Raw genomic sequence first — 72,089 nt, forward strand, 5'->3', positions numbered from 1 at the left:
GAGGGATTTTCATCAGCAGATATTGTCTAACAGGAACTGTGTGTGTACGATGTCTGATTTGTCTCGATCCTCTTCCTGTGAACAGCACTCCCCTTCACCACGCTTTTGGACGGAGTGGCACGTTTCCTCATCAAAACGGGTGTAGAAATTAATTCTGAGTCAAACCCACAGGCAGTATCCACTGCTGTAAATAATAAAACAAGCGCATGTCTGCAGAAAAGTCTCCTTTTTTTAAGTGAATATTTATATTTGTGACCTACTTACACTGAATTGCATCTACAGTTAAAGTAGAGACTTTCTCACAACACTTTTCAGCTATCCTTTTTTTTTGTCAAAGTGACATAAATGTTTTTTAAGAGTTTTTCTGATACTGAGTCCATCTTTACAGAGCTGTAATGTTCAGTTCTGGGGGTACTGTGAAACTGGACAAACAAAATGTACAAATTATCCTCTGACTGGTCTGGGAATGTTGAGAAAATGATTTCAAAAAGGAGAAGGGCGTTGTATTGGCTCTGTTGACCCATCGAGTTTACCAACGCAGCCGTGAGTCGGCATTGTTTGCGGTCAGTCCTGAAACAGAAGTGGATGATGTAAAATAGCTCCTTTGGATAATCTGCGTTAACTTGGTTCCTCATAAGCGACAAGGAGTCCTCGGAAACAAGCTATAAGGGTGTAAGCAGTCTGATTGCACAAATATATGTCATTGTACCTTTGATCTGACTAAAGACACAACAATGATGGGGCTGCGCCTCTTTCTAGATGACGCCCTTCACATAACTTCCATTACTGCCCCAATCCAGTTCATTAACTCTTTGAACCCGCTGTCTTTCTCTGACCTGGGCACACCCTCTGCTCTTGATCTTACTCCGCTCTCTCTCCCTCCTCTCTAATTTGCAGAGGAGACACACTGTCCCAAAGACTTCCCATCTAAATTGGCAATGTCTCCCATCAGACACGATGCGTAAAGGTAAGTGGGTGAAGGGGGGGCTGTTTTAGTATTATGGGAAATAAAGTGCCACACCTCCGGTGGAGCTGCAGAGACTCAGAGACAGCAGTCTGAAGCCCCTGTGGATAAATGACAGCTCAACATCCAAACTATTTCTTCATTCGTGTGTTGCAAAGGCCCTGCTGAGACAGGGCTTGCCCCCCCCCCCCCCCCACGCACACACACTACCTGTTTGTCACGCTTTCTCCTTGAGAAGTTGAAGATATCTGTCTCTGTGTGCTTGTTTACTACCTTTTGGGTGATCCTTTAAACTCTTAATGAGCATTTACACATCTTGCCTGTGCTATTTTTCACTGAGCTCTGTTTGTGTCAGTATGCGTGTAGGCGTGTGTGTTGCCTCTTCCTGGGGGAGCTCGGGGGTTCACAGTCTGCAAATGTAAGGGTGTTTATTTATGTTAGTCTTCATTTGCTTTTCAGACTGTGCCTTCAAGTGAATTTCTGTGCAGATATTTGGTTTCCTCTTTTGTTTGTGTCCTTTGTGCTCATGTCTAAGTCTTGTTTCAGTTCCATATGCAGCCAAGTTTGTTAGTTTCTCTAAAGTCTGCAAACGTACACATGCTTTCTTTCTATGTGCGTGCCTTTGTGCTTGTGTGTACTTGTGTCCCTACTTCCCGATGTGGCTATTGTCACCAGATGTCAGTGCCTGGGAACAGAGGCAAACAATGGTCACTAAGAGCCAAAAGGCAATTGGCTGGGGAGGGGCAACAGGTTTGTGTTTCACCCACCGTGTCTTTTCATCAGCATATTTGCAAAGGAGTGGGTGCTGTGGGTGTTTTCGGGTGTGTTTCTCTCACAATGGCCAACTGAAGTGGTACTATCAAAAGTGGAGAATGCATGCACAGGGGCCCGAGTGTTGTGACAGGAAGTGAGGATTGAGATTGAGAGATGCAGTTGTAGCTGCATCAGCGTTGCTGATTTGAGGAACAGGGCGTGGTGTAACCATATAATGTGTTGTTTTGATACTGTATCAAAAGGGGAGGCTGAGAATATCCTGGAATGGCGATAATAGCCAGAAAGCATTTCCCCAGCGGCTGCACATTTCAAGCCAAACAAAAGAAAAGCTTGACTGCAATCTTGATGGAAGACAGATTAGTATCTTGGCAAGAAAGTCCTGACAAAGCAATGAGCCACACAGCTTTTGGCCTTGGGAAAGTCAGCACACTGACAGTAGCATAACCTACGGTGTCAATGTGAGGTCAACAGGAGAGGCTCCAATGGGGGGAAAAAAATAAAACATGACTCTATGACTTCCATCCATTAATGTCCTTGGACAAATGTTCATACTGATGCACTTTGTTTTGAGCAAAGAGCAATTAGCCCTTCAGTTCCTGGTATATGCATTTGGTAGTTTTATGTATTTTTTCTTTTTACTTGTTTTCTTTTATTCTCTTTTTATGGTATAAAACTTGTTTTTTTTTATTATGGGGGTTGGTACAGAGGTCTCAGAAATCCATGTATCAAATATATAACACATCTGGCCTTATAGGGCTAAAAACAGGCACCTGTGTGAGCTTTGTAAATACAATTTAGCCAGTAGTTAGAACATCTCCCCGGGAGATGTGTGGATCTGCGTGTGTAAATGGAAAGAAGCACTATAGCAGGTTCACATGTAAGCCATCAATAACGGTAATTGATCTGTGTAGGGCAAAGGACCCTAAGAATGCCTTGTTTTTAGTGTTTGTGTCATGAGGCTTGACCTCCCACGGAGAACAAATACCTATTGTTTCTGATGAGAAAAGAACATAAAGGTTATGAATGAGGGTCTCTGTCAGAGGCCTTGTTAAGCACACTAGTGGACGGAGGCCAAAACAGAAGAGACAGGTTGATTTAGGTTGGTGCTTCTAAACTGACACTCACACCATATATCTTCACTCTCATACTAATTCACAATCTACTAATCTGCTGATTTAACATGTATGCAGATTTGTGCACTTTAACTATGTAGTTTAATCTGAAGCTTATTTTCCTCGGCTGCAATCAAAACTCATGCTTTCATTCATTCTCCATCTGGAAACACTGCAAGTAAAAAGGCTGATTCGATGAATGGGAAGTAAAAGGGTGTTTCTGCTGTTTAGAAAAGCTAAACACACAGGATTTAAAAAGGTCAGCAAAAAACATGTCTAGTGTACCACTACAAGAGCAAACTTGTTATTGTGGAAAGCCTTGAATGTCGTAGAGAGATTAATTTCATTCTAAAATATTACTATTTTTCTTTAAAGATTTTTAACTGTTCTTCCTATTTGTGTAACTCCATCCCACGTTTTTTATTTCCCGTTCACTACCCACGCCACCATCCTGAGAGCACAGTTACGTAATTACCCACGCACAAGCTCCAGCTGAAACGGTCCTCGGAGAATGATGTAAATTGGTGGCATTTATGAAAATGTCAGTGAGTTTTTTGAGAAAGCAATAAGAAATGATAGAGAACCATTATAGTAAAGCCTTTTTTATTGTGGCAATATATCTACAATCCCTGTATTACTACTTCAAAAGATTTGGGAGTTTCATTTTACCAGAGCTAATATGGCCTTAGTCTACCGAGACTTAGCAGATGGGGTTGACTAACGGGATGACGCAGAATGGCCTCTGCGAAACAAACTCTAAATTTGTCCCATGGCAAAATAGAATAGTGTTGACTGAATGATGAAAGATAAGTATGTTTTTGTAATATTTGTCCATCCGTCCCTTTAATTCTTTAAAACCTTGCATCATATCATGCAGGGCTGCAGGAGGTTGGGGCTGGAGTCAAGCAAGAGGTGGGTATGCTCTCAGCAGGTCTCAAGTCCAACACAAGGTTACAAACAAAGGAGATAAACATCTATGCATGCTCTCACTCTAAATTTTGTTTTGGGATCACCTATCAAAAGTCTATCAAAATGTTTCCAGCTTTCGAACCCTCAAAGTCACAAACGACCTCCTACTCTCCTCTGATTCCAGCTCCCTCACTATTCTTCTCCTCCTGGACCTCAGTGCTGCTTTTGACACCGTCAACCACTCCATCCTCCTCAGCCGGCTGAAATCCATACGCATCACCAACTCCGCCCTCTCCTGGTTTATCTCATACCTGTCTGAAAGATTTCACTGTAAAATAAACATCACAATCACAAATCCTACACCACCCCTGTCTCACACGGAGTCCCCCAAGGCTCAGGTCTTGGCCCCATTGTCTTCATCCTGTAGATGCTCCCACTTGCTCACATTATCATCATCATCATCATCATCGTCGTCGTCGTCGTCGTCGTTGTCATCATCATCATCCATGGACTTCACTTTCACTGCTATGCCGACAACACTCAACTCAACATCACCACCAAAACCATCGTTCCAGCTATTCTCTCCACCCTCACCAACTGCCTCATTGACATAAAAACCTAGATAAACAACAACTTCCTCAAATTCAACAGCAATAAAACTTAAATTATAATCTTTGCCCCAAATCCACCCTCCCAGAACTTCTCATTCTGCATCGATGCTCACTCTGTCTCTCCCTCCCCCTTGGTCAGAAAACTTGGCATCTACTTGGACCCCACACTCTCCGTCAAGTCACACATAAACCCCATCACCAAAACATTCTTCCACCTCCATAATGCAGCACGCCTTCAACCCACTCTCTCCTTCTCAGCCACTGAAACACTAATTCATGCCTTCTTTACCTCCAGACTTGACTACTGCAATAACTTCCTGTATGGTTTTCCCTCCACTGTTTTTTAAAAACTCCAATATGTTCAAAACTCTGCTGCCCGACTCCTCACCCACAGCCTTCCAGAGAACACATCACGCCCATCCTCCGTCAACTTCGCTGGCTTCCCGTAAAGCAACACATACATTTCAAGATCCTCCTCATCACCTACAAAGCTCTAAACAACCTTGCCCCTTCATACCTGACATATCTCCTCCATCGCCCCATTCACCCCCACAAACACGCTCTGCTAATCCCAACACCCTCACCCCCATCACCAGGACCAAATACCGCACCATAGGGGACAGAGCTTTTGCCCTACCCTCTGGAACTTCATTCCCTACAGTAGGTTAGAGTTACACAGTCTGTATCTTAAGGATCTCATGCAAAACTTCAATGTCCTAATCAAAGAAACTATGAATGCTTATTGTATAATCTTATTGCTTCTTCAAAGAGAAACCCAAATGTCTTATTTGACACTATTACTGTAATAATGTTGTGTTTGCTTATGTCTCATAGGCCACAACTTTCTCAATGATTACAACAGATTTCTTTCATTCTTTGTGAACAAATTTAACAATGTCCGTTCAAATATTATAAAGCTAGTCCACATCTACATGGAAGCAGCCTTTTCCCAAATAGGCTAGCTCTTATTGACTTTTTTCAACCTATTGACTTCCACAGTCTGCTAAGTATAACGAGGAAGATGAAAATAACCTTTGCCTCTCAGGATATAATCCCATCCTCATTATTTTTCAAAGCATTACCAGCAAATTGTCCTGCTGTAGTTAGCATCATTAATTCCTCTCTGATTACAGGTTGTGTCCCCTCCTATTTCAAAACATGCTATTGTTCAACCTATAGTAAAAAGGTTTGGACCCATCAGTGTTGAAAAATTACCAACCCATATCAAAATTACCACTACTTTCAAAAATTTTGGAAAAGGTTGTCACCAATGTAGCACACGTGACCCTGCTACTGCTGCACCCTAGTTGTTTTTAAGTTCCGGGCCAACCCATGTCACTTCCTCCTGCTTCATGCTGCTGCTCACTGTGTTCTGACTCTGTTTGTTAAGTGACTCCAGGAAGCTCTACATCTGGAGAGATTTATGAATATTTAATCATCTACTCCACGGTCAGGTTTTTGGTCACCCCCGTCAACAACCTCTTTACTTGATGGCGAGCTTCCCATGACCCACACTGTGGTAGGAAATCGACATCTTTGGTTTTGTCGTTCTGAATCTTATGGACATTCAATGAAGGATCGGACCTTAAACAGTTTTACATTTGGACATTCTGGATCTGGTTTTTGCATACAATTGAACTCTGAGCCTTGAATTATGGACTCAAATTCTGACTATCCAAAATGGACATTGAATATTTTTAAATATCATCTATTCGTATTATATATATTATATTATGTTTCATTTTATCATTATTTTCTATACTTTCTTAATAAAGGCTGTGAAATCATATGTTTGTGTCTGTTTCAGTCATTCACACACATCATGACTGTGTCGGTCCTATATCTAGTCAGTTCTGGTTGTCAGTTTCACCCTAGCCCTAATGCATTACACCAATCAATTATTCGACAAATTCCAGTCCACGTTAAGGAAAGAACAAAATCAAAAATCATTTTACTGAAACTGGTGTGATAACAGTCAATAACTACATCCAGATGGCCTGTGATGCTGGTCACTGCTCCCTTATGGTAATCCTTGACCTTAGCTCAGCGTTTGATACAGTTGATCACCCTGATTAATAGGTGAGTGGTTGTGTATATCAGGTGTAGCCCTAGACTGGTTTAAACCTTACCTTAAGGACAGGAGGTTGGTGTCTCTCTTGGGGGTTTTATCTCTGATCCCTCACCTCTGTCTCCCTCAGGGATCAGTGCTGGGGCCGATATTACTCTGTATATGTTACCTTTAGGACTCATCATACGCAGTTTTAATATCACATATCACTTCTATGCCGATGACATTTAGCTCCTGTCCTATTTAAGAAAACCAAGATGTTCAATCTTGCTAGACTTTTAAATTGTATTGCAGCAGTAAAGCACTGGAAAGCTGATAACTTCCTCCAGCTAAATCCCGATAACACTGAGGTTCTAATCATAACTCCTCAAAATGTTTCCTGAAATAATGCAGCATCTTGGTCCCTTATCTTCAATCTGTTCTGCTGTGGGAGATGTAGGGGTGCTGTTTGACCGTTCTCTATCATTCAACATACACATAAAATCACTGGTAAAATCATGTTTTTTCCATCTCCATAATATTAGCAAACTGAGTGCACAGGCACACATGGAGATCCTCATTCATTCTTTCATCTCATTCTGCATTGATTACTGTAAGTTCTATTTTCATCATTCAATAAAACAGTGCTTCACCATTTACAATCTATCCAGAATGCCGCTGCTAGGCTGCTTACTAGGTCAAATAAACATTTTCCTGTCACCCCCCTCTGCTCCGCTCTCTCCACTGGCTTCCAGTCATTTACACTAGGATTGATTTTAAATACTCACCATCCCTTACAGGGCTCTACTTGGTCAGGCCCCAACTTACCTATTACAGTCAGTCCGGAAAGTATTCAGAACGCTTCACTTTTCCCACATTCTTTTATGTTACAGCCCTATTGATAATAGGAATAAATTCATTTTTTTCTCAGAATTCTAAACAAAATACCCCATAATGACAACATGAAAGAAGTTGTGTTATGATTTTTGTACATTTATAAAAAATTAAAAACTATAAATATCACCTGTGCATAAGTATTCAGAACGTTTGCCATGAAGCTCAAAATTGAGCTCTGGTTCATTCTGTTTCCACTGATCTCTCTCAAGTTGTTTCTACAGCTTAATCGGAGTCCACCTGTGGTGAATTCAGTTGATTGGACTTGATTTGGAAAGACACACACCTGTCTATATAAGCTCTCACAGTTGGCAGTGCATGTTGCAACACAAACCAAACATGAAGTCAAAAGAATTGTCTTCAGACCTCCGAAACAGGATTGTTTCGAGGCACAAATCTGGGGAAGGTACAGAGAAATTTCTGCTGCTTTGAAGGTCCCAGTGAGCACTGTGGCCTGCATCATCCTTAAATGTAAGAAGTTTGGAACCACCAGGAATCTCCCTAGAGCTGGCCGCCCGCCTAAGCTGAGCAATCGGGGGAGAAGGGTCTTAGTCAGAGAGGTGACCAAGGACCCGACGGTCACTCTGTCAGAACTCCAGCGTTCCTCTGTGGAGAGAGGAGAAACTTCAAGAAGGACAACCATCTCTGCAGCAATCCACCAATCAGGCTTGTATGGTAGAGTGGCCAGGCGCAAGCCCCTCCTTACTAAAAAGCACATGGCAGCCCGACTGGAGTTTGACAAAAGGCACCTGGAGGATTCTCAGACCATGAGAAAAAAAATCCTCTGGTCTGATGAGACAAAGATTGAACTATTTGGCATGAATTCCACGCGTCATGTTTGGAGGAGACCAGGCACCGCTCATCACCTGGAGAACACCATCCCTACAGTGAAGCATGGTGGTGGCAGCATCATGCTGTGGGGGTGTTTTTCATCAGCAGGACCTGGGCGACTAGTCAGGATTGAGGGAAAGATGAATGCAGCCATGTACAGAGACATCTTGGATGAAAACCTGATCCAGAGTGCTGTTGACCTCAGACTAGGACGACGCTTCATCTTTCAGCAGGACAACGACCCAAAGCACACAGCCAAAATATCAAAGGAGTGGCTTCAGAACAACCATGTCAATGTCCTTGAGTGGCCCAGCCAGAGCCCAGACCTGAATCCCATCCAACATCTCTGGAGACATCTGAAAATGGCTGTACACCGACGCTCCCCATCCAACCTGATGGAGCTTGAGAGGGTCTGTAAGGAAGAATGGGCAAAACTGCCCAAGAATAGGTGTGCCAAACTTGTAGCAACCTATTCAAAAAGACTTGAGGCTGTAATTGCTGCCAGAGGAACTTCTACAAAGTATTAAGCAAACGTTATGAATACTTATGCTCATATGATTTCTTGTTATTTTTATTTTTAATAAATTTACAAAAGTCGCATCAAAACTTCTTTCATGTTGTCATTATGGGGTGTTTTGTGTAGAATTCTGAGAAAAAAAATGAATTTATTCCTATTATCAATAGGGCTGTAACATAAAAGAATGTGGGAAAAGTGAAGCGTTCTGAATACTTTCCGGACTGACTGTAGATCTTATTCACATCCCTACCACCTCATGCATACTTAGATCCAAAAATCTGAACCTGTTGTCTGTCCCACACACCCGCCTGAAACCCTGTGGTGACAGAGCTTTTGCCTCTACTGCCCCCCGACTCTGGAATGCCCTCTCTGCCAACATTAGATCTGGATCCAGCTCAAGATGCATTTGTTTAAATCTCCTTATGGTTAGCCAACAATTCTAATGTTATCCCTTTTTTATGTCATTTACTTGTTTTATTCTGTTTATTATGCATGTTTTATGGTGCTTTGTTTTTAAGAGGTTGTCTTTCTGTTTTCTATCTGTTATTGTAAAGCACTTTGTGATTTTTATCTGCCAAAAGCACTCTACGAATAAACGTTACTTACTTACTTACAAAGACTATACCCCTTTTATGTCCCATGTTGCTTGCCATTGTGTGTGCATATTGACCAAATGAAATCAATTCTGTGCACACTTTCAGTTCTGTGAAATCAGAAGAGGGACATTGGTGTTGGTTTTCACACTTTTTATCTTCAAAATGTAACACAAGTGATTAGACTTTCATTTAATTAACATTACACTATTTAAAAAAATAATTAAACCATTTTTAGTTAAGGGACTGTCTGTGTGGCAGCCAATTTCATTCCCATTTGGGAGACATAATCACTGTTTTTTTTTCCTACTTGCCATTTTTAACCTGAGTTGACACTTGTGATGGTTTGTCCCTTAGGCTAGAAAAAATTAGTCTGACTTCTTACAAGTGTTTGACCTCTGTGTCTATCTTTCCTGTGGATGTGTAATTTGGTTCACTGCAGTTTGTTTTGTCATGGGCGTTGCCCTCAAATAAAGGGTCACAGTGTGGCCTTTGATCAAAGTGATATCAGGAAGAGGAATGGCTTGACTTGTTCCTGTTTCTAAAGGATGCCCATAGCCCTGAGCTAGTGTCTCATAAGCTCTAATACTTTTTACCTTCATACTGCAACATGCCGACTGGGACATGTGACTCAAGCTTTGCATATTTTCTTTTTTTCCGTTTTTTGTACTATGCACAACTAGACAGACCCAATATGTGAAGGAAAATTACAATGATCAAGTCTTCCGAGCCCCTCATGCTGTTCTAATATACCTTTGAATTATACTTCTCAGCAGTGGAATATGGTTGCACTGATGATAAATGCACCACAGAAGGAAAAAATAGCAACCTAAAAAGCACAGCCTACAAAATTCACCCAGCAACCTAAAATGAGGACTCTGGGCTAAAATCCTAAACGAGACTGATGCCAAGGGCTTTTTTAAATCCTCCTATTTTGTCATGTGCTACTGCTGGCAGCAGTCAAAAATGGAGGGATCTCAAAAGGGTTTACTTCCACTGCAGCTACCCCTCACTGAGGTTGGAGGGGCAGAGGAAGGAGGGACCTTCAGAGATCTATCTGTGTGTTAAACTTGAAAGTTTCTGTTTCTGTGAACTTTACATCAAAAGATCATGGGCTGCCGGTGGTTCTTTGAAGTGGCAAAATGAGTGGCGGTGGAGGTGGGGGTTTGGGACTGAATGCAGACTGCGACCTCAACATGATCTGGTTCAAAACAGACTCTACTGCTGAAGCTCATGTAGATGTCTGTGGAAAAATGGCTCAAGATCAAGGCTAGGAACTTATCTCCCAGTTAATTTTTCTGTCACATACAGGCAGCTCTGTGGGTGCTCATATGATGATGCACACAGATCCTCAAATTCCTCTCTTTAATAATGTTTTACGGTCACACGTGTGTGTGTTTGAAATATTGTGAATTAAAAATATTGATATGCCTAACACTACTAAAGGGGCTGAAAACACAAACTTTATGGTATTTAGAGCACTTGATAGGTCATTAATTGAAGAACTGTTGTCTTCACAGTTGCCTGCTATTCCCAGTAAGTCATCTTACACACTGTAGGTCTGTATATCTAACCTCCAACCTGACATTATGAGTTGTTTGTACTCTAAATTTGACTCATAAGAACATTTTAAAGTGTACAATTAGGACTTGTTTTTGTTTCCCTTAATTTTTTCAGGTTTTTATCCGCACAACACAAATGTTTTGGAAGCCGTGAAATCGTTTTTTTTCTTATTTGTCTAAAAAGAAAAGGTCTCAGAGGGAAAGGATCCTGAAGTGCCACTCTTCATGAAATGTATCTTTCATGAAAACAATTGATGTTATAGCAAAAACAATGTCAGATAACAGGCTTGTGCTTTAGCTGCATAAGCTACTGGACCTATTAGCTTTACAACATCAAAAAGTTCTGCACCCCTTCCAGGACTGAAAGATGGAAAGCCTCATGAAAAAATGACATACCCCCCCACCACCACACCGGTGGACTTGTTCCTGTGTTTAGTGGTTGTACACATATGCTCAAGCTCCAGTCCTTCTTCTCCATTTTTAATGTATTTCTGTGTCAGCATTCATATACTGCATAAGAACTGAATAACCCTCTTTTGACATCATCCATAGGTTTTTTGAAGACTCAATTTCAAGCCTTTTATTTGGGTTGCTGTCAGGGCACACGGCCAGTGAGCCAGAGGCCGTTCCCCATTTTAACAGCATGTGTCAGTGGATGACGGTAGCTAACCTTTGCTCAGCTTAGCTTTGTGCTTTGATTTTTCCGGGCCAACCTTCCTGGTTTTGGTGGTTTTTAATTAATAGTAAAACAAAACATAATATCTTCAAAATAAGAATGATAATGCACTATTAGCTTTTTATTTGCAGTTCAGAAGTCAAGTCAATACAGCTCTTATTGCTATTGTAGCTAAAGTGATAATAGATAGCCTTTAACCAGAGTCCGGGTTCCTCAAAAAACCCTGCCCCCAATGATGCAGATATCTGTGGCTTTATATGATTTGATCTGATGAGGTACATAAAGTTAACACCTTACACAGTTGTCATGGATGGGAAATCTAGCAATGGAGACAAAACCTGAGGGAGGTCAGGGGGACAGGCCTCATAACTGTGATACAGAGTATAACTGCCATCCTCTAGCATTAGGAAGACATCATGGTTGGGCTTAAACACAACACAAACATCATGTAACGACACACTACTTATGGGGTTGCACATATGGTAAAGCTTCAACAGTACATTTAAAAACCAAATGTTGGCTTGACTGCAAGGTGTTGCATATTTCTGAAATGTTAAAAGAGGATGCAACACCTGCTTCACCAAAACGCCCATTTGGTTAGAAAGACATTTGTGTAACCTGTTGTTGTTATACTGAGGGCAATCTGTGTTCTGATCCTTCTGAGATTGGGAAATTCTTTTGCAGCCTAATTCAGCAGAAATATATATCTTTATTTTTTTTTACTTAAAGGGGACCTATTATGAAAAACACGTTTTTTCTTGCTTTAAAATATATAAAGTGGTCTCCCCTCAGCCTGTCAACTCAGAGAAGGTGGAAAGCAACCAAATTCTGCAGTGTCTGTACAGCCGCCCGGATGAGCCATCCAGTGTGATGTGGCTCTACGAGCCGTTCAGATTCTGCTCCCTTTCGTTACGTAACGACAGGCGCGATTTACATCAGTTGGCCTCCAATGCGTGAAACCACGCCCACAACTAACTCCGCCGGCCGAAGCTTCCGCCATTTTTTCGTAGCGGTGTATCGCGTCATTCAGGCAGCCAATCAGCACAGTGCCTCATTATCATAGCCGCCCCGCCCACTCAGAATCCTGCATAGATAATGAGGTTAGAGAATGGGAAGATAAAGACATGGCTCAGAGGCTGAATTTCTAATTTATTTAGCAAAAACAATCAACAGCATGTTTTTAAGACATTCAAGGCCTGTTTAAAATAGGTATTAGATGCCATAATAGGTCCCCTTTAACTTCATTGTAATTTGGATTTTTGCCACTACACTATTTTGGAAAGACTATTGGGTATCCAAAGATACTCCTTATTTAAAAGAAGCCACATCAAAAGTATAATTGCGTTTAGACATGCCTGAATAACCAGGTATAATAGGACAGAAATAACCACAAACATGTAAGCAATGAAACCTGATATGAAACTGCTTTTTAAACTTTAACAACCCTTATCACTTTTGTGTGCACTATTTATAACCAGTACATCATCATTATTCATTCTTGGTAATAGGAAGCAAAAAATGCTAATTCACTGCAAAATGATACGACAGAGTATTAGGGCCAAACTAAGACAAAAAAAAATTGGAAATTACGAGAATAAAGTCATAATATAATGAGAATAAAGTCGTAAAATTACGAGAATAAAGTCATAATGTTGTGAGAATAAAGTCGTAATAGAATAAAGTCATAATATTATGAGAATAAAGTCGTAATATTACAAGAATAAAGTCATAATATAATGAGAATAAAGTCGTAAAATTACGAGAATAAAGTCGTAATGTTGTGAGAATAAAGTCGTAATGTTGTGAGAATAAAGTCGTAATAGAATAAAGTCATAATATTATGAGAATAAAGTCGTAATATTACGAGAATAACGTCGTAAAATTACGAGAATAAAGTCGTAACATTACGAGAATAAAGTCGTAATGTTGCGAGAATAAAGTTGTAATAGAATAAAGTCGTAATATTATGAGAATAAAGTCGTAATATTATGAGAATAAAGTCGTAATATTACGAGAATAAAGTCGTAATATTATGAGAATAAAGTCGTAATATTATGAGAATAAAGTCGTAATATTATGAGAATAAAGTCGTAATATTACGAGAATAAAGTCGTACAATTCCGAGAATAAAGTCGTAAAATTCCGAGAATAAAGTTGTGACATTACGAGAATAAAGTCGTAATGAATAAAGTGGTAATTTATGAGAATAAAGTCATAATATTATGAAAATAAAGTGGTAATTTATGAGAACTCTAACAGGAAGAGTGTGTTAAAATGAAGAATATTGAGCATCTTGTGAAGTTATATTATATATATATATATATATATATTTATAATATATTACAACTTTATTCTCGTAATATTACGACTTTATTCTCGTAATATTATGACTTTATTCTCATAATTTTACGACTTTATTCTCATTACATTATGACTTTATTCTCGTAATTTCCTTTTTTTGTTTTTTTGTTTGGCCCTAATACTCCGTCGTAAAATGATATCGCGACAGCAAAAAAATAGTTTTCCTTTTCTAGTCTGGGTATTTTATTCCAGATGGATGCTAATATAGGGCGGGCACAAAGACCATGTGGAGTCGTGAGGCGCGGAGGGGCCGGGCTGTCTGTTTCCCATGCAGCAGAATCCACTGACATTGGCCACTGCTCCACATTAAACACCCTGCCTTCACAGAAAAAACAGAAGAGGAAGAAGAAAAAAAAAGAAAAATAGGAACAAGAAACCAGCCTGCAGGAGCAGCGTCCACTGGCAGCTGCCTCACTTTATTCCGCGGAGCACATCGCAAAGAAACCCTTGAAACTAAGAAGTAAAAAATGGCCAAAAGTGAGAGGCAAAGAGGAAGTTTGAAGAGTGAGGAGTTCTTCTTTGAGTCCGACGCGTCTCTCTTGGATCAGCAAGATTTCGAGATGTCTAGTTGTCCTTTCAATGACGTCTTCAACTCCAAAGACTCCCACATGGAGCAGATCAACACTTTTCTGAAAAATGTACAAGTTTTGCTGGAGGCTGCTAGGTTTCTTGAGAGCGCCGAGCGGAAGGACGGAAGTGAGTTTTATTTGTGCAGCGTTTAATCATTTTATATGCTCATCTGAATTCAGGCAGAAAAAAAGAAGGGAGAAAAAAAAAAGAAAAAAAAAACAAGACTTCATTGTCAACATACTCAGACAACAAAAGGCTGAGTTCATTCAACTAAGCACCAATGCCTACTGTAAGCACAGTCTATGACAAGCCACCAGACAGGATCATTTACTCATCATTGCATTTGTACGAGAGGGTGAAACTACATGTTTTCATTACTTACTCAACTATTTTGTTTATTTGCATTTTCTGCACCTCGGTCCGTCTCTTGGCGCATCCACAATTTTTAATCACTGCGTTTTGCCCTGCAGCATGGATGAAGCAGCATAAACACAGAGATTAGATGTACACGCGTGGATTTTGTTTTCCATTCCGTTATATTAATGTGATCACATTGCGGCGTCTCTGCTCACTTTAGGATGATGTCATTGTGCCCCCGCAGACTCTACCATCTCCATAACAATAATAATAACACTTTATAGCTCAGTCGTTTTTTGTCGCAACTAATTATAAAACATAGTAACAGTCTTAACTTGCATATGAGTTTAATAGATTATCTGTTTATGAGAAATTGCACGACTGCAGATAAGTTGTGACTTAATGCAAACACCTCAGAATGGACTCGGTCTGGCCTACATATACCATATATATATATATATATATATATATATATATATATATATATATATATATATATATATATATATATATATATAATTAGTGGCAGGGCATTTGACCAGTGCGCAATGAAACGGCTCTTGAGTATTATAAACTCTGCCCTCGTTTCCCTATAACCAGTCATGATTTATTAAAAACGATGAATGGACTTCTTTTTTTATCACTGTCAAATGCGCCTCTTTGCGCGTGGACATTTCTTGCAGTCGTGGCGATCGCTGGAGCTGAGTAGTGCAAAAAAAAGTATTTTTATGTCGACATTGTAACGTGGGATGTGTTTTAGGGACCGCAGGAGACAGGTATCCCCTCGGTTGTTTGCTTCCTGCTATTCGGGGGCGTGCCGGATAGGTTTCCACATGGCGCAGAGCTGCGCTGTGATTGGTCAGAACAGCTCAGCCCTCCTCGCCCATCAAACGACGCTCCGCCAATCAGGCGCCCGATCGCTGACTACGTCACGTGTTGCTGGGCCTGGCTTCAGCCGGCCAGTACACGCCCATGGCCCCGGTGCAGCATGGGACTTGTAGTGGGGGTTTCCTTTTCATTCTGAGCATGAAAAGACTGGCTTATTTCTGTTTTGACACATTTTGGGGTATTTGTAATGAACTAGAAACGTATAAAACACTAGTTAAGACTGTTGATAATGAAACTGCTTGTACCCTTATTAAACTATCACCACAATATAGTTTAGTGCTCATAGGCGACCTGAGTTATTTCTAAACTAAGACTTGTACTTACTATGTGCTGCAATGACATTCATGTCATTTTAACAATCCCAATATTATTGTTTCACGACAAAGAGAAGCCAAAAGACGTTATGAGATATTGTAAAACAAAACCAAACCAAAAAAACAACATTGTGCGTGTTTGATTCTCATAACGTTCGCAAATGCACTAAAAGACTCGGTTTCCCAGAATGCACCTGTGCCTAAACCCGCCTCCGTCCGGAGGTTCCCGCCTCCCAGCTGAGACGCTAGGTAAACAAACTGGGCAGGAGAGGAAACGAAGAGCAGCACGCACTTGGCTGGCTTTCCACTCACTCGGGGACATTTTTCTATTATTTATATCCGCTTTTTGTAAACATTTTGATATCCCCTTTGTTAGACATTTGTAATTAACTAATACACCGGGTTTGACATTTTGTAACGTCGAAGCTTGGCAAGGATCGGCTGGAGCTTGCTAGCTTGTAAAAGACTGGACTCCCTCCTCTCGTCAAAATGTTGAGATACTAAATGCACTAAAAAAAAGCTTTAAACACATCGTTTTTTTTTTAACTGGAGCACCGATGTACTGTATTCCCTGGGATTAACCACTATTGGTCGCTCCTGCCATTGAAGCAGCTGACGATAAACGTTTAATGTCACAACGTTGACCAACTTCAGGGAAGAATGACGGCTGTTCAGCTCATAAACATCCAGCGATTACTGGAGGCAGCGGAGTATCTAGAAAGGAGAGAAAGAGGTGACTATATAGATCCACATGTCAGCGGCATCTTTTATATATATATATATATATATATATATATATATATATATATATATATATATATAGATATCAGGGGTGGAAAGTAACAAATTAAATTTACTCACGTTACTGTAATTGAGTACTTTTTATGAGTAATAAGTAGTTTTTGAAATGTGTAATTCTTACTTTTACTCAAGTAAATTTTGACCCAAGTATTTTATTTCACTACATTTGAACCCCCTCACGTTACTGAGTAAAAAATGTATGGTGAAAATCTTGTGGGCATTTTATTTTGGTTTATTGTGAATAGCAGGATCCTGCGGGCATTGGGCACTTTATTTTGTGTTTGAATACTTTGATTCTGGTTTTAGTGTTGTCGGTTGGACAATATGACTGAAAATAGTTTGCACTTTACAGTACAGGTTGTGACTGTCCTTTTTGTCCTGTTCTGTTGAAGTAAGAGCTTTTACAAGTATGGATGTGTACTTTAATATGCCTCGAAGTTAATTAAAACAACTTGTGCTGGATTTGATTCGCGACTCATCCTTTTTTTGCATTAAATAACTGAAAGTAACTTTTACTCAAATTACATTTTAAATGAAGTACTTTTGTACTTTTACTTGAGTACATTTTTAGAGTACTTTTACTTTGAGTAGGATTTAAGCAAAGTAAAGATACTTTTACTCAATTACAATTTTTCAGTACTTTTTCCACCTCTGATAGATATATAGATATACAGAGGTAGGTAGTAACGAGTTACATTTACTCCGTTACATTTACTTGAGTAGGTTTTTGGGAAATTTTGTACTTTTAGGAGTAGTTTTGAATCACTATACTTTTTACGTTTACTTGAGTAGATTTGTGAAGAAGAAACTGTTACTCTTACTTCGCTACATTAGGCTACATTGAGCTTGTTACTTTTCTTTTATCCCTTTTATCCGCGTACGCATTATTTATTTTATTATTTATTAAAGTACTTGAATTTACTTTAAGATTATTTTAATTTAAGCTATTATTTTTTATTAATTTTAATTTATTTTATTATTTAATTGATTTAATTTGCCTGAAGATGATTATTTTGTACTTTTGTCTGTTTGAATGGTTGTGTTAAAAAAATGAATCAGACGTTACTCAGTACTTGAGTAGTTTCTTCAGTACTTTTTTACTTTTACTCAAGTAATTATTTGGATGACTACTTTTTACTTCTACTTGAGTCATATTATTCTGAAGTAACAGTACTTTTACTTGAGTACAATTTTTGGCTACTCTACCCACCTCTGGAGAGATATATATATATATATATATATATATATATATATATATATATATAAAGCTTCAAATGTGGGACTTTAGGACAAAAAAGAGGAATATCTGTTAAAAACGTTTTCCCTCAAAATGGGTGCTGTCACCCTAACGTTGCTTTAGCACGGTTGAGAAAAAGTGTCCAAACTTCACGATTGCTGACAGTTAATCACCAGTTTTCTCTCAACAGAGTGCGAACACGGATATGCTTCGACCTTCCCGTCAGATCAGAGCACAAACTACCAGAGGCAAAGAAAATTCCGAAATAAGAAGTTCAACAATAACCACAATAGGTAAGAAACTACTTTCTGTCAAGACTAGACCCCTGGGTGCCTTTTTCAACGTCAATTGCTGCTAATTATTGGTGCCAGTATCGAGCCACAGTTTACATTGAGTGTCCTGCAGAGACAGCCTGTGATCGTGCCAGCCAACACGTTTGGTAAGGAGGCGATCTGTCATTTATGATATTGCTCTTCTGTGTATGCTTGCAACACAGAAGGTGCTTGCAACATGAAGGTGCACATTTGGCCGTGCACGTCTCTGTTTTTCTTGCTTTGAGTCAGTGCAGCAGCGTTTCCTCAGCTCATTGTCCAACAGACTGCAGTGGTGCAGGTTAGAGATAATTGCGAAAGCTGAAGCTTTAAAAGGCAAACCTCGTTTATATTGGGCCATCACATTTGCATGTGTAGGGTGGAGGTGGTTGACATCCTATTAATCTCTCCTTTGAATTATGGTTTCTCTTTTCATTTAAAGTGGAAACATTGCTGCTTATGGCTGGTGTGGTTTCATACGTGATGCACATCATATCTACTTGCCTGTCCAACTTGATGCAATACTACATGATAACATCATAAGCTGGAACTTCAATTAAAGTCCCTCTAACTGAGCAGCACTTGCAGATGTAGGAGTTGAGAGGATCTCCAAAGTTAAGACTGACTGGCATTGTGCTTTCTCTTGCTACAGACAACAATCTGTTGATTGACAGTCATTTATCAAACACAAGTTCCCTGCCCTCTTTCTGTGAGCCTTTTAATATTAATGTCGGAGAATGCCACAAACAGGAACTGCATATTACTCATCATGAGCACTGAACGCTGCCTCATTCTGCATGGCAACAACCATGATCGGATAAACTGCAAGTCTGTTGCCCTATTAGTAGTGCTTTCTATGATTTGCTCCCTTTAAAGAAAAAGGATAAAATTGGCTGCACAGATGATTTTTGGACTCATACGGTTTTAAATGTAGGATAATAAGCTTCTACAAGGGACTTTGGCTCTGAAATTATTATTATTATTATTATTATTATTATTATTATTATTATTATTATTATTATTATTATTACTATTATTATTATTATTATTATTATTATTATTATTATTATTATTATTATATAAGAATAGGCAATGAAGGAAAGAAAATAGCACAGAAAGAGATGGATAATTTCACAGGGAATTATTTGAGACTGTACAGCAATAATGTTTGGTGCTGGCCGTGTTGTCTTTGGAGGCATATATTCACAACTCAGATTAATTTAACACATTTAGTATATAACACCATACCATGAGCTTCATGTTGTGTCATGTGTTGTTTTTTTTTTGTCATTTCTATTTCAATTATAACCTGTACAAATCGCCATGATAGGATTCTTTGACAATCCTTCAAATTTGTCAATGTCATCTTGTAATTTGCACAGAAATCAGGCCGTCATGTATTGTAGGAGAGGTGCTAGTATAAAATCCTCAATTCTTGTCACCTTTGTCTACATATTTAATGAAGAAAAACATTAATGTCATGAATGACGAATCATGTCTGTTTATGAGCGTTATACTACACTTGCACGTTCTTGTTATATGCAAATGTTCTTATTTTTTCCTTAGATGCAGCAAAGAGCTGCAATGAATTTTCAGCTGTTATAATATAATTATGTATAAATTATAATCTGAACATTACTTTCTGTTTCTAGTGGAAGGCAGCTATAACTGTTCCAGTTATAGCTGCCTTCTCAGTAGTGTGTGGAGGCTTAAAGTGATGGGCTTATCTGACTCTGTCCTCTCTTACTTACCGTTTATAGCAGGGATGCTTTATCTCTTTGACCCACTCTGTATGTGCGCGTGTATACATGCGCATGCAGACTTGCATGAGAGAGGAGGAAACTTGATGCTGCTATGTGTGGCCTTGAGCCAGTTTATAATCTGTATGGGACTGTTGTCACTCTCCAGACATGCACATATCTGATGCAGGTGACGGGGAGAATGTTTGTGATGATTCAAGCTGACGAGAAAATTACATCATTTAAAACAATTTCTCAATATGAGAATCCCTAGGATGTACTTTTATAAAACAAGGTTTTTGGACATTTCAAAATATACAGAACATTTGCAGCATGTCCAAACATCCCCCGTATTTCTCAGGAATATATATATCAACCACCTTCCAAAAAACAACTACAAAACAAACAAAAAAAACATTTAGCTGAGAAAATGGTTACGATAGAATTACAAAGTGAGGAGTGGATTACAAAGCTACTGGCTATGACATACAGATACAAACAACCAAAGACCTACTGCTAATAGTAAGCAATCATTGTATCAACAGCTTGCATTGAACAAAAAAGACCGTATTTTTTATATCAGTTATATAGTTTTATATTTTTGATGTTTAAGTAGGCTCTAAACTAAAGGGATGCTGGTTTAGACTTGTCAGTATGATTTTCAGTGCGATTATCTGAATGCCCTGCCTTGGACTACTCTAGGACCGTAGAGAATATGTAAGTCATTCTATCAAGACCACACATGTGAGCACTTAAGCACGCATAGATTTTCAGGAACTGGCCTGCACCAGTTTACATGTGAGTTGTGCTTTTAGGCGAGATAGCAGCTGCATAGCCTGCTCATAGACCTCGTTGTCTTAAATGAAAAATATTACCACCACTCGGTGCGCAGTCTTGCATATCCAACCACATGAAGAGTAATGCATTCTCATGTTGATATATGGTGAGATTGCTTTAAATAATTAAACTTGAGAACCATTTTCCTTTGGTCTTGGAGCATTTGGTTTCCCTCTGTTCTTATCCTGCACTTTTTTTTCTTAAAGTTTCTTATAGTCAACTGAGCTCCGTGTTTAAAGAAATGAATAGATTACTTAGTTATAGTGAAATACTGATATGGTACAATGAAGATGCATGTTTTTATAAAGCAACATACATCAACCGGGTGCCCCCTCAGATCAGGTAGAGTGCAGTTTGTGTGGGAGGGAATGTAGTCATTTAAGAGGAGAAGCGCTTGTATCCCATCAGTTTGTTACCACACAAAGGCACTCTCAGGGACCTGCAGATTCACTTTATATTATTTACAGAGCATTGAACCCTGCCTGCTTGTGTACATGAGACTGCATGCTTATACTTTCCCAGGAGCTCACGTTTGAGTGCACATTTGTATTTGTATTTTTATATATATATATATATATATATATATATATATATAAATTATACAGAGTGTGCACAAAAGTCCCGTCAGTCTTACACTCATCCTCTGACAGTTACGCTGTGCATTACTGAGGAATTGGGCATTTATTAGTGTTAAGGCTTCAGTAGGCTGAATTTACTGTTTTTATTTGGGGATTAGCTTGATTAAATCAAGAAATCATGGTAGACACTCCAGTTCAACGTGGGCCTCAGAGTCGCTGTTGTTTTTACTTTGTTTACCCGACTGTCTTGGGGTGCTTTCACACCTGATCTGTGTGCTCTGTTCTGAATCATTTCAGTTTGTAGCATTTTCTCCTTCATCTGGTTGCTTTTCATCCAGAGAAAAATCTACGTGTATCTAAACGTGTCAATTCAAGCCATGCAGTACTATCCTCAACATAGACAGACGTATCTGTCACAAGAACATAAGTGATTACATTTGAAAATAATGCACAACTACGATTGCAAAGGAATGATTTGATGCACTGGAGTTGCCAAAGCCACTTTGCATCACGGTATAGTTTATGTAAAATGTGGTATGCTCATCAGGTGAAGAACATTCATGTGATCTGAAATGATTCAAGCCTTGGCTTTTGATCCTTTTGTGGTTAGGTATGCTTACTCACCAGGAGGACTACATTAGAGTTTACAAGATGATTCTGTGTGAATGTTGTAATAACTGGTTAAAATGAATCCCACCAAGTCACTTAAAGTTTGTTTTTAGATTAACCGAAGTCAGTAGTTGTGGAAACATGCTTAATATTATAAAGTTTTATTATGAAAAGAAATATTCAGCAATGATACGCAAGGTTTGAGTTTTTCTTCTGTCTACGGGGGCTTTTTTTTGACAGGTTCTGTTTTCTGTTTTCGCAGGTCGACACATAATGAGCTGGAAAAGAACAGGTGAGTTGACAAGCCCACTTTGTCATTTTATTCAAGAGTTTTTGTGCTATTCACAAAAACACTTCCTCTTCAACAAGCCTTTAAAGCTTAAAGTGAGGAGTTGTCCAGGACATCCTCTCCTTTTTTGTTTTTGCATCGCTCTATTTTTCCTTTCTAATGTACACATATCTCATACTCTAAACTCTTTGTGTCAAACTTGGCACATGTTTGGTTGGTAAAATCTTTTGTCTTCCATTTGGCTTTGTGGTCCATGCGGTACAAATGTCATTCACTTGTTCGCATGAAGTTTGACATGGCCTTGTTGTCCCAGGTTTTCTGGCGTGTCCTCATATCCATCATATCCCAGTTGTACAAAGATTATGTACGTACATAAAGACCAGTGGTGTCTGCCAGCAAAACTCGACACATTCAGAAATCAGAAACCAAGTGCTTGTTTCGATATTAAGATGTTCTTTTTGAGTAGCACAGAATATTTTACTGGCTACAAATTTGACTGTCTCAACAAGTGTTGGCGTGTCTTTCACAGACGTGGTTCTTTACAACATTTTATCTCTACATTCAGCATGGCATCTATCTACAGTGTAAGAAGTGGGGTATTCAGAAAGACCTTGGTTTGTGATTGTTACCACGCCGAGTGATTCTCTGAAACCAGCTCTTGCTAGTTTCAGATAATTCCTTATCAGGACAGACATTACCACCCACTTCGGGTGTTTATTCTGTGACTTTGCAGACTCGGAGGATCAAACTGTAAAGGGTTTTCTTTCACACTATAAATAGGGCCGGCTAGATTTATAGTAAAAAGAAAAACACAAAAAAGGTAGGTTTTTTTTTTCCCATGTCATTATCTCAAAGCGTATGGATACAGTGAAGGGATGTAGGAGGCTGGATCAATTTAGTATAATTACATATCACCTTAGCCTGCTTCTCTCACCATGCTCCTGGCAGCGTCCTCTGAAAGGATGGGAACATTGGAAGGAGATCCAGGGAGTTAAATATAGACAGGAGTTGATGTGTCATCCTACTGCTCATATGCATAGCTGGCCAAGGCCGGCCGTTCAGCTGCCTGGCTTCCACAGATTGCTGCACCAATGCAGGATTGCACTTTTTCAGTGTTTCACCCACAAAATGACATGTAAACACAAGGTGTCAGCTCACCTGTGTGTTCCTGCAAAATATAATGAAGACTGTTTTTTCTTTTTCTTTTTTTTTTTACCTTATCTTACAGGCTATCTTTGTTGTATGGCCTCTTACTATGGAAATCCATTGCATCTAGCCACCTTTTGTTAAACAGAACAGACTAGAAAACAACCTGTAGATGGCAAAACAGAACCAATCACTGCGGATTCGTCGTCACTGGTGGTGTACCACCACATGAAACTTATCAAAGATTTATTGGTGGATTTAAGTTGACAAAAATAAAAAAAAAAACAGTAGATTTGCACTGATTGACCGACCAGGGGCCGGGATTTGCCGATTTTCAGCTTCCCCGACCGGGACAGTGACTGGCTGGTCACTCACTTTTTTACAGATTATATTGCGGTCCATTTTGTGCAGCACATTAAACTTGCGTGCTTTCCCTCTACACGCAGCAGATATTTTCTGACCATAGACTTAAATATTGTTGGACAGATGATCTGCAATGTCATGCCAATGGTTGACAATGGCCAATGGTTTTCTGAAGATCAGTTTTCACGTCTCTTTTTTTCATAATTTGGGGCACCATGTTATAAACGGACAAACAAGCACAGAAAACCGACTGGAACACGCGCACTTTATGTCAATCAATGTTAGCCATGGCCACCAGATCCATTAGCCCATCCACGATGGAGGAGCTGTTGGCGACCATTTACAGCAGAATATTCTGTTTCATATATCATTTTGGTGGTGAAATCAGAGATGTTTAAGCGACACTGGGTGTCCAGTGAGTACAAACTGCTAATTGCTTCGCTAAGCTTCGTAGCATGACAATAACTAATGAGGAAGTGATGAAGGCTAACCTTTGGCTAAGCAGACTACCATACGAAAGGCTTCACCCCATAACATAAATAGATATTATTGGTTTATATTAATTTATTTAAAATGGAATTAGAGCCCTATTGGATGTGAAATCTAGTGACGGAAACCAAAACAGATTTTTGAATCAGTATTTAAATGGTATATAAAAGATATATATATAGCAGTTAAAAACTGTAATTACTTTTTCTTCTACAAATTTTACAGTAACAAATTTTACAGTAACAAATAAAATAATATATGCTAAATGATAAAAATCATGATGCAAAATTTAAAAAATGATGAAAAATTGTGCAATTAAAATTAAAAAAAAATGGAAGCAATAAAATCGGCATCGGCAGACGTGTCCCACTCACTGAAAAATTGGTAATTGGAATCAGCCAAGAAAACTCAGTGCATCTTTAAACAGGAGACTATTAAATTGGTTTTCCAACCTCACTTTTTATTTGACAGCATTAGGGTTAACATTTTTGTGTTTTATTAGAAATGTGAGCCCATTCATGCACATCATTTCTTAGAATCCTGCTAGGTTGGTTCTTTTGAAGTCTAAAATCTTGAAAAGGTTCACAGCAATATCTTTTAATGATGTTCAGACAGCACTGGCAGCAGTGGAAAATAGATGAAGAATGTCCAGAAACATTATAAAACAGACCAAGTTCTGCCCTAGAAAAGGATTTTCAGTACTCCTGTTGGAGAATGTCTAACAGATATACAGGCCTGTTTTTATAAATATATAGGCTAGTTGAAAATAAGAGTGTCATCAGGCCTGTGTGTCCAGAGCTTCAGCCCCATAGACAGGTGTGGTTAGTTTTCACTGCGTTTTCATACAGACAATATATTTATTTTGGTGTTTGGCATCACGGCCCATCCATGCATAATACAAATATATTTTTCACACCTCAAGGTGGAGGACGAGTCGTCTCCCGTTGCTGTTGCAGTGGATGGAATATAGGAAATCTGCTTATTCTTCTTAATGCTCAGGGTGGCGAAGGAGAAGACTACTTATGGAAAATGAATGTTTCATGGTAGACGTGTCAGGTTGCTCCTCAATTGTTCCAGTAGATGAACAGAAATGTAAACGGGCAAATTAAGCTAAAATTAACCTCTTAAGTAAGGCACACCCAGATAACATGGTTGAAGTGGGGTTAATCCGTGCATGTTTAACTGTTCTGAAACTGGCCTTTGCACTCAGCACATAATCTCAACCCATGCTTAGAAAAACAGAGGAAGCGGATATAGGTAAGGCAACAAAAAAAATGATGCTCAGAAGATGTATAAAATGTACAGAGCTGCAAGTGTGTCCATTCACAGTTTGCTGCTGCCAGCTAAACCGAAGATATGGATCTTGTTTTGGCGTGTGGTGCAATAGGTCAACTGAAAAAGCTTTGTGCTAAAAGGCTGAAAGTGGAACTATCACCACCTGCTTTGGCAGAGGTTGAGAAACTTTAATTGGTAAACTGATTCACTTCTCATGTACATATGTTAGGACAAAGAAGGGAGTCCAGTTAAACAGCCTCACTGAACTGCAGTTATAGTGCCACTAAACTGTAAAGTAAACCTGTGTGTTATTTCCATTAGAAGAAAAGAGGGAAAAAATTGAAATGATAATCCAAGAAGCATGTTTAAAGTCCAACATAATCTATTACCTTATTTACAGCAGAAAGTTGACTAGTCATACGCATCAAGCATGATCGCTCACCCAATTTTCTGCAACAACACCAGCAAGAGTCGCTTTTAAGTGCATTTAGATCAAAACGTTTCGGGGGTTCTCTGAAAGTTTTGAAGATTTGGGAGCTCCCCACCAGGACAACATTCCTTCACGGTTGCATGGACTTTTTATAATGCATAATAAGATCTGTGTAAAGGTACCTGCGGCATGAATCTATCTACTGCCCCATCTCGGAAAGTGTGATAGAGGCTTCTTTCAACCACTTATCAAACCTGGGTATCGCCAGCCAACGAGACAGTTTGCCTTGCATGGCTAGCACAGCTCTTGATAACCTCTGTAATGTGTAGCATCATGACAGCAGAGACCTCAGCCGGCAGATAAAAAGCACTGAAAGATGGGGTGGCGGGGCCCATTGCAGATATTTAGCCCCCGGCGCTGGGACCAGATAACATGTTGGCTCTGCCACTTTGATCACATACCTCCTAATAGCCTTATTCACCACTAAATTACACTGCCATAGTAAGATTTAATAGGAAAAGGTTTGCAGGCATGCACTTCCACCTCTTTGATCTCAGTCTTTCTCAGTTCTTTTAAACATGCTAATTATAACTTCCCAAACTCTGGTTGTTGCTTGATCTTTGTCTATTATGTTAAAAATATGTTTTAATAGCAAAAACCTTCAAGGGCTCAACTTTAACCTATAGATGTTTAAGTGCCTTGTTGCTTTTATTTTATTTTATTTTTTTCTCCTCATCCTACCCTTTGGACTGTAGATAAGCAATAAAGCTAGCTTTTACTTAAGGTTACGAGAACTGTTGCCTATCATCTGAGTTCCTTTCTTGACTGCGATTTATCCACTTTAATATGTCTTACTGGCGCCAGCATTATAAATAACATTACCCCCCCCCCCCAACTACCCAGGTAGCAGATGCAGATACGGTGTTAGTTTTTCCACTTGATTCTTTATGAGTTGAGCTGAGCAAACAGTGCACGTTAATCAGATTTCAATGTTTGCATGTGGAATATTAAAAGGAATCGCTTTTGTTCATATATCTATGCTGGTTGCATACACAGAACATCAGTGAGCTCTGAATACGCTTACAGCCGAGAACATTTCGACTTTTTGGACAATATGCGTGAAGGCGTCTCATGCTACAGGCTGCTCTTACATAACCTAAAAAGTTTGAACCTTCACAGTTCACAAATTTGGAAAATATGTTTTATATTGTTGAAGTAAAATTAGCTTTGCTTCCTCACATGTTTGGAAACTTCTTTTATGAGGTTTCTCAAGCTGCAGAGTGAAGGTAGACGATGTATCATTGTAAACTGATCCATGCTTTTCCTCTTTAAAGAATTGTAATCTTAATTTTTCAACTTATCTATGTCTGTTGCATCCTTTTTTTTTCTTTTTCCCTCAGCTTTGTAAAGTGACATTTTGTGTGTCAAGTGTAAAACGGAATATTCCTTGAAGTGTAATTCCATTTCTTTAATAAAACAGATCCTCGTCTGGACTGAAGCTCTTCATGTATTTATTCTCTGTAACCAGTGAACTCAGAAGTGTTTTGCTGGCCTTGGGCCAGGATGAGCAGTCAAACATGAAAAAGCTTGGGTTACTTTTCCTGGCTGTGCCGATGCTCCTTGAGGGAAGCAAAACTGCTTCACCAGTCTCTCTGCTGCCTGCCCAGTTAGTTCGGCCCAGTCGCAGGCTCTTCTGCAGGGCTTAAAACTGGGACTGTTTGTTCGAAGCAACGTGACAACTTGTAAGTTTTTTTTATTTTTTTTTGTCCCAGAAAAGCAGCTTAAGGGACTTGATCTTTGGTCTGTTGAGCCCAGTTAGAGCAATGCACACGTGCTGTGGCATTTCAACTACCCTCCCTCTAAGGCCACCCGGTCCTAATTCTCAACGGCATGGCTTGGCTTTGGCTTAGCTAACGATGGTTTCAGAGAACAAGGAAGTAATTGACAGGCAAATGGGATGAGCAGAGAGACTGGTAAAACACACCTCACTAATGAAAGACTTGAGCCACACGCAAGCCTGTTCTGCTACTCCAGTTTGCGTACACTGATCATTTCCTTCCTATAAGTACTTCACTGAAGCATGAACCAATGTCAGGTTGCCTGCTGTCATGGTCATACTAGAAATATGTTGCTATGTATTTTAAGAGAGTTGTATCTGCTGGGCTAAAAAAACAGAACTTTTTATGTTTTATGTTTGTTTTTTTAACTCCCGATCAACAGATTGGATGGATAAGGCCTTAGCAACAAGCAATGCGTGTAGGTGATGGAGGCACAAGGGTACTGTTAAGCAATGAAAGTAAGAGTGAGCACGTTTTGCATTTACTGTATGGCATGTTTAATTTAATTTTCACTTGAAGTAGCCGCTTTTCCCAGTAAGGACTTCTTAGTAAAGAGAAATGAGCTTAATATTTTGAATTAGCGTTTTATATGTAGTAGAGGCCTAAGGCAACTCTTTTATTATTTATTTGAATCAGCTAATCTCTTAATATCTGTACCAAATGCAGTAAGGTGAGATTGAATGCTTACAAATGATCTTATAAATTGTTCATACCGTATTTTGTCTTTCTTTTACCCTCGTCTAGATTCTATCAAGACTTTTGCTGCCTGTTTTTCACTCACCCGTTAACACAATCTCTCATAAAGCACGTGCATGCACTCCACATACAGTATGTCGTGCTTTGTTTCTGCAGTCACGCACCAGTAATGTGAGCGCAGTGTGAAGGCTCATTGTCTCGCCCAAGGAGACATTGACACGCGTCATGGCTGGGTATTGTACCGCCCATCTAACAGTTGGAGGACAACCCACTTCCCAACTAGTGGGAATTTCAGTCTGACAAGTGCAGACCTGGACGATCCTAGTGACGCATGCCAGCATCCCTACTGGCTTAATGTTGAATGTTAGAGGACCATTAGTCTGAAACCAGAAGTCATCTTTGTTTTGCCTTACAATCCATGCAGATGTTCCAATTCCACAGATGTGGATGGTGGTTTATCTACCTGTGCTTTTAACAATGTGTGTGTGAGACCTTCTGAAAATCCTGCATGGCCTTAGAATGAGGCTACGGTTACATGCTTTTCTAGGAAGGACTTTTCTTTCTTGACTCCTGGTGCAGTTTACATTTGCTGTGCTAAAGTTAATCTCAGACAGGAAATATACTAAGGGAGAAACAGAGATGCCTCTTTAGGATCCAAGATGATCTCAATTAGTCTAAATTGGAATGTGGATTCTATTTTTAGTTGCACGGCATTGAAAAAAGAGGAAACACATTTGCCCACATTTGACCAATCATACAAGTTATCTCTTCACCAATGAGACGAGTCAGCTGAAGCAGCAGGAGCAGAAGTCTCCACCCCTTTCTCCCACAACAGCTATTTCACATACTTCCCTCACTTTAAACAATTACTAACATGTTGATCTACTTGTCTGTGACACACATTTAACCTATGTGTTTTAATGTGCATTGAGGATTATTATAGATTATTTGTTTTAAAACACATGAACAACTGTAAGAACATCCCCTTAATTTACTCACACATCCCATCCTTCCTAATCCTCCCCCAAGTTGACATCTGGCAGGATCTCTCTGGCTTTAAAATAGACATTTTTGGAGCAAGGCCACATTGGACCTCTAATCCATAGTTTTTCTCCTCATCTCTCCAGTCCCAGAGGGCTGGAGGGGAAAGTGAAAGGTTGGAATTCAGAAAGGCTGCTTAAGCCCGTTGTTATAACAGATAAAGCCAAAATCGATGTAAATGTTTGTGTTTTTGTTGAATGGATAATCCACTTGCGCAATCTGTATGGGTAGGATTTTTATTATTTGCCCAAGTCAGATGAAGTGATTACAGTGCTTGTTTAACTTTAGGTAGAGGGATTCCGTGCCCTTAAAAGCATATCCCCATCCTCCTCCTTTCTGGCTGAGTTTCCTCGGCCATCCCATTCATTCAGCCCGTTGCTTTGTCTCTCATCTTCTTTCTTGTGCTTTCTATTCCAGCCTTTTTTCTGCGGAGCAGATTAAAAGGCAGTGTGCACGTGTGAACTAATCCGTGCGTTAGTGATGGGTTTCAGCCCCAGAGTCTCTTTGCCCAGCCGCACAGAGAGTGCCCCCCCCCCATTCTCTCAGCTCTGATAAAGTCTGCACATGTGTGTGTGTGTGTGTGTGTGTGTGTGTGTGTGTGTGTGTGTAAGCACGTGTTTGTCAGTGGTGACTGCTTGCAGAGGGTAACTTGCTGCACTGTTCTTTCATCTTGTTCCTCTCAGTCATTTCTTTTGACTTCATGTTTCCACTTAAGCGCAATCTATCCTCCATCCCCGCTCTGCACTGTTGCCGCGTGTCGTGAACTGGGCCTCAGCGACCGACACGTGACCGCAGTACTGTTCTGCCAAGTAATTAACTGGGTTTTGCTTTATTTACTACTTGTAGCCTTGTAATTAGTGTGTTACTTCATGCAAATCCATATGGATTTTTCAACTCCTACTTTCTCTTTGCTTTCACTTTCCAGTGTGATATCTTTTTTTTTTTTTCAAACCCCTGAGTCCAAATGAATTTTTATTGAGCTAAATGGCGCTTGGCAAAGATCTCTTCTACTCTTTTCAGCAGAATCTCATTTTTGGGATTGAGGTCACAACTGCCTGAATGTTCAGAAGTCTTCCCATCCACCCACGTGCAGCAATTCATTCTCAGTCCCACAGCATATTTTCTATTTATCTGTTTATCAGATCCCTGCTCCAACCAGACGGTGCTCCTCATGTGCCCTAGCTCCCAGGAAATCTTAAGTATCGTTAAGAGATGTTAAACTTTTCAGAGGAGAGAGAGATTTTGCTGTTTACGCAAGAATGAAAAGAAGCACATCATATTGTAAAACAGATAATATATTTTACTGTCAACTTTGGGCTGTGCAGTAAAGCCTTCTTTTGATGATGGACATGGATCAGAAGTTCCAGCTGCATAGATCTTTTGTTTTTCTGAGAAGCAGCAGAGGTGGAGATGTTTGTGTAAAGCATGCTTCTAACAACAGCATCCAAGTGTTAACTTGATTCATACAGAGTATTTTGCATTCACAAATTGTTTTGCTATTTGAATTTGAGGTAGCCTTGTGAGGACTCAATGACTTTCACTGCCAAAAAGATCAAAGAACCTAAAATATATGGATTAGCACAATAGATAAAAGACCATGCATTTATCTATGGACATGTCGTGTGGATGTTTAACTATAATATGGAGGCTCCGATCAAACTTGGCAGATTTTTGCCGTGGCTAGACCCACTGGAATTCCTTATGGACTGGCTCACATTGGTGCCCGTGTCTAGTTTCTGGGCAGATTACACAGGCTGAACACTCCCCTTCCTCCCCCACTCACTATATCTCTCAACCCTCGCTATCTCGCTCCAACTCTCTACATCTACCCCATCTGTCCATGTTTCATAGAGGAGATTGGGTAGGCATCAGTCTGTCAGAGAAAATGTGCATATTATTACTGTAGGGTGAAGATTGCTCTAATCTCGTGTGTGCATGTGGATGTACAGTGTAACGGACATCCCAACGCGTCGGCAGTGGGCAAAACAAAACTTTTACCACATTACACTGGGTTTTACAGCTCCTTTATTCGTCTATCGTTGCCTCTGTATTGAGACTTATACCATTCTTGAATCTCCAAATCATCTAAGTTTCAACTGACTGCTCTGGCCCAGCGCATTTCCAAATGTCTGATGATATTATATCACATTTTCCAGTCACGAGGTCATTCTTATCAAATTATGAGTTATCAGCGCCACAGTTTTCATAGGAACCTAACATAATGACTTGCCCTTCAATTTGGGGACATTGTCAACATTACACTTTGGCTCTGCCAGCACTTGTCGTTTACTTAACCAGCAATCTGTTGCTCGTATAATAAAGCTGTAATTACCTAAAGCACATATGAAGTCCTCAAGTTTTGCAGCCAGGCTGGTGCCTCATTGATGACTGTTCCTGGAGTTAATCTAGTGAATAGTAGCTTTCTGATTGGGGGAGGATCTCAGATCATCTGCAGTTCATATGGCCAATTCTCCAATTGATTTGTTTTATCTTATTTTACATAGGTCGGCAGTTCAGCACGGAAGCATAAATAATCTTATAGATGATGAGTAAAGCATAAATAACCTTAAATGTGAGTATAAATCCCCTTATACATGATTTATGTTTTATTTAAGAGGTAAATTTTTTTCATTGTCAGGTAAAACTTTTTATTGGCCAAAAGAGCTACATGTACAGCTTTGATTCACCCTGCAACCTTAAAGAACAGATGCACTTTTGCAGTTTTTACGTGAAAGGGTCCCCCGTTGACATGTAGATTAAGTCAATATTAGGTCAGTTTTTTGCGTCTCTGAATCACCTCGGCCATGGTGTCCACTGCAGCTCTGTGAGCATAACTTCAACTTCATCAGCATTAAAAAAAGCGATAACAGTTGACGCGAGAGATGGCTGGCGTGGTGGTGGTTCAAAGTTACTCTGGTGTTTTCCGAGAGTTGTGAGGGAAAATCACAAGAGCTAGCCTCCACTTCCTAAAATAGTCAAATATTCCTTCAAATACTATTGAAATTGGTATTTCTGAAACTGAAAATAAAAGCTTTAATTAGCTTCAGCGCATTACTTAAAGCACTGTGGAGGAGGAACTTCCTTTCGTGCATTAATATGATGATCAGACTAACTAGAATTTGGCAAAAACTAATTTCACAAAGTGGATGTGGCAGGAGACTAGTTGGCCATAGTCTGTTCACAGAAAGAGAGATAACTCAATTCTGTTCTGTTATTTTGTAAAAATGAAAATGATGTTGTGAAAAATTGATCAGTGTGAGTGAGTAAGAGGAACATTCAGATAGGGATGGGTGATATTTTACCGTTCACGATAAACCGTCAATAAAATTCCCCACGGTAAGAATTTGCCATCTCACGGTAAAAACGATAAATTGAGGAAATGAAAAGAAAGAAAGAAAGAAAGAAAGAAAGAAAGAAAGAAAGAAAGAAAGAAAGAAAGAAAGAAAGAAAGAAAGAAAGAAAGAAAGAAAGAAAGAAAGAAAGAAAGAAAGAAAGAAAGAAAGAAAGAAAGAAGAAGAAAGAAAGAAAGAAAGAAAGAAAGAAAGAAAGAAAGAAAGAAAGAAACGACTATCGTTACTGGGATAAATGCCAAAAAGAAAGAAGGAAAGAAAGAAAGAAAGAAAGAAAGAAAGAAAGAAAGAAAGAAAGAAAAGAAAGAAAGAAAGAAAGAAAGAAAGAAAGAAAGAAAGAAAGAAAAGAAAGAAAGAAAGAAAGAAAGAAAGAAAGAAAGAAAGAAAGAAAGAAAGAAACGACTATCGTTATTGGGATAAATGCCAAAAAGAAAGAAGGAAAGAAAGAAAGAAAGAAAGAAACGACTATCGTTATTTGGATAAATGCCAGAAAGAAAGAAAGAAAGAAAGAAAGAAAGAAAGAAAGAAAGAAAGAAAGAAAGAAAAGAAAAAGAAGAAAGAAAGAAAGAAGAAAGAAAGAAAGAAAGAAAGAAAGAAAGAGAAAGGACTATCGTTATTTGGATAAATGAAAGAAAGAAAGAAAGAAAGAAAGAAAGAAAGAAAGAAAGAAAGAAAGAAAGAAAGAAAGAAAAGAAAGAAAGAAAGAAAGAAAGAAACGACTATCGTTATTTGGATAAATGCCAGAAAGAAAGAAAGAAGAAAGAAAAGAAAGAAAGAAAGAAAGAAAGAAAGAAGAAAGAAAGAAAGAAACGACTATCGTTATTGGGATAAATGCCAGAAAGTATCGTGATAAATTTTTTTGTCCATACCGCCCATCCCTACATTCAGATAACTTAATCTGTTTCAGTGTAACGCTTACACAGTAAGTAACAAGTCCTGATACACTCACGCCCCAACCATCAACACCACAATACACGTGCGTTTTTCCAAAATTACCACCCAAGAACTGCCACAAGTACAATCTTTGGGAAACACGGACAATATATATCCAGTAATCACTATTTTTGATAGATTTTGAATTGCCCCTTCTCCATACAGTGAAATAATTAGTTGTCAATTAGATATAGTACTCTTTGGTCAAGGCTTCGTCTTCTCCGAATGAGAATTTTCATTTCAAAATACTGTAATGGACTCCAGTCATGTTTGCCCGTGTGGTGAATCTTGATTCACTGTGGCTTTCACTGAGCCCTAATCCTGCAGATGGACTGAGGCGGAGGAGGAACAGTGAATTTTCCTTCATAAAAGTCAAGTTTTTTTTCTCTCTTGCTTTTAATAGGGCTTGTCTAATGATGTCTTAATTTCCTTTCTTATGTCAATTTAAGAGATTTACCACAGAGGCAGTCATTGGTGATGTGTAATTAGTATAATAACAGGGTAAAGGGTCACAGTTTCCTCTCTCTAAATGTATTAGAAATAGGTCACGTCTCTGTGTGTGCACATCTGTGTGTGCAGTACATGCGTGTAAGATGGGTTTTTAAAGTGTGTGACTTGAATTTGGGTTGGAAATCTGACCCTCACTTTAAAAGCATGTCCAGTAATTATGTCAGACACGGATGGCCTGAGACGTTATCCATTATTTACGTGCTAACAAGTTTGGAATCTAGGGCAACTGTCTTTTTCTTTTCTTTTTTTGTCTTGGAGAGATTATGCTTCAGCTCCTTGTGCTGAGTCCAGGGAACGTCCATAAGGAGATTGCTTAGATGTTGCTGGTTTTGGCTGCTTTTGTTTGCCGAGCAGAAACCGTTGTCCCTAGTGTTTTTCACACTGCTTCTAAGGGAGAAGTAGGCTTTGCTTGCTATTTATTTTATCAACCCTAGAAGGCATGCAGGATAATGCACTGTTCGTTCACACCTTGTCAGGGATTTCTGTCACGGAATATCCATGATACTGGGTCAGTAAAAGGTGTTTAAAAATACAATTTGAATCATGTGAAAATCTTTGATGCCTGAATGTACAAGTAGCCACATCAGCCCACGGTAGCTAACCTTGGATAGTTGAAGAAAAAACTCAGTTCTTGGCTGGTTGTCACATTTAAAACCATTCTTCACGGGTTTCATTTTTGAAGCTTTGACCTGGCTTTCCACAAGCTGCCACTAGTTCCTGCCATTTTTTTTTAATACCAAGTAACAGAAAACTGTACAAATACAGACAATGCAAATTAGGAAACCCAAGTTGAACTTTTAAACTGAGCCTAGTTTGAGTTTGTAGAATAGATTAGTAATAGATTTACCTTCAAGCTCCCTATTAATGTATACATCTTCATAACTGAAAGCATTTGAGCAAGTATTTTCTTAGATTTTTGCATTGGGAGTAATAAAAACATTCATTTTTGTGGGAGTTGTATGCTGTTGGAGGGGAAACAAACATTAGTTTAGATGTTGGTAGCAGCAAATAATGTGGGATTTCAGGAACCAACTGTGCAACTAGATGGTTAAGTCGACTCATTTGCCTCAAATTAATTATGCAAATTACTGATAGTGGATCGAAACAGTACCATGATGTCTGAAATGGAATTTTACTCACAAAACTGTAGTGTTATTCTTTTTTTTTCCATTCTTGAACCAATAAATCAGGAATACATTTCTTGGTCAAAAAATAAGTAATAAGTATTCTGAGCTGGAGAATGTACTTTTTTAAAACAACAACAACCACCTCCATCTCTAGCATTCCTTGCTGGAAAGGCAGCGGTGACCTTTAGATGAGCCAAAAGGAGGTTTATGGGCTGAAGTCCTTATTTTCTATCCATTTCCAGTTTTATCACCTTAAATGACATGGTAATTTCTCTGCTGGATCTTAAAAAACAAAAACAAAGATTAAAGAAGCAGCTTTTGTCTATTTTCATACACAGCAGGGAATTTACCTTCAGGCTTTCGTTCGTGATATTCTTCATTATGCTCGTTTCATTACGTGAAGGATTTTTTCTGTCTGTGTGTCATTGTGTTATTTTGTTTCATACAATAGTTACCGTGCATACTGCAATTTCAATTCCTCCGCTGAAGGCACATGCACTCTGCACGTGTGTGCATGAACAGTGGGAGGTGAATGCGGAGCTTTGCTACATAGGATGTGCGTAGGTTCTGTGAGTGTTACGGCGGGCAGCTCTTCCATACCAGCAGGGAAAGCTTCAAAGTGCGTCTCTAAAAAGGACTCTGCTTCACTGCGTCAGCCGCACCGGAGGCAGTTCGAGGCTTTTCAACAAGTGAAATGGCAGCACAGACATGCACTCGTAATTATAACGTTGGAGATGCATTGATTGATCGGCTGGTGATCAGATAGCAATTAAAAAAAAAAAAAAAGTAAGCATTGTTCCTACCAAAGTTTGACATGCGAGTTTATCACGCTGCTGAGCATGAGCACTATGGAGGCAGCAACACACAGCCAGCAGCCTCCATCAGCTTTCACTGGTTGAATAAGTTACATGTATGTTGTACATTTTTTTTTTTAATGATTTTGATATAGCTTATTTCGTGACAAATTGACTTGAATGTTTTATTTGAGATTTGCACAAATGTTTTGTTATTTGCACAACTGTCAACCTCAGTGGAAAAGTCTGCCTGTTACCATCTACATTGTATTAATTGCAGTGTATTTTAATTTAATTGTTATGCAGGAAAGGGATATTTGTTTTATTTTATTCAAGAAGCATTTTTATTCTATATATGCAGGCAGTTTATTATTATAAATTATTATGTTTATTATTTCATTTGTTTCATACATTTTGATATTGTGCAGACCTCTGTTAATAAAGGAACCTGTGTGACATTTGGCACGAGGCTTTGTATTAAAACTGACTGTTTTTTTAAGGGTTTGCCTCCGAAAAAAATGAAGCTAACAGAGATGCTATGCAATAATGCTTTGGGGGAAACCCCAATTAAGGCACAGAAAAAATATCGAGATATATATCGAGTATCGCCATTTAGCTAGAAAATATCGAGATAGGACTTTTGGTCCATATCGCCCAGCCCTAGTCTATATATATATTGTCACTGCACTTTATTTTGCTGGAAGGATAAACATTGTCATTTGGAAGGGAAAAAAAAGAAAAGGAATTGCATGCACAAGATTCACAAAGGAGACTGGTGAGGAGAGCGGGATAACAGTAGAGGAAAGGTGTAGTGCAGTGACCCAGGACTGGCTGGCTGCTCGCTCATATGTCAAAGCCAAAAGGCAGAGCTGCCTGCCTGCGTACCCATCTGGGGCCCATCAGCAACACAAGTCACGAGAGCGCACTCAGCGCCCCCTGACGCGATGGATGTACATGTATCCATGTAGTGGATCAGGTAGACTGGAAGAACCTCATTGTGTCAGGAAGAGAGCTGAAGGCTGGCTGCTCCACAGTTTTCTTAAGGATACTGCAGAGGAGTCGTGCACACAGTTCCACAACCTTAAGCAGTGTAACCTTAGATACAGTATTTGCATTTAAGAACTTTCCCTGTGGACTATCTTGTTGTTAAAGTGAGAACTAAAATTCTTTGTGTTTTTTTTTGAATAGCCAGTTATATTATAAAACAACCTGCCTATTGGCTGTGAAAGAGAGCGTGGGCTCTCAAAGGCACCTGTTTGCCTGCATGTACTCAAAAATGCACCACAACAAAACAAACCATGCAGATATATTTTCTTATATTCTAAAGAAGTCCCTCTGCTGCGTACAAGGACTAGCAACACTGTTTTGCCTGTGTTGTCTTTTTGGCAGTGAGGGATTTGATATCCCTGCTGTGCGTGACAGTTCGGAGCAAAGGTCCCGGTTGCAACTGGCCACGTGTTATGTAATCGGCAACAGATGAAGAGATCCCGATTCAGCTCGCTGTGCCATTCATTAGACGCTGGACACTGCAGGTGCAAAGTGCACCGCCGCTACTTATCTGTGCTCTTGTTTTTGTTTTTGCTTATCAAGACAACATTTTCATCTCATTGAATTTTGTTCCTGTCGGAGCATGATGATGCCACGTAAACATATTAAGCTGAGTTTTTGTCTCTGACTTGCACGCTATTCTTTGCACCTATTTGAATACACAAGTGGTACACAGGTTTGGCTTTTTATCACAAAAAAATTCTCTGGACAGGGGAGGGAACAAAAGAAAAACAACAACAAAGTTGTGCTAGTCACTCCGTGCACGAGTGACTGAGGGCAACAATCACTTAACAAACCTGCCTGTGATCCTGCACATCCTTTAACCAAGTAGACTTAACTAATACTTAGCCTTAGCAGCCGAGGACATAAAGTTATGGGACTTCACAGTAAATCCATAGCTGGTTATGTAACTAGCTCCAGTCTTTTCTGAGAACTCTGGCAATAAAAGCCTCTGTTGCTGGTTACATTGCTTCAACAGGGTGGAGGCAAAAAGCCATTCTGCCTGCAGCATGCAGGTATTTATGGTCATAAGCTGCCACTCATATTTTAAGCTATGCCGTGGCTTTAGATTTTTGGCTGTGGATCTGCACGATAAACGAGCCCTTTCAGGGATTAAGGTCCCACGTTGGAGTATCGCTAGCAGCCAGGAGCTTATAACCTGTAGCCTCATTGTGAGGAATCTGTGTCTCATTCAGACAGTGATCCCTATATGTTAGCTGAACTGCATCGATGGGCGGGCCGACTTTAGATACCCACATCACTGCCAGACACAAAATAAATGCAGGTTTCATCAGTAAACACAACAGCATGGCGCATAGAGAAACCGCTCTGTCTCTTTCTTTTTTTTTTCTTTTGTTCATTGCAAGAATGACATGCTTATGATGCGGAAATGTTTCACTATGAATGCAAAATAGCCAAAGATGGCAATTTATACAGCCTGCAAGGTAAAAAATAGCCCTTGGCAGAAAAACATCCCAAATGTTTTTGTAAGCAAATTGAATCCAACACTTGAAAAGAGCATCATTGTGCCGAACAAGCTCGATGCTTTGAAGCTAGCAACGCCTAAGAGAGTGAAAATAAATCGAGATTCGCACACAGCCTGCCACTTGTTATCTTTCAAATGATTCATTATTTTCCCATATGTATACATTAACGATTGATGCATATCTAATTGTGAGTTTATGGACATGTTGAGTGTCATGTGCGTATATCGTCTTATGTAAGACGTTGGTGGTGACCAACATAAGCCTGTTTCTGGCAATACCTTCACATGCCCGTGGCTCTGATAATATAATTTAGAATTGTATGAAATGCTACTATATTTTGGCCCATTCCAGTTTCCTTAGATGAAAGAAGAAGAATGGGGAGTATAAGTGACACTATATAAAATCCTTTTTTTAATTTTATTATAGTTTTTCAACTCTGTTCACATACAGAAATATTGACTCTATAGCATTTGTTATCACTGGAAGACTAAAAAATAAGTTCTCCAGGCTGCTGAACAGACATGTTTGTACAAATAAAAACTGAGTAGAAAAGGTAGAGGTGGGGGAAGGAGTGGGGGTTGAGAGCCTGCCTGGGTGGCTCTGATCTGCTGTTAGATCTGTTAGGCTGTTAAATCATTCATGCAAAGCTCTTCATATATGCATGTTATATTTTCATGTATGGAAATCTTTTAAGTTCTGCAAGGACATGAAGTACAAGCCCATACGAAGAAGAATTCTGGCCACTCAGCCCAGATTTCTACGTAGAAACTCATTGGATAATAAATATATCCCTCTTGCTTCCTGTGGCTTCCTTCCCATCTGTTGTTATCAGACTACAGCATTATTAGCACAACCAAGAAACCAAAAGGCAAAAAAAAAAAAAAAAGATACTCATAATCCACATCAACATTATCTGGGTTTGCAAGGATGTTTGTGGTTTTGCACTGGTTCAGCAGCCCAACAAGTGACACCTCACCCCACACACTCTAGTTGTGGTCTAAGTGCAAAGAATGACTTTGAGATAGTTTGCTGCCAGGGCTAGAAATGTGGCGACACTCTGCTTCCTCTGAATGTTTGTCATGTCAGTAGACCAAAGTGATAGGCAGGATGGGAAACAGAAGACGGGAGTCCCTGTAAGCGGGGGTTATCTGGGGTTGTGTGCCGAGATGGTGGTTTTAATCTCCAGCGAGTCTCCGGTGTCTGGAGCTAGTTCATTTCATGCCTGATAGGCCAGACACCAAGACAGACGGACCGGAACATGACCACTGTTTCCTGCTCTTCTGTGAAGGAACAACCACCAGGGAGCCCTTGAATATCAATGTTTGTTTTGGGGATTATTATACATTATGCAAAAGTACATGGTCGCTCTTTTGCATAATGTAAAATTGTATTTGTTCAGGTCATCAGTTGCAGCATCACAATAAATGATTTAATGGAACTTCAGCAATGCTGCAACATTCCACGTGAACGATCTGGTCTAATAGCTCTTTATAATGATGCTGTTTGTCCATAATCAAATAATTACCTTGGTTAGAGTGTTTACATTTCAATCCAGTGTGTTTAAATAGTTTGCGAGATGTCCTGCCATGATGTGTCTGTGGTCTGTTGTAAAAGCGTAGGCTGTGAATAGGTGGTAACTGATATCTTGTGTATGTGCAGATGAATGTCCAGATAAACATTCCTCACCTGGAGAGAAAAGGTGAGCTGAATAGAGCTGATTAAACAGACAGAAGGCCCGAGCCGAACTGATAAGCATCACACAAACATTCACAGTTAAAGGCTGTGTGTTTGCGCGTGTCCTGTGACTTCCAAACTTGTACCCTGCAGACTCCATCATAGCACCTCCTCGTCACTCTGCAGACATGCACGCTTACTGGTTTTAAAGACGGGTGTAAAAGCAGGACTGACTTGCTCTGTGTTCTCAGCAGCAGCGTCCACGACCGCACACACGCAGATGATCAGCTGTGCTGAAGCTACTGTAGCAGTCACGCGCACCCATTAGGAATGGGCGATATTTTACCGTTCACGACATACCGTCAAAAAAATTCTCCACAGTAAGAATTTGTCATCTCGTGGTAAAAACGATAAATTCCCATTGATGACGGAAGAAGGAATGGAGAAGAAATGAGCCAGAAAGAAAGAAAGAAAGAAAGAAAGAAAGAAAGAAAGAAAGAAAGAAAGAAAGAAAGAAAGAAAGAAAGAAAGAAAGAAAGAAAGAAAGAAAGAAAGAAAGAAAGAAAGAAAGAAAGAAAGAAAGAAAGAAAGAAAGAAAGAAAGAAAGAAAGAGCCAGAAAGAAAGAGAAAGAAAGAAAGAGAAATGAGCCAGAAAGAAAGAAAGAAAGAAAGAAAGAAAGAATGAAAGAAATAGAAATGAGCCAGAAAGAAAGAAAGAAAGAAAGAATGAAAGAAATAGAAATGAGCCAGAAAGAAAGAAAGAATGAAAGAATGAAAGAAATAGAAATGAGCCAGAAAGAAAGAAAGAATGAAAGAAATAGAAATGAGCCAGAAAGAAAGAAAGAAAGAAAGAATGAAAGAAATAGAAATGAGCCAGAAAGAAAGAAAGAATGAAAGAAATAGAAATGAGCCAGAAAGAAAGAAAGAAAGAAAGAAAGAAAGAAAGAAAGAAAGAAAGAAAGAAAGAAATAGAAATGAGCCAGAAAGAAAGAAAGAAAGAAAGAAATTAGCCAGAAAGAAAGAGTAGTTTAGTAGCATTCAGTATTCTTTTAGAGCAGTGTTTTGGAGGCTCCAAAGACTGAATGTGGTGATAGATTTATAGTTACAAAGGTGGAGTTGAAATGGTATTTTTTTATTGTCATTTTTATCGTTATCGGGATAAATGCCAGAAATTATCGTGATACATTTTTTAGTCCATACCGCCCATCCCTAGCACCCACCAACCTGCTTGCAGCACGGCAGAGCTGTGCCGCCCTGTAGGGGCTCTACTCCAGCGGGCCCGTCTCTTTTGGGCTCCCCAGAGACCACTTCTGAGTCAGGGTCGCTCCAGCAAGTCTACCAACTCTTAATGTCTCTCCGCCCTTCCCTACAGGCCCGCTGAAATAGCAGCCCCTACTAATGGAGCGCTGATTGTGTTAAAGCTACAATTATCTCTCTTTACGTCTCGGCTCGGGTCCATTAGCAGGATGGATGCTACCTGTCCCTGATTACAGAATAAGGTACTGTCAGAATGATGGAGTGGATGAACCGAGCAGGATCCAGGAAATGCCATTACATCACCCTCATCCTTCCTACGCCCACCAGGTGGAACTGGTTTGTAACATAGACTAGACCAGGGGTCGGCAACCCAAAATGTTGAAAGAGCCATATTGGACCAAAAACACAAAAAACGAATATGTCTGGAGCCGCAAAAAATGAAAGGTCTTGTATAAACCTTAGAATGAAGACAAATGGTGAAAGGAGAAATGTCGAAAAAAAAGTCAAAATGTGGAGAAAAAAGTCAATATTTAGAGAAAAAAGTCAAAATGTTGAGATTAATGTTGAAGTACAATCTCGAAAAAAAAGTTCAAATGTTGAGAAAAAAGTCGAAATGTTGAGAAAAAAGTCGAAATGTTGAGATTAAAAAGGAAAGGAAAAAGGAAGAAAAAAAAGGAAAGAGAGAAGAAAAAAAACAAGAAAAGAAAGAAAAAAAGGAAAAAAAGAGAAAAAGGAGAAAAAAAAAGAAAATAAAGACAAAGAAAGAGAAAAAAAGGAAGAAAAAAAGAAGGAAAAAGGGGAAAAAAAGAAGAAAAAAGCAAAAAAAAACAAGAAAAGAAAGAAAAAAAGGAAAAAAAGAGAAAAGAAAGAGAAAAAAAGGAATAAAAAAAGAAGAAAAATGGGAAAAAAAGGAAAAAAAGGTGAAACATTTTTGAAAAAGCTCCAGGAGCCACTAGGGTGGCGCTAAAGAGCCGCATGCGGCCCTAGAGCCGCGGGTTGCTGACTCCTGGACTAGAACAACAGCTACGCTAGGCCCAAGAAAAACCTGCAGAGCTTAAGGCCTCACCGCTCGTCATTAGACGTGAGTCATGTGTGTGCGGCTGTCTTGTTGACCTGACAACTGAGCTGCATGTGCTGCTGGTGGATTCTTACCCACTATAAAAACACTTTGTTTTATTGATATCTCAAAAACTATAATGAATTCAAACCTGTAAATTACATGTTTTATTTCAGCTTCCATGTTCACCAGTCAGAAAATAACCACAACGAAGAGTTCAGTACCTTCTGACAGTAGATGAAGTCATCTTAGTCATCTTTAGGAACCTGTGGTACCTTGACATCTTTGTTTTGGGATTGCAACAGACTGAAACTTTATTTTCTTTTTCTTTTCTTTTTTTTTTGTCAATTGTATATCGTCATAAACCAAAGTGATTTGAATTCCATTCAATGGCACTTTATAATTTCCCTTTGCGGGTTTGTTTCGTTGCAGCTAAAAGTCGTTCCGTGTTATAAAGTCACGATAAAGACTTATAAGTTATAGTTGAGGGCAGGGTGACATTTCAGCGAACGAGAAGACGCGTCTGACTGAGGAGACGCCATCGATTCATCATTGTGTTGTAACAAGGATTTGCAGTGTTCTCTGTTATGTTTGGCAACTTATGCAACCCTTTTCCTTTGTGAAATCAACTCCAGATCTTGCCCCACATCTTGCCTACCAGGATCCATTTTTACTTTCCACTGCCCACGTCTGTCCCCAGGCACTTTTCATATTTTAATTCATCTGTTTCGTCTCTGTCCTTTTTATAGACGAGCTCACCTGCGACTGTGTCTGGAGCGGTTGAAGGCCCTCATACCTCTGGGACCTGACTGCAACCGCCACACCACCCTGGGCCTACTCAACAAAGCCAAAGCACACATAAAGGTGCGTTTATTAAAGCTGGTTGCACATTTTCACACTAGAAAAAAACACAAAAGACCATGGGGGAAATATAATATAAGTAACCCGCAAAACATTATCATAGTAAAGAGGAAGATCCAGTCACGTTTACTGGCCTTAAATGTTGGTGCAGGGTTTCCGCGGGGTTTTAAAAAGTATTAAAAAGTGATAAATGAAAATTGCCAAATTTAAGGCCATTAAAAGTGTTAAATTCACTGTCAGAGGTATTTTTTTTTTTTAATTTTTTACCTTTTACATTTTAATAGAAAAAAAATAAAAATAGACTGCTTAAAATTTAAGCAGTCTATTTTATTGTCATTCACAAAGTGAAATAAATGTGAAACATCTGGTCAACATCAATGAGTATAAATCTGTTCTGTATAGTGTTCTATAGTTCAAAATCTGTATTAATGTTAAAAGGTCCGTGATTAACACTTAATGTTGTGACCGTTTTTTTTTTTTAAATCTGAAGGTAGTGAAAAAGGTATTAAATTGGTATTAAATTTAACATAAGGATTGCTGTATAAACCCTGTGGTGTTTATCTTATGGCTTGACATTCTAGCTACAGTTTTTTATTTAATTATAATCAACTGTATTTAATTACATACACACATATTAAAAAATGACTTGCTCGATAATTGAGTTTGGAAAATTGCAGTAAGCATCAAGAAGAGATGCCTCGCGCTTGGCTGTCAACAGTAAAAAGAGGCATGTGACTGCGTCAGATTGAGCAGTCTGGGTTTGAAAAGCCTGGTTTAGCTTGTATTCACGTTGCAAGGGAGGGAGAATAAAGCCGATATTGTTGCCCCCCCGCGCCACCACCACCGCTCTGCACTTCTGCCTCTGTCAACTGGAGGCTCTCCACTGCTCATTGATGGCCTTTTGTTTTGGTCTGGAGCTGGGAGTCACGCTCGTTAGGGCCGGCGACCGTGACATAAGGTTAGAGCGCAGCGCTGCTGTATCAGGCGCTGCCACCACTCCTGCCCGTATCGTAATGGCACATGACATAAACAAAGGCTGCGTGTCGGGGAAATGCGACAGGTCAAAAAATAAATTTGTGGGCACCGTACCTTGCACAGGAGGATCCAAAGAGGACACAACATATTAAATGACACAAAAAGCTAGTGTTTGGTTTTGTCTTTGTGACACTGGGTTTGCAAGTCAATAGCCTTTTGACGACAGGGATTTCCTCACATCATAATGAAGCCAAAGTCAGTACTGCTGTATAAGTTTCAAGTTGCCTTCCTTCTCTCACGCGTATCTCTTCTGTGGTTCACTGTTGTCGTCACTGTCTCTGCTTTTCTTGTGTTTTATAGTAATCATAATCTGGCTTTCCTCTACTATGTTTGGCATGCTGTTAACTATCATTAGATGTTGAAAATAAAATAATAGGAAAATGACGTGGTAAATGATAAGTTGATTAATTGTACGGTATGTTACAAGATCATTTTTAACCTTGAATCCATTTCACAAGAAAAACCGGTCAGTTCAACAAGGTTGCAGTTAAGACAGTCCCGGCATTTGAAAGTCTCCTAAATTTAACATGATCACTTCTCCAGAAGTCCTGGACTGCGGTGACCAAAGGTGACTTTTCATTTATCTATTTTTCCTGACCAGAAACTTGAAGATGCAGACAGGAAGAGCCAGTACCAGCTGGAGTCTCTGGAGCGCGAGCAGAGGCACCTCCAGCGTCAGCTGGAGCTGCTGAGGGGGAGCGGCGGTGCTGCGGTCCCGAGCAGCCCGGCAGAGGGGGAGAGGATACGCATGGACAGCGTCGGCTCAACTCCCTGCTCTGACCGCTCCGACTCCGACCAAGGTGAGAACGCTTTAGAGATCCTCTGAGAATGAATAATATATATATATGTATGCATACATACGTGACAAAGACTTGAATGATACAATATTGACTGCGTTTACATGCACTCAATAACCCTTTTAAAACCCGAATATTAGCAATAACCCGGTTTTGCACGTCCATGTAAACACCAATAATCCCTTTGAATAACTGGAATTTGCTCATATTTGGGTTTTTAAAAACCTGAATATGACCCCTGGGTTACTCCTTTTAAAACCCGAACATTCGGTCATATAAACACCAAACGGAATATCCCCATCAAACGGAACATGAATTTGTTTTCTGCGCATGCTCTGTTTGCAAGAAATCCTGGTCTTTTGAGTCCAGGACGTTCTTATAAACACGGACAAACGCAAGACCACGCCACACTTTTAGAGTGAGGAGGAGACTAATCACTTTATAAATATAATGAAGGATATGAACATTTTGGCATTTGTAGACGGTAGAAAGTACGGGGATAGTGAGATTTACAAGAAGGTGAGCGAAAAGTTCCGCGAAGCAGCATTTGTTTTGAATTTGGATACAGGAAGAAGAAGCGGAAATGACCGTAATTGCGTCATGATGTTCTCCGCGCGTCGCTGGTTTGATCCAGATATCCCGAATGATTAATTACCATGTATACAGGGATAACCCTGTTTGCTCACGCATGTAAACGGAATATTCGGAATCTTTCAGTAACCGGAATATTAGCAATAACCCGAATTTTGACTGCATGTAAACGTAGTCATTGCTTGTTATAGTAATGTCATAATGTGCAGGTGAATGTTGTCTTTGTATTGCAAGACAATTTGACTGGTGTCTGATGCATTTTGTAGAAAAGGTCATACCTCTATGTGTGTCATGCATTTCTGTGTTCATGCACTATAGACATGATTGCAATAGATGATAAAGGATGTCATGGCAGATTCTGTGACAACGGTCACAGAAGAAAATAGAAGAGGGACATATCTAATTTCTCTTTAATTTCTCTCCTCTTTCCTCTTCTATCCATCTCTGTGGCTTCGTTTGCAGAGGAGATCGAGGTTGATGTGGAAAGCACGGAGTTCTCCCATGGAGAGCTCGACAGTGTGAGCACAGCCAGCACCAGTGACCTGGACGACCACAGCAGCCTGCAGAGCATGGCCAGTGACGAGGGTTACTCCTCCTGCAGTGTCAAGCTTGCCTTCTCCTCCTAGAACCTCACGGCACTACGACCACCACTACCCTGCCCCTGTGTTTACCCACCGAGCCTTGCCGTCACCTGCTACCATGGGCACACCTCCACAGCTAATGGCGTCCCCCATTGCCCCCGCCCGCACTCCGAGCCTTTTAGTTTCTGTCTGTTCCTCTTTCTCCTTGAAACCACTGCTGGACGAGCTCTGGTGCCGGCTCTCACCTCGCCTCTGAACCTTGAGCCGCCCCAGCCAACACTGGTACCAGAGATCCAGACACTGCAATGCGAGACTGCCTGATTAAGCTCATTTTAAAGGGAGATCAGAGACTGTGTATGTATATGTATGTATATATATATATATATATATATATATATATATATATATAAATATTGATTTTTAATCCCCAACAAAAAGATGTTTTGATTTTATCTCTGATATTTCTTTGAATCATCAAATATTTAAAATTTTCAAAAGATTCTCAGCCCTTAAATTTACCTCAAAAGGCACTTAAATTCTAATATTGCTGTAATTCAGAGTTTATATTTGTTTCTCTACCGGGGGTGAACCTGTGCAACTCATGGTGCTGGACCCACGTGAACCAGAGCACACTTGATGAACACCGTCATATCGCTACAGGTAGCTCGGCCCTGAAAAACCTTCATGAGGGCCTGAATTGAATCCCCGTCTTACTGTCTTTGTTTTCTTTTCTTCATTATTATTACCTGTGCTTGACACCACAGAAGCTCGGACTCTTGAACTGGTGCTATTGTGAAACAAACCAAGCAGCAGCGACGCGGATCAGGCCCACCTTCGCTGAGCTTTTAAAAGCGAAGCGCATCTGCAGTGATTGATTTCAACCAAGCGCGGAGGAAAATGGTTGTAAACACGGAGGAACAAATTATAAAGGAAAAAAAATAACATTCCTGCTGAATGTGGGTTCTGAATGCATTTTCAAAGAGTGGAAAATGTAACTTTGAGTATGTGCGCATTCTGTTTTGGTTTCTTACCCGACAACAAGCAGCTACAACAAGCAATCCCAGACTTGCCTACGGTCGAACTGTCCACACACGAGGCACAAACCAAGAACAGAAACACACACAAAACAGCAACAAGGAAAAAGTCCAAACCGCCACAAACTTCGGAATAGATGTTCATCCTCTTTCCAGCAGTAACGAGCAATAACTCTTGTAGTTGTTTTTGTCTAGACAGTCTGAGCTCCCTCCTGTTTTTAATTTCTTTCCTTCATTCCTTAACGACGTGTGTGTGTGTGTGTGTCTGTGTGCGTGTGTGTGTGTATGCGTGCGTGCGTGTGTGTGTGATCATCCCAAAAAAGTAAAATCAAATTAGTTTTTTGTACATAGAAATAGCTTAACAAAGAAACTTTATAAATGAGTTTAAAAAAAACCAACAAAAACGCTAGAGCTCATGGATAGAAGTATTGCCTCTGTTGCTGTTTGACCTGTGTTTATTGTGCATTTTAAAATCAGTTTTTGGAAAGATTTTCTTTTTTTTTTTTTTTTGTTGAAATCTTTGGAGTGGCAGTGAAATGCAGCGTTACTTTTCTGGCTGAAAGTTTCAGAAGTTACCCATTTAGTTCCCGCCTTTAAGAGGGAACAGAAGGTTTTTACGTAGTTTTTAAGAACAGCAGAGCAGCTCCCCATCCAGGAGGATTTCAGTTCAGACCACGCAGATTTTGTTTGGCACTGTTTGTATTTATTAGATGTTCCCCCCCCACTCTTGTTTATATTTCTTGTAAAAGGGGGAGGGGGTGGGGGAGCTGCATGTGGCATTCCACTGGTTGGTCAGGTGTTTGAAGTTTGGCAAGGAGAGGAAAAAAGAAAGAAAGAAAGAAAGAAATAGAAAACGGGTTTTATGATGTCAATGATCTCCATCCCAGCACCGCTGACCGGCATTAAGAATTGCACTTCAGCCACGGCTTTCTATATTTCCTTTTTCACCGTCTCATTGGGCTGTCATCCATCTTTTGGGGGTGTGAAAGGAAAGAAAAGAGCATCACCATTTGAATATTTATTTCTCAGTCCCTCAAAGAGCACAAGAAATGGGGAAAAAAGTTAACTTATTTTGGTTCTGTTTCATTTTAATCCTATTTTTTGATGCATATTCATCATTCCTTATTTTAAGAATTGTATATTTTATGGGTTATTGTTAAGTTTTGTTTTTTCTTGCTGGGTTGGGGGGTGGGTGGGGGGGTGAAAGTGTAGCCATTTTGTTCTTTTTTTCTCCTGCTACTTTTATTCGATGGACACTTGAAATGTAATTGGCCCCTTAGCTGCTCCTAGTGCTGAGCCTCGCCTGTTACGAATCACCAGCCTTGTCCAGAGCTCACTCCCCGACAGCACGCCTTGCTTGTGGCCGTTCGCGCACATCCAACACGACGGCCTGCCTGCTGTTTTCCTCCGAGGTTCTCCGTCTCGTTCTGGGGGAAGTCAACTCTGCTCAAGACTCACTGGTAGCCCAGAACTTTACTGGCAAATATTGAGCCAGCTACTACATGATAAAAGGGGGTCCAAAACTCCACTCTCCTCCATTAGGGGGATCGTAGTCTCTATTAGACTTGTGTTTTAGTTGACAAAATGTGTCTTACATTTTCAAGGCCTCCGACTGAGGATTTAAAGAAAAACTAAATACAAAAGAACAAACCTGTGGTTTCTCTGAAGGAAATCACAAAGGTGTAGAGTTTGACATGTCAGCTCTCGGCGGAGCTCTGTTGAGGTTGTTGGACTTGGCACTAAATCGGAAAGTCACCATATTTGGTGCTCGAGTATGTTTTAAAAAAAAAAAAAAAAATGCCAAAAACACCTCAGAACACCTCAGTGTCCTCTCTCTTCATCTCTCTGTGAGGGACAGTTTACATTAATTCTGCTCCCTGTTTTAAGTTATTAACCTTCATCTTACTGTTGCTTTGTCTTCTTCTTTGTCTGGTTGTTTGAACCTGCTGACAGGAGAAGGGTCCCGTGTTTGGTGACGGACGCGCTTGGCTCCATGTTCAGACCTGTGTCAGATGCTTGAGTTTGAACCTGTGTTTTCCTACACTGGGACAAACCAGATGGTTTGTAAGCTCTGTCACCGTCGCCGCATGTGGCTAAGCATTCTGATGTCGTACTCGTCGTCGGGTTAAAACAAACTTTAAGAGCCGGTTCGACTGAAGATAGGCCCGCCCTTTCTTGTGTGGGTGTACTTTGTATGTGTGTCTTCCTGTTCTTACTAAGTCTGACCTTTGGGAAGGTGTCTGATCCAGGACTAGTATCCACAGATCTTTGCAGGCTGCTATTCAGAGTATGAGGCTTTTTTGGAGAATATTTATGGTGAAATTACCGATCTATCCACCACAGTCTTGAGCTTATTGTCAGTTTATTGACTGGACCTGGATCAGTCAACTGGAAGGTCTGATTAAATGTTTCTGGCTGTGCTGCAGATTCATAAGCATATCTTCATAAGCTGGCAGTCATAAAGCTATATTTTTCACCTTCATGTTTGAGATATTAAGTGTGGTTATGGTTGAGTTCTAGTTCTGCAGCTTGGCCAGGCGTGAATCGCTCTGCTGAGCTGGAAGTTGCAGTGTCATCTGTAAGCCACACCCCTCTCTGATGTCGGTCTCTCAGGAGGCCGATTGGAGCAAACGGGTCCATGAAGTCAGGTCAGCCCACTTCAACAAGAAGTCTTGTGTGCAAAAAGGGTGCCCTCTTATTGTTCTGAACCTGTGGCCGTCCTTTGTAAAACATGCACTCCGATGATGATGATGATTCTAGCAGTGTACGTTGAAGATGCAATACTTATAATAAAATAAAAATAAAAAAAACAATTTTCAAACCTCATGGACTGAAGTGGCCTCTTAATAATGTGACATGTCTCTGTCCTGAATGCACTCTGAACCGTAAACCCATAAACACTGACTTGGATCGCACAAGATCCAGTATAAAAACCATTTAGGGCTTTATACCCCTGACTGCATGATTCCAACACATCAAACCTGTGTGCGTGCGTGCGTGCGTGCGTGCGTGCGTGCGTGCGTGCGTGCGTGCGTGCGTGCGTGCGTGCGTGCGTGCGTGCGTGCGTGCGTGCGTGCGTGCGTGCGTGCGTGCGTGCGTGCGGGGCAGGTGAGAGGGGGAAAAAAATATTCACTGTCAGAACTAATAATATTGATCAAAATCCCAGTAGAAATGAGAGCTTGACATAAATTCTTCTAACCTGTGGATAAATATGAAACCTCCGAGAAGATCTACTGGATAAATCCTGAAAAGGTTTTATGGACTGTAACAAAAATGATGCTGCATTCCGCAGCTATTTCCACAGGCGTCGGCTGATTTAGTTTTTTCAGTTTATAGTTGTTGACACCTGAGTTGGTAATGTTACAGAAAACATTGGTGTCTTTATTTTAGATTGTGAATGGTGTAGTTTTACAAAAAAAAACAAAAAAAACAATCACAAGCATGCCTTTACTGATTCAAATTTTAATTTCCCTCAATTTTGTCATCAAAACATCAATCTGTTAATATGAATGCAGGGCTGGGAACCCTCACACGGACCACTGGACCATAAATCTGAAAAACAATCTTGGGCTGTTCCTGTAGCTCTCAAGGGTTATATGTTAGCCCACCCCCCCACACACGCACACAATCTATATACATACATGTATAACATTTATCCATAGTTTTCCCAGCCGTCACAACCAAAATAAATTCCACCGGCCTTCAAACAAGCTGCGATTATGCCGCTGTTAAAAAGCCCCTCGCTTAACCCCCCCACTTAACCTGTCTGTCTGTGACAGAAGCCTTAAGCACGGAATCAATCCCCTGTGCTTATCCTTCTTGACCTTTCCGTTGCCTTTGAAACAGATACCACAACAACGCTATCCAAACTCTCAAACTTGGGCATCTCAGGATCAGCGCATTCTTGGTTCTGTTCATACTTTCTGGATTTTCCTTTAAAGTGTCACGGCAGAAGGAAACCTCTTTTTACATTACATCCCCTCTCCACAGGGGTCCCCCAAGCCTCGGTCCTTGGGCCCCTTCTCTTTTCCGAATACACCACGTCTCTGAATCAGATTATTCATTCACACTGCTTCTCATATTACTGTTACGCAGATGATACCCAACTCTAGTTGTCTATCTGTGCCTACTTTGTTATCAACCATGTTACTGGGGCTTGATTGATTCCTCTGTTGTAAGTCGCTATGGATAAAAGTGTCTGTTTTTACATTATCCATTAGTTTTTCTTTAAATAAATGACATAACATTCAATTTAGCAAAGTAAAAAGAAAATTCCAATTCTCCAAGAGAAAACAGTGGAGCTATCATACTCTTAAGAAAATAAAATCTGGATTTTAGTTCACTGCTGCTCGTTTTTTCTGTCAAGTAGCATATTTTCCAAATCTGCACACACTGCTGTAAAGACTACGTCCAACAGTCTGCACGTGCTGTAAATCTGTTTTAAGATCACATGACGTGCACATGATCGCAGGACTCTTTACGGAGGCCATATGTGCTGCACACATTATTATTCTTAGAGATCACGGCTATGGAACACAATATTTAGAGGCTCAACTCCCCGCAGATGTCCCAAACCACCATGTTACACAGGCTGAGGGATGTGGAAATGAAGATGTTGACCTTTCCGTGACAGGAACAACTCACGGTGACTTCAATGCGGGTCTAATTGCAACACCATGTCAGCTGTTACTGATATGCCAACACTCACCAACGCTGACCGTATCCACGTGTGTTGCCATCACCAAGTGTAAAAACCTGGACTGTGGTGAAGGAGGTGTTTGATTTGCTACATTGTTTTAAGGGTTCTTTAAACTTGTAAAGGTTGAATGCTGAAGTCCATGACGGCATCAGTTCTTAAACATGATGTAGTTCCTCAGTTGGTATCAGTAATAAAGTAACGTTCTGTATGTACGTATGTGGAAAACATATGGTTTGACTGCAGTAATCACTACATACACATCAAGTGTCTCGTTATCTGATAATGTTTGGCTGATGTGATGAAAAATATCAGCGGGTATCATGATCATGCAGTTTTACGAGACACAGTGTAAAGTACTTTCATCCTGTCTTCAAACTTGTTTGGATAACTTAACATTAAGATAGAAACTTTTTGTTCCCGAACTGTGGGAATCACTTTTTAATCTTTCATAATCAGGAAAGACTGCCATCTAGTGGATGAAAACGTGTTTCTGGTAGTTCATTCTTCAACTGACTCCCAATGAACACGTTTTAAAACGTAGCCTATGCTGTTCATTTAGGGTTGAACAGTTCAACCCTAAATGAACCTGAACACAATGTCTGTCATTCATAAATATTCATTTTATCACCAGGGCTTCTGGGTGGAAAAAGACACTGTGTCACACTATCGCAACATATAAACCTTTAATCTGTTCTGAAAAATGTCATCACCAACATTTTCCATACACTTTTTCAGTATCACAGACAAAGCCCTAATGCGATCAGATAATTGCTTAATTCATGAATGAGTTTTCTGTGTTACTCCGCTGACATTAGGGCTCACCATCCCCCCGGTGATGCCTGCATCTTTAAGGTTTGAAGTCATTTTTCTCAGGTCTTCAGTTCCTTCAGTCGATACTGGAGCTCATCCAGGTCTGGTCTCCAAGCTACTTCAAAGTAAATAATACTTTACGCTTATAATCTATTAATAGCTTTGGTACTATGTTTCATTTGATCGGTGGACAGGCAGCTGCTGTCAGAGGCCAGTTTATTTCTCATTGGACTGCCTGATATTTTTCTCCAGAATCTTTAAGTGATCCTTTTTTGACATGATCATATTTATTTTGACAGGACTCTGCTGACATTAAAAGACATTAAAAAGAGTTATCATGTATATCAGTGATGATGGTGCTCTTGGGCGTGAATACTTGCTTTTTTGTCGTTGTTGTTGTTTTTAAGCCACGCATCCTGTATCCAAACAACTCATTTTCTTCTCACCCTGCCATGTATAAGCCACGTATTAACTGGTGGGTCTGCCTGGAAATGCTAGTGCCTAAATTGTTGAAATTCTTCAGAACAGCCTTTCTGGTGGTACATAAACAATATTTTGAGAAGAGAACAACACTGATGAAGAAAAACATCAGTCGATCTGCAAAAAAACCTGACCTTGGGCAGCAAACTCAACCTCTCTGTAGACATACTTAGAATATATAAATATATGCAAGTCTATATCAGCTTGTGCAGCTAGTAACAATGAAAAGAATAAAATCCAACCTCAGACTTCAATATTGTATCATCCATGAGGCTGACTAAGAAAATGTACATTAAATCTATAAGCATATGAAATCACAATATTTGGTCAGGATGAACAAAGTTGGTTCAGTCAAATTCAAAATACTTTAATCCCCAAAGGTAAATTAGAACAATTAAGACATTACTTACTGAGATATTCGGCTGAAGTCGTTCACAACGTCACTTTTTTCTAGATCCACTCCCTGTGATGCAGCGTAGCATCAACCACTAGGTGGCACAAGGCACTTTCAAATGATCATCCGTCCATCCGTCTTCTAGAGCCACTTGAACCTGTTCAAGCTCATATCATGTTCTATCTTTTCTGCCACTCTTATATCTCTATTGGTTCTCTGACATCTTTCAAAATAAAATGTTTTCCCCCGACTCTCTGGGTCACCACTGACACACTAACACACATTATTTATTAGGTATTATTGATTTGCATAACTAAATCAGATTTAACTGAGTTTGTCATTGCAGGGAGCCACTCTGCAAATAAATTATCATCTCTTCATGCATTGCATATTGAAACGATACATCCCCATTAGAGTCCGTTTCATCTGTGATTATAAAACCACGCGACTTCAGTTTCATCGTAACAGTTGACGCAAACGTCCTGATAGACAGTGACCAGCGAGCGCTGTTATGACATCAGTTTAACATAACCATTGCTAAGATTGATCTGCTCCTTGTGCCACATAGTCCCGCAGTCTCTTCTGATTCCATAGAAACACTGTCGATGATACTGTCTGGTACTGGCTCACATTTAGGACACTGCTCCATAAATGGTGGTAAGAATCAAATCCCACAGGAATTATTGCCCCCATAGATTTTTTAATGAATCTCATGTTCAGGGTCTTCAATCAAGATTTCATCCATGCATCCAAAGCACGAGTTCACGTATGAAAGATTTGTTGGCACCAAGGGTTTTGATCTTTCATCTGCTGGTGCACCTTAGTAACAGTGGGCTTGCTTTAGCCCAAAGGCCAAAAAGCCTTGCCGTTCATTCGGACAGATTGTTGTCTTAACTTTTGCATGTTTGGACCAGGTGCTGATTTTCTGTCATGTGCACAACTGTTCATCTCAGCTCCTCTGCTCCCTTGAATCATCTTCACTAATCTGTCATTTAGCGTTTACAGATCACTTCACCCTCTGATTCTCTGGCTTGCTCCCCAAGTTGTTAGCCTGCCTGATTTTTAAAAAGTGAATCTTTATATAGGGTGCACCATGTTGCTGATATAATACTTGAAAATAAAAATGAAAATAAAGATAACTTGGACTTCTGATGATGCAAATGCAGCTGTAAAATAATATATCTTCTCTGTTACGTAATGCATTCACCAAGCTGTGCATACTGTACCTACTGTATCACTACACTAAAATCCCTCAATCTAGTCAGAATTGTATTATTTTAATCAAAATATCTTTGTCAATTAATGATTAGAATTCTTAACACTAGGACAATAGTTTTAGAATAGTGTAATGTTTTCTTATTATGTCAGATTTTGGGTCAGATGTGCCAAAGATTCCCATGCGTGGATGTACATTATAATCAGGATACAGTGCGTTGTATGGCTGGCCAAGCGTGCACCTACCTGGATCTTACATGCACATGCTCAGTCAGCATGCTCAGCCCACGTGGTGACACTGTTACTGCGGAGCCTCAGAAGGCCCTGCTGGACCCTCACTCACTCATCTGTGCTGATGACAGACTCTATGTCACAATCACGCCACAAAGGGGCAGTCGTCGAGTTTCCACCGTGTGGACCGAGTCCACCGACTGCACGGTCGCTTGGACTAATTTTCCATTCATCAAAAAAAAAAAAAAACGGAAGAAGAGAAAGGGGCAGATGGAAAAAAAGAGGGGGGGACTATATATTGCCCAAAACTCAACATGCTCAACACCCTGTGCACATCTGTGAAGACTCATTTCCACACATAAGCAGGGAGATTGTTTGAACAGAGAAATACCCGTTTCTTTCCAAAGTCGACACAATTTCTGAGCTCTTTCTTGGTGACATGGCTGTGCTTTAAAAACTGAGTGTATAGCTTATTTCATAACTGGTTTTAGCAGGAGTAGAGTGAGCCGCACCACTCCACCTTCCTTTTGGATCGAGGTGCTTTCCTCAAGATCTGTCCTAACAGCTTTGTGCTTCCATGCAAATATACAAATGATGTTCTCCATTACGCCCGAGGCATACTGCATATGGATGAGAGTAGACTCGGCCCAACAGGAGTTATAACAGGATGCACAGGATGTCATTTTATTCTCAAACGTTTTCAAGACACAATATCATCAGGAACTCGTGCGTTAGTTGTCATTGTAGGAATGCAGAAACAGAAAAAAGACACAGCTGGTGGATAATACTCCAAAAATCATGTTTTAACTCTACTGGCCATGGTTTTCAGATGGCCCCATTCTTCTGTTCTGCTGAAGCTTTTAGAGCAGGGGAAGGCAACCCTGGTCCTAGAGAGCTGCAGTCCTGCATGTTTGAGATGTTTCTCTGCCTCATCACACCCTGATACAAAGGACTGTGTCATTAACAGACTTGTACAGACCTGGATGAGAAGATGATGATGACCGTTAATTAGAATCAGGTGTGGTGATGCAAGGAGACATCTAAAACATGCAGGACTGCAGGCTCCGTTTCCTGGATACAGCAAATACAGCAAAACATAAAGATGGGAGGTCTGACTAATTCCACTCTTCGCTAGGTGTGTGACGTATCGTTAACCTGCAAATCATGTTTTTAGACCTAGATGACCCCAAATAAAGTGGCAGGATAGTCTTTTCCTAAGAGATGTTAATAGTGTCTCGAGACACTCAATAATGTGCTCTCGAGTACACTAAAGTGATTTGTTTCCACAATATTGTCCCTTGAAATGAAGTCCTTGGTGCAGCAGTTAACCATCTGGTCCAAACACTGGACAATTTCAGTGAATCTCGTTTTATTTTTATAACAAAATCCCTCTAGATCAGGGGTCGGCAACTCGCGGCTCCAGAGCCGCATGCGGCTCTTTAGCGCCGCCCTAGTGGCTCCCTGGAGAATTTTTCAAAAATGTTTGACCTTTTTTTTCCTTTTTTTCTTCTTTAAAAATTTTTTTTTTTCCCTTTCTTCTTTTTTTCTTTTTCTTTTTTTCTCTTTTTTATCAGTTTTTTCTTCATTTTTTTTTCATTTTTTTCTCTTTTCTTTTTCCTTTTTCTTTTTTCCTTTTTTTCCTTTTTAATCTCGACATTTCGACCTTTTTTCTCAAAATTTTGACTTTTCTCTCAACATTTCGACTTTTTTCTCAAGATTGTACTTCAACATTAATCTCGACATTTCGACTTTTCTCTCGAAATTTTGACTTTTTTCTCGACATTTCGACTTTTTTCTCGACAATTCGAGTATTTTCACGAAATTCTGACTATTTCCTCAACATTTCGACTTTTTTCTCAACATTTTGATTTCGCCTTTTGACATTTTCCTTCATTCTAAGGTTTATACCAGACTTTTCATTTTTTGCGGCTCCAGACATATTTGTTTTTTGTGTTTTTGGTCCAATACGGCTCTTTCAACATTAGGGGTTGCCGACCCCTGCTCTAGGTTAATGTCATGCTGAGTGTCAGGCTGTGTTTAATCGTTTTATTGTTTTGGAATTTTAGTGTAACATTTTATTTTGCATGCATGTTTTGTTGCTTTGTCTAGTTATTGTTTGAAATGTAACTTCTTCTGTTTTTGAGTTGGCATGCAATTACCTTTTGTTTGAGTTGATTAGACACAGCTGAACACAATCAACTGAATCCTGACAGACAGCTGCAGTGGCCAATAAACCACTGCAGGCTGGCCCCCCTAGACCAATGGTGAACGAGGGGAGGGTTTCCTTCCCCTTATATATTCAAGGCAGACATTCAAGCTGGGAGATTGAACGGACGGACAGAGGCCCATGAGGGACGAGAGTTGATGAACAAGAGTGGATGGACTGACGTACAGAGGCCCATGGGGGCCCAGGTGGTTGGGGAGCCCCCGGCGGACTCGGACCGGGCACTGGAGGACAGTGAACCCAGAAAGACTGAGACTGTTCATCTTAACCTTTTTTAACCTTTTTATGGATTGGCCATTTTAGAAACAGTTCTATTTTTAGTGACTCCCCCACCCCTGATTTTATAACCGTCTTGGAGCAATAAATGTCTGTTGCTGCACTCCTGCTTTTTGTTGTGGGTTACTAAGCGCTGCTCACCCTCGAAAGTATTTCATTTGGGGACTTGAACCACTCCTGTTGACATTTGGCGTTGTTGGCAGGATTCGAGTTCGTGAGCAGTGCTGGGTACCCACAAAGTTTTAAAATGATAATTTATCCTGGTGCCCGTTTTTTGTTGGGCCTTAAAGAAGGCCCTCTGCCCCAAGCCCTGAGGATGTTTTGCCGTCGTAACAGTGATGCGACCTTTGCCCATATGCAGCAAGAGAGACCACCGGAGGCTACTGGTGGGGCTGATGGATGCTGCTGAGAGCTGGCTGCAGCACGAGACCACCGGAGGCTACTGGTGGGGCTGATGGATGCTGCTGAGAGCTAGCTGCAGCACGAGACCACCGGAGGCTACTGGTGGGGCTTTTGGATGCTGCTGAGAGCTGGCTGTGGCACGAGACCACCGGAGGCTACTGGTGGGGCTGATGGATGCTACTGAGAGCTGGCTGCGGCACGAGACCACCGGAGGCTACTGGTGGGGCTGCTGGACGCTGCGGAGAGCTGGCTGCAGCACGAGACCACCGGAGGCTACTGGTGGGGCTGCTGGATGCTGCGGAGAGCTGGCTGCAGCTGCTGGGATAAGGAACCGCTGGAGGCTGCTGTTGGTGGACATGGGGATTGTTGACAGGGACTGCCAACGGTAAACTGTGGGGGGATGTCATGCTGAGTGTCAGGCTGTGTTTAATCGTTTTATTGTTTTGGAATTTTAGTGTAACATTTTATTTTGCATGCATGTTTTGTTGCTTTGTCTAGTTATTGTTTGAAATGTAACTTCTTCTGTTTTTGAGTTGGCATGCAATTACCTTTTGTTTGAGTTGATTAGACACAGCTGAACACAATCAACTGAATCCTGACAGACAGCTGCAGTGGCCAATAAACCACTGCAGGCTGGCCCCCCTAGACCAATGGTGAACGAGGGGAGGGTTTCCTTCCCCTTATATATTCAAGGCAGACATTCAAGCTGGGAGATTGAACGGACGGACAGAGGCCCATGAGGGACGAGAGTTGATGAACAAGAGTGGATGGACTGACGTACAGAGGCCCATGGGGGCCCAGGTGGTTGGGGAGCCCCCGGCGGACTCGGACCGGGGATCCCTGTTGGCGTGGGCCAACAGGGAGGGGGCACTGGAGGACAGTGAACCCAGAAAGACTGAGACTGTTCATCTTAACCTTTTTTAACCTTTTTATGGATTGGCCATTTTAGAAACAGTTCTATTTTTAGTGACTCCCCCACCCCTGATTTTATAACCGTCTTGGAGCAATAAATGTCTGTTGCTGCACTCCTGCTTTTTGTTGTGGGTTACTAAGCGCTGCTCACCCTCGAAAGTATTTCATTTGGGGACTTGAACCACCCCTGTGACATTAACACTGACCGTTGCTGCTTCAGTCACAAGTACCTGCTTTTTGTAAAAATATGAACCACTAACTGTGCTCCTTACTTCAAATTCACCTCTTGCTCATAATTGGGGGGCTGGCAAACTTGAAAAAAATGGTAAAAATGGAAAAACCTTGATAAAAATGTTCCGGCTGTGCTCCTGGGCTGACAATCAAGAAAAGCTGCAGGAAAAGTGACATCACACTCTGGACTGGTGATCCTGTTGTCCAGTAAATGTCCCTGATGAAGACAGTTGCCTGTCCACTGAGGAGCGCGCTACAGTAGCTGCTGCGGTTAAACCTGCAAATGTCAGCGTATGCTTCCCTTGCAGCGATGTCAAAAGTGATGTAAAAAAGACTTCATGACAGAGTCAGTTCAAGGCTGAAGCTGAGACTGTGCCTCTCATTTGGTACTCCGTCATCAGCTGCACATAAATATATAAGCGGCACTTGATGTGTTAAAGACAAATTTAACAGGGGAAAACATATTGAGTATGTATGCAAAAAAATTATGAAATCCTATGGTATTATTAGAAGAGTTTCTTTCTTTGTTAATCAGTCATGTCTCATGATATTATATTATAGTCTAATTTATTCATACTTGACGTATTGCAACATTGTTTGGGGTGCTTCTTATTCTTCGTACCTTAACCAATTATTTTTAATTCAGAAAAGATTCTTGAGAATGATTTCATATTCTTCTCATCAAGCACCTTCTGCACCCTTATTTAGCAAATTTAAATTATTATCAATTTTCTCTATTAACAAGTTTCAAACATGCCTGTTTATGTTTAAGTTCATTCATTTCAAACAAGACATTCCAGGCACTTTTCATAATTCTTTCCTGTTATCATCAGATATTCATTCTTATTCAGTTAGAGGTGGGAAGAACTTTCATTTACCTCTTTGTCGTACCTGCAGTCACCAATCCTTTATCAAATTCCATGGCCCTCAACTCTGGAACTGTTTAGATAGAGTCATCCTTAAAAATGTTTAGGACCAGCTTGGTGGGATATCTTTTATATAGACAAAATTAACAGGCTATTCTTACTGAAATGAAATTGCCATTTCATGGATATTTTTGTTTGTGTACTTATTGTATTTTTCTTTGTTTCTTTTACCTTTTCTTTTTTCCTTTCTATTCTTTTGCTATTGACTGATTTGTTTTGGTGATTTTGTATTGAGGGGAGGATTTTTTATAAGCCCTTCGGGCTTCTTTTCCTCTCCTGCACAAAGTATTTGTCCTTGTATGATAAAAAAAAAATGAGTGTTTTATCACTGTGCAAATAAATAAATAAAAATAAAAAAATAATAAAAAACAGTTAAAGACCGATTTCACCCAAGCCGCCTGGTGAAATCAAGAAGCAGCTCCTGCTGGTAGACTAAAGGAGAAGGAACCAGGTTTCTGCAGCCCGGGTTGCGATCGAAGAATCCGTAAATATGAATGAAATATTCAGGAGGCAGCTTGGAGGCAAACATGGAGGTGTGTTGTTTTTTTTTTTCACGTGGCTTTACTTCACAGTTGATTGGCACCTCTCAAGGTCACGTCTCCCTCCCTGGAGGTCTGTCAGCCCTGCGGAAAACAACACACACATGGGAGATCTGCTATTTAAAGGAATGTCTGCCTCCTTTTCACTTCCTCCATGACTCATACTGTGGACCTCATCTCTAAATTGTGGTTGCTATTCAACCCCCCTCCATTCGCTTGCGGGGGAGCAAACCCAGGCAGCCAATTACGGCACTGAGAGAGGAGCGGTGGGAGTCCACGGGGGTTTGAGAGGAGGAGAAATCAAGCGGGGCAGTGGGGCTTCTTGTTGAGGATATGTTGGGGTTGGGGGAGGGGGGGAGGTTCCCTGTGATGATGCGTATGAGTCACCATCCCCAAGGCGACTGGGCTTCTGACATCACAGCGGCCTTAACAGGGGAAAGCAATTCCCTGCAAATGTCCTTCGCCGCTGATGGATAAGGGAGGTGGGATCCCGACAAATTATGCATCACTTCTCGCCGCACACTCACACTGGTGGCATGTCGTCAGAGCTGAGGTGTTTATCTTCAGTGGGGTGGCGGCGTGTCTGTGACGGACGGCGAGTCTAAGAGGCTTGTGGACGTCACGCCCTGACCGGGCTGCAGGCTCCAGGCTCCCATTCATAACCAGCTTCTTCTCTCCGTGTCTGCTTGTGTCTCTGCTGTGGGTTTAGTCACGCTGTCAGGAAGAGGAGGCCCGGCAGGCAGGCACGTAGCGCTCTGCCTCGCCTCACGTAGCCCAGCCATTTCAGAGCCTGGCAAACACAATGTAAAAAAATGAAATAAAAGCCTGGATGGGAGATTTGGAGGTCATGACCTGTGAGTCAGCCCAGTAAATGTAAAAAAGAAAAAAAGAAAAGAAATGAAGCTGTCATTTGTTTTGTTGCCGCCTGTGTGCCAGTTGCATCCATGGAGCTGATTCGCCAGGATGAAGTGGAGCCCTGACGCTTGTTGTCAGGGTAGATTTTTTAGAGCTCGGGCCAGTTCAAAAGTCAGAGGAGTTCTCACATCCTGATGTCGGAGGACGGAGGAGTTATTATTATTAGGGCCCGAGCACTTGCAGTGCGAAGGCCCTATTGTATCTGTAGGAATTTTTTCTTTCTTTCTTTCTTTCTTTTTCTTCTGACGAAAGGAGGGCCTTTTTGCCCCCCTAAACGTCCCCAAAAAGTCACCAAATTTTGCATGCAAGTCAGGCCTGGCGAAAAATTTGATATTTAATGGTTTGCATTAATGGGCGTGGCAAAATGGCTCAACAGCGCCCCCTTGAAAACTTTGTGCCTCAAGCCCCACGATACGGTTTGACGTACATGCACGAAAATCGGTACACACCTGTATCATGGGACAACTTAAACAAAAGTCTCTTGGGGTCATGCCCGAAACCGAACAGGATGTCGGCCATTTTGAATTAGTCGTGTCATTTTGGCGAAATGTATGCCATTCCTTCGAAAGTTAATTCAGCCCGAACCGTAACGTGCCCCCAAGTGTGTTATACATCAAAATGTGCGTCTCCCTCCTGCGACCACACGCATTACTTTTCTCTTTCAAAAGCGTTACCGTGGCGACGCTAGACGCCAAAAAGCACACCCACCCTTCATCTCGTTGCTTCAGACAGAAAAAACTTTGCGCCTCAAGCCCCATAATACGGTTTGACGTACCTGAACGAAAATCGGTACACTCCTGTATCATGTCGCAACTAAAAGAAAAGTCTCTTGGCGCCATGGCCGAAACCGAACAGGAAGTCGGCCATTTTGAACATTCTGAATTAATCGCGTAATTTTGGAGCAATATATGCCATTCCTTCGAGAATTAATTCAGCCCAAACCGTATCGTGAACCCAGATGTGTTATACATCAAAATGTGCGTCTCCATCCTGCGACTACACGCATTACTTTTCTCTTTGAAAAGTGTTACCGTGGCGATGCTAGACGCCAACAAGCGCACCCCCCCTTCATCTGATTGGTCCATATTTGATAGTTCCCCAAAAGGCACCAAATTTGGCATGCAAGCCAGGCCTGGCGATAAATTTGATATTTCATGGTTTACATTAATGGGCGTGGCAAAATGGCTCAACAGCGCCCCCCGGAAAACTTTGTGCCTCAAGCCCCACAAAACGGTTTGACGTACATGCACGAAAATCAGTACACACCTGTATCATGGCACAACTTAAAGAAAAGTCTCTTGGAGCCATGGCCGAAACCGAACAGGATGTCGGCCATTTTGAATAAATTGTGTCATTTTGGCGAAATTTATGCCATTCCTTCGGCAGTTAATTCAGCCCGAACCGTAACGTGCACCCAGGTGTGTTATACATCAAAATGTGCGTCTACATCCTGCGACACCACGCATTACTTTTCTCTTTCAAAAGTGCTACTGTGGCGACGCTAGACGCCAAAAGGCGCGCCCCCCCTTCATGTGATTGGTCCATATTTGATAGTTCTCCAAAAGTCACCAAATTTTGCATGCAAGCCAGACTTGGTGATAAATTTGATATTTCATGGTTTGCATTAATGGGCGTGGCCTAACAGCTCAACAGCGCCCCCTAGAATACTTTTATCTGCCATAACTTTTGAATGGTTTGACATAGGAAGTCGTGGTTGGTGTCATGGGACTCTGTAATGAGTTCTTAAGCTTCGTTGGGCTTAATTAGCCCCGCCCCTTCTTCTGATTGGTTGTCCCGATTTTCTGCTATAACTTTGGAATGGTTTGACATAGAGAGTCCCGCTTCCTGATTCAAACGTCTGCCGGCCCCGCCCCCCGACCAATCAGTGGCGAGTAGGGTGATGACGGCCCCGCCCCCCGACCAATCAGTGGCGAGTAGGGTGGTGACGGCCAGCTCCCCGACCAATCAGCTGCCTGTAATATGGTGACGTCAGAAATAGACCCGTGCTCAGCCCGGTTAGAACCTCGATAGAATGGTTACAGAAAAAGTAATAAAAATAGTAGTGATTTACTAATATCTATACCTTACAAATATTTAAAAAATTAGGAAAAAAAAGTTCCAGACATTTTATCGCTATGTTGGTCTTAATGGGCGTGGCCTAATGGCTCAACAGCGCCCCCTAGAAAACTTTTCTCTGCCATAACTTTTGAATGGTTTGACATAGAGAGTTGTGGGTGGTGTCATGGGACTCTGTAATGAGTCCTTAAGCTTCGTTGGCCTTAATTAGCCCCGCCCCTTCTTCTGATTGGTTGTCCCGATTTTCTGCTATAACTTTGGAATGGTTTAACATAGAGAGTCGTGGGTGGTGTCATGGGACTCTGTAAAGAGTCCTTAAGCTTTGTTGGCCTTAATTAGCCCCGCCCCTTCTTCTGATTGGTTGTCCATATTTTCTGACTATAACTTTTGAATGGTTTGACATATTTGAAATATGCTGGTAATGTGTCAGCCAACCACAAAAATCTCTGCAATTTTGGTGGAATCATTTATTTTTTGTCCTTGCCCGGTGCAAATGACATAAATAAAGTGCGTGGTTTGGTTGTGAAAAAATAAAAGTAATGTTACGTGAACAATAAATCAAACGCTCTCTTCCATGCAGTGTGTGTGTCAAGAAGTAAAGACTGGAACATGCTATTCACAAAAGCACAAATAGTGGGGTTTTACAAATATTTATATCTTACAAATATTTTAAAAATTACGAAAAAACAATTCGGGACTCAGATTATATCGCTATGTTGGTGTGTCCTCAATCAGTCAGTCAGAAAAAACGGCTAAGCTGATTTGTGGCTCAGGGGTAACGTCACCGTCTTTCATGTGAGAGATCGCGGGTTCGATCCCAGCACAATGCAAAGTTTATTGTCAGCAATTTTTGTTTTTTTTAACATCAAAATATGCGTCTCCATCTTGCGACGACGCGCATTACTTTTCTCATTCAAAAGTGTTACCGTGGCAACACTCGACGCCAAAAAGTGCGCCCCCCTTCATCTGATTGGTCCATATTTGATAGTTCCCCAAAAGTCACCAAATTTTGCATGCAAGGCAGGCCTGGCGATAAATTTGATGTTTCATGGTTTGCATTAATGGGCGTGGCCTAACGGCTCAACAGCGCCCCCTAGAATACTTTTCTCTGCCATAACTTTTGAAAGGTTTGACATAAAGAGTCGTGGGTGGTGTCATGGGACTCTGTATTGAGTCCTTGACCTTCATTGGCCTGAATTAGCCCCGCCCCTTCTTCTGATTGGTTGTCCCTATTTCCTGCTATAACTTTTGAAGGGTTTGACATAAAGAGTCGTGGGTGGTGTCATGGGACTCTGTATAGAGTCCTTGACCATAATTGGTGAAAATTAACCCCGCCCCTTCTTCTGATTGGTTGTCCCGATTTTCTGCTATAACTTTTGAATGGTTTGACATAGAGAGTCGTGGGTGGTATCATCAGATTCTGTATGGAGTCCTTGACCTTCATTGGCCTGAATTAGCCCCACCCCTTCTTATGATTGGTTGTCCCGATTTTCTGCTATAACTTTTGAATGGTTTGACATAGAGAGTCGTGGGTGGTATCATCAGACTCTGTATGGAGTCATTGACCTTCATTGGCCTGAATTAGCCCTGCCCCTTCTTCTGATTGGTTGTTCCTTTTTTCTGCTATAACTTTTGAATGGTTTGACATAGGAAGTCGTGGGTGGTGTCATTTCTGATATGCTTATGGGGGCGGTGGCCGTGAGTGCGAGGGCCCGTTCATCGCTGCTTGCAGCTTTAATTTGATTTAATTCTGCTCTTCTCATGAGCACAGTGTTACATGCAGAGGTGGACAGAGTACTCGACCCCAGTACTTGAGTAAGAGTACAAATACTACTGGTCAAAATTTACTCCGTTACAAGTAAAAGTAGCTCAGTCAAAATATTACTCGAGTAAGAGTAGAAAAGTACTTGCTTTTAAAGGTACTTAAGTATCCAAAAGTAAATGCTTTTAAATTTACTTTAAGTAAAAGTAAAAGTAAGAGTAAGAATAAATTTCTTATTTTCCACATCAGTAAATTACTATATTTTTTCTAAATTAATTGTTGCAGGCTACTTTGGCGGTATCGTTTTGAGGCTTGACGTATTTCCGCTTTCCGTACATCCCAGTGGAGAGCGTGCACTGTGACAGGTCTCCTCCTTTGACAAAAACAGCTTGTGTCCAATAGGATTTTAGGGAAGAAGAAAAAAGAGCAGACCTGAAAGTAACGAGTACTTTTCAGCCTTCCTAGAAATTTACTCGAGTAAAAGTAAAAATATTTGTCTTGGAAATGTATTCAAGTAAGAGTAATAAGTACCAAAGAAATCTAATACTCAAGTAAAGTACAAATCCTCTGGATATGTACTTAAGTACAGTACTCAAGTAAATTTACTCCGTTACTGTCCACCACTGGTTACATGTGGTGAGGGGATCTTTAGTCCCCTTTCTGCTTTGTTGTTGCCTGAACAAACACATTGCATATAAAGTATGGAATGCATTTCTTGAACAAAGTGGAGTTGGTTTTCCCAGCATCCATTCCTGCTTCTATCTGTGTGGAGCAGGTGACGCCGTAACAACTGGCTCCTGTGACCAATTTGCACTTCCATAAATACATTTCCTGTTTAGCAGGTGGCCCCGGCTGAAGACAGGTGGACCCTCTCTGAGGCAGGAGTTGTGATTTTTTGACAGAAACACGTCCGTCTCCATCAGGAGGAATTACTTTTATTTGCGGGCTATTCTCTTTCATCTGGCTTTGGCTTGCTAAGTTTGTCGATGAGTGTCCTTCTTTACTGCGACCACAAATACCCAGTCAAGTGCGTCACGTTTATAGATGAAAGACATGTCTGGCTGTTTAACGGGAAAAAAAGAAATCACTTTTAAATGATTGATTCACACCAAAAGAATTGTTATTGTTATCAATTCACAATTCTCTTCCATTTTCATTTAAGAAATGCGATTGAACACTAAATGTCAGTCATGTACCGATAAGTGAAGGCCTCTGGTAACACTTATTTATTTATCATTTACTTATCTATCTATTTTAACTGGTTCATAAAAGTGCAACCTTGAGTCCAAAAAGGTTGGTTGCATTGTTTCTTTTCTATCTTTTGAAATACATGAACAGCTTGGGCAGAATCCTGTTCACTAACTTCTTCTGTTAGAAAGACTAACGGGGAATCTGATGAGCAAAGAGCAGAATATTGACTAATATACTAGGACTGCAGGTAGGACAGTTTACCCCCCGAATATAGAGCCAAGTTGTTTAATGCTCACACGATGGTTTGACAATGTCTTTCTTAAATGAGCACACGTTTCTTTGCAGTTCTCATTCTCATCAGCAAGCTACCGTTTTCTGTGTCCACCATGTTTGAGCCCAGAGAAAAGGTGGACGCATCTCTTTCTTTTTCCTTTTCATTTGTCTTTTCCTTCATCTTGCCTTGATGGATGTCACATTTCTGTTAAAACCTTCATCATCCATCAGTGACCGGCTTCGTCACCCACGATGCACCACCGAGAGGCATCGCAGGTCCTTCCTCCCCGCTGCCATCAGACTGCACAACCAGGCCTGCTCTCAGTAGCCAGTGGACAATAATATGTGCAATTATATCACATGTGCAATAATATAAGATGTGCAATATCTGTCAATCTGCCAGTCTACCTCACAACACTCCACCTGCTTTTCTGCACTGTTTCTTAACTGTATATACTGTTCATATCCTGTGGTTATACATATTTTTATACGTATCTTTTTGTATTTTTTATATATTTTTTTTATTTCTGACTTTTCAGTCTTTTTACCCCTCCCTTACATGTGTGTGCTAAGTGTACTGCTGACAACAAAATAAGTTTCCCCACTGAGGGAGAAAATAAAGGATATCTTATCTTATCTTATCTTATCTTTGCCTTTTCATGTGTGAATTACTGTGTATGTGCATGTGTGTGTGTGTGTGTGTGTGTGTATGTGTGTGTGTGTGTGTGTGTGTGTATTTGTGTGTGTGCGTATTTCCATGGTAGATTTATGTAGAAATGAAGGCGAGCGATATAAGGAAACAAACAAAACACTTTGCGTGACTAACAAGCGCTTGATACCTTTCTTTTTGCCTCACAGCATGACACATGGGCAGCAGTGACAAATCCTGTTCCTACGTGGGTAAGAAGGTCCCGCCTGCTGCTCTGAACTCCCAGCTACCCTCTGTTTCGCTGAGCACCATCTCTTTACTGATGAATGTTGCAAAGTAGCACTTGTTTGATGGCGTGACGTGTCCTTCTCACTGTCCTACATCTCACTCACACACAGATGCACTCCTACATAGACACCACACAATCATTTTGATGACAAACACACACACACGCACTTTTCCATGATGTCATGAGGACAGGACTCAAGGTTGGGGGGAGTTTTTATGCAGGGACTGACGATGAGCCTCTTTTTGCATTTTTGTTTGTTAATTACTTTTCTTATCCTCCCCTTCTTGCCATCCCTCTTTCCCCTCCAACCCTCTGGCCTGATTTCCTCCTCCTGACTTTTCACTTCTTAGCGTCCGCTGCCCCTGGAGAGGTGACAGCTTTTGGAGGGCGGCCGCAGGGATCCGTCACCCTTGCCTCACTTATCCTTGACTGCACGTCCCCTCCTCTCGTTGCAGCATCACTCTATCTCTCTGAATGATGGTGACAGTGAAGTATGGCAAAAAGCAGGGATGCGTTGAAAATATTCCAAATGGGAAGACCAATGCATCGTTGTAAATAACTAACGAAAAGAGAGGCGTATGAAGATGTAGCACACAAGTCAGCTTTGTGCGTAACATGGCGTCCGTATTAATGGTGCCATCGGTGTAAACTGGAGTCAAATTCTCTCGTCTGATTTATGTCTGACCTGGCAATAAAGCTTTTTCTGATTCTGATTCTGATTCTGATTCTGAACAATAGATTTCCAATCAGGCACTTCAGTTTCGTGGTCCAGGTATTTCACATGTTGCCTCACGTCACACTGCCAGATGAGAAAACTGAAAGGTCGTTTTATTATTTTTAAATATGCTGGTTAACACATGTGCTTCCTCTTCTGCAACTCCACCATTTGGTCATCTGCAGAAGAGGAACCGTGCCGGTGTGGAACTATTTGAAATTCTTGTAGTGCCACACTTGTTACAGACTAGTTCCTCTTTCCCGGCAACGCTCTCATGGTATTCTCAGAATCCACTGGATGGTTACGCTACATCAGGAACTAACCCGTTTACCTGCTCAGCGGCCACGCTACGGTGACATACTATGTACAAACAGCATCTGCTGTATCAATACGCGCAGTACGCGGCAAAATGTTTTTAAAAGTGACCTTTTAAGTGTGTGTGTGTGTGTGTGTGTGTGTGTGTGTGTGTGTGTGTGTGTGTGTGTGTGTGTGTGTGTGTGTGTGTGTGTGTGTGTGTTTGTGTGTGTGTGTGTGTGTGTGTGTGTGTGTGTGTGTGTGTTTGTGTGTGTGTGTGTGTGTGTGTGTGTGTGTGTGTGTGTGTGTGTGTGTGCGGGGGGGGCTTATTCATTTTTATGTTTTATGTAAAGCGCTTTGCGTTGCATTTTTATTTGTATGAAAAGCACTACACAAAGGTTGATTTAATTTGATTTGATGGCAAACACATCGCAGGTGTGTGGCAATTGGCAAACTCGGGGCCAGAGGTGTCAAGTATCATCATCATCATCTTCTCCCGCTTTATCCGTTCCCGGGTCGCGGGGGCAGCAGCCTCACCAGGGATGCCCAGACTTTCTCACCCCAGACACTTCCTCCACTTCCTCCAGCTCTTCCGGGGGGAGTCCGAGGCGTTCCCAGGCCAGCCGAGAGACATAGTCTCTCCAGCGTGTCCTGGGTCTTCCCCGGGGTCTCCTCCCGGTGGGACATGCCTGGAACACCTCCCTAGGGAGGCGTCCAGGAGGATCCGGTACAGGTGCCCAATCCACCTCAGCTGACTCCTCTCAATGTGGAGGAGTAGCGGCTCGACTCCGAGCTCCTCCCGGGTGACCGAACTCCTCACCCTATCTCTAAGGGAGCGTCCAGCCACCCTGCGGAGGAAACTCATCTCGGCCGCTTGTATCCGCGATCTTGTCCTTTCGGTCACTACCCAAAGTTCATGACCATAGGTGAGGGTAGGGGCGTAGATTGACCGGTAAATCGAGAGCTTCGCCTTTCGACTCAGCTCCCTCTTCACCACGGCGGTCCAGTACATCGACCGCATAACTGCGGACGCTGCACCGATCCGCCTGTCAATCTCACGTTCCATTGTTCCCTCACTCGTGAACAAGATCCCGAGATACTTGAACTCCTCCACCTGAGGCAGGACTTCTCCACCCACCCGGAGAAGGCACGCCACCCTTTCCCGGTGGAGAACCATGGCCTCGGTCTTGGAGGTGCTGATTCTCATCCCTGCCGCGTTGCACTCGGCCGCAAACCGCCCCAGCACATGCTGGAGGTCCCGGTCTGATGAAGCCAACAGGACAACATCATCTGCAAAAAGCAGAGATGAAATCCTGTGGTTCCCAAACCGGATCCCCTCCCCTAGAAATCCTGTCCATAAAAATTATGAACAGGACCGGTGACAAAGGGCAGCCCTGCCGGAGTCCAACATGCACTGGGAACAAGTCTGACTTACTGCCGGCAATGCGAACCAGACTCCTGCTGCGATCATACAGAGCCCACAGCCCTTAATAGAAGCCCCGGACTCCATACTCACTCAGCCCCCCCCACAGAATGGCACGAGGGACACGGTCAAATGCCTTCTCCAGATCCACAAAGCACATGTAGACTGGTTGGGCAAATTCCCATGAACCCTCGAACACCCTGCGGAGGGTATAGAGTCGGTCCAGTGTTCCACGACCGGGACGAAAACCGCATTGTTCCTCCTGAATCCGAGGTTCGACTATCGGCCGTAATCTCCTCTCCAGTATCCTGGCGTAGACTTTCCCCGGGAGGCTGAGAAGTGTAATCCCCCTGTAGTTGGAACACACTCTCCGGTCCCCCTTTTTAAACAGAGGGACCACCACCCCGGTTTGCCACCCCAGCGGTACTGTCCCCTTCCTCCATGCAATGTTGCAGAGGCGTGTCAGCCAAGACAGCCCTACGACATCCAGAGACTTGAGGTACTCAGGGCGAATCTCATCCACCCCCGGTGCCACTGAGGAGCTTACGAACCACCTCTGTGACCTCGGCTTGGGTGATGGATGAGCACGCCTCCGAGCCCCAACCCTCTGCTTCCTCAGTGGAAGGCATGTCAGTCGGGTTAGGGAGATCCTCAAAGTATTCCTTCCACCGTCCGACAATGTCCCCAGTCGAGGTCAACAGCTCCCCACCAGCACCATAAATGGTGCCGGCAGAGTACTGCTTCCCCCTTCTGAGGCGCCGAACGGTCCTCCAGAATTTCTTCGAGGCCGACCGAAAGTCTTCCTCCATGGCCTCACCGAACTCCTCCCAGACCCGGGTTTTTGCCTCCAAGACTGCCCGAGCCGCGGCCCGCTTGGCCTGCCGGTACCTATCTACTGCGTCAGGAGTCCCACCGGCCAACATAGCCCGGTAGGACTCCTTCTTCAGTCTGACGGCATCCTGTACTTCCGGTGTCCACCACCGGGTTCTAGGATTGCCGCCACGACAGGCACCGGAGACCTTGCGTCCACAGCTTCGAGCCGCCGCGTTGACAATGGAGGCAGAGAACCTGGTCCACTCGGACTCGATGTCCCCCGCCTCCCCCGGGATCCGAGAGAAGCTCTCCCGGAGGTGGGAGTTGAAGATGTCCCTGACAGAGGGCTCAGCCAGACGTTCCCAACAGGTGTCAAGTAACGAAGTACAAATACTTCGTTACCTTACTTAAGTAGAAATTTTGGTTATCTATACTTCACTGGAGTAATTATTTTTCAGAAGACTTTTTACTTTTACTCCTTACATTTTCACGCAATTATCTGTACTTTTTACTCCTTACATTTTAAAAACAGCCTTGTTACTCTATTTCATTTAGG

The 72,089-nt window shown here is 41.1% G+C and overlaps 1 protein-coding gene across 2 annotated transcripts; it reads left to right on the forward strand.

Annotated features, from left to right (window-relative positions):
- Positions 1–14,159: 14,159 nt before the first annotated feature.
- Positions 14,160–50,614, forward strand: mxi1 (max interactor 1, dimerization protein). Of its 2 annotated transcripts, none has more exons than XM_061721617.1 (6): positions 14,160–14,547; positions 18,209–18,311; positions 22,355–22,384; positions 43,645–43,759; positions 45,393–45,591; positions 46,642–50,614. In XM_061721617.1, exons 1-6 carry the CDS (start codon positions 14,319–14,321, stop codon positions 46,803–46,805), a joined length of 840 nt encoding a protein of 279 aa, XP_061577601.1. In that variant the 5' UTR covers positions 14,160–14,318; the 3' UTR covers positions 46,806–50,614. The 2 variants fall into 2 exon arrangements, with proteins under 2 accessions (XP_061577601.1, XP_061577612.1); XM_061721628.1 differs by lacking the exon at positions 14,160–14,547 and adding an exon at positions 16,237–16,713.
- The last annotated feature ends 21,475 nt before the right edge of the window (positions 50,615–72,089 follow it).

The sequence above is a fragment of the Cololabis saira genome, chromosome 1 (genome assembly GCF_033807715.1).
Source record: "Cololabis saira isolate AMF1-May2022 chromosome 1, fColSai1.1, whole genome shotgun sequence".
Taxonomy (NCBI): Eukaryota; Metazoa; Chordata; class Actinopteri; order Beloniformes; family Belonidae; genus Cololabis; species Cololabis saira.

Excerpts from the sequence above, each read along its gene's own strand:
- mxi1 (XM_061721617.1), top strand. The coding sequence starts at position 14,319 with ATGGCCAAAAGTGAGAGGCAAAGAGGAAGTTTGAAGAGTGAGGAGTTC. Across the intron at positions 43,760-45,392 it reads AAGCCAAAGCACACATAAAG|AAACTTGAAGATGCAGACAG; the intron begins GTGCGTTTATTA and ends TTTCCTGACCAG. Across the intron at positions 45,592-46,641 it reads CCGCTCCGACTCCGACCAAG|AGGAGATCGAGGTTGATGTG; the intron begins GTGAGAACGCTT and ends CTTCGTTTGCAG.